Below are 72,089 nucleotides of genomic sequence, written 5' to 3'. Positions count from 1 at the left end.
AGTCCGCAACGGTATTGGGGAAATGTGATTTTCTCCGCTGCTATTGAAGATATATTGCTGTAATTTACAGTGAAGATTCCTATACCATGTTTGCATCTAGTCTATACATTATTTTGTCCGTCTGTCTTTTGGTATTCCTAATTTTTCAAGGTTTCATAATTTTATATGCTCTCTCTTTCTTTCCTTTGTTATGATAGCTGAACATCTGCTTTATCCTATTATATAAAGTAGTAAGCTTTTTTTTGTCTGTAGCAAAGGATCTTGCTAACCGCTGAACCGATATGGTCCTCCTTTAGAGTGAAGCTTCTTATAGGTCCCAGGGTGGTTTTAGGCTGTTTAATTTTTATAAAAAAAGTCGTTGTAAGGTTTTAAGTTATTTTTCTGCACTTTCATGTCCCTTCTAATATCCCTAGATACTAGGGACGCAGCCGCTAGTAATTAAGTAAAGAACTTATACAATTATTTGTTCTATATCTGTACACTTTGGCCGTTCGTTTAATCCATAACTTTTTGTTCTTCGCTACTTATGAATGTTGTCATCATTGTTTTCTCTATAATGATTTTATTTTGCTGATTTTTTGCTGTTTTTTAAGTCATACATTATATATATGACCAATCAATGAGATTTTCAGGGATATTGAGGGATGAGATACTGGACGATATATCAATGTACATTCCCAAACTTTTGAAACAAAATTACCGCTACTGTAAATTACAATTATTGGTTGAATAGTTTGAACATTAGTAGCTTGACCCAACAAATCGTAAATTAATAAAAGTTCTAAAAAATTGAAGCCAACGAATGAGAGAACAATGTTATACATCTTTAAGTACCATTCTAAAGTACAATTCATTTTCCCCTCCCTCCCTGGAGTTTTCATAATGGCCGCTTTCAAACATTTTTATATAACATTCATATAATTTATATAGAGCTGAGCTACTCTATAATTCAATTGGTGAATAATTTGCTGGCGTTTTCCCTTAAAGGTGCTTAGTCGAGCACAGAACTTCCCATAAAAAAGTTTAAAATAAAGGGATAGGGGATAGTTTTTTGTTTGTTTGTTAATTCAGATCTTAAGTTAGGTTATCTTAAATTGGGTATTAGGTAGCCCCACAGGCTAGGGCACCGCAGGTGAAGATCCCGCAGGGGTAAAGCATAGGAAAAAAAACAACCTTGCTAAATCTTAATCTATCTTAAAAATAAAGGGGTTAAGGGGCTGTGGTTTCAGAGAACGAAGGGCACTTTGAGAGAAACTGCAATTACAACTACTTCGCAAGCAAATCCTCCTTTTGATGACATTTACTGCTGCTATGATTTAAAAAATGATGCAGTAAACAAATACATTTAGTCTAAATAATGGTCACTTCTGAAAATTTCGAGGAAAAATGTTTTCATCATATGCAATATTCTACCAAAAATAATTTTTCCTTTTACTAAAAGTTGATACCCTATTACAAAGGTATTTCAACAATTAACTCTAAAATTGTTTTTTCTGTGTTATTACTGTTTATAGTTGTTCTTGTATATTTGCAATACTCAATACAATTGAATTTATAAATACATATTTGATTGTACATACATATAAAACAAGGATGACAATAATCCGAAACATAAAAAGAATATAAGTATCAATATATGCTCATTGATCAGATGCTTATTAAAAGCTTATTAAATCACATTTATAATAAGCAGAAATAAAAAAGGGCCTTTAAAAGTACATGGTCGGGAGAATCTTCACAAGAAATTTCAGAAGCATGTCTAACAAACATAGATGATAGTAAATCAAATATCTATCACAGAAATCAAATCTTCTTTTTAATGGACGGCTTAACTGACTGATGACGATAAATAGCAAACAGGCATGGTGAGTTATAGAGTAGCTTTCTTACTGGAAAAAATAGGGAAATTTAATAAAATTTGGAGGGAAATCAACAATTGGTATTGTTGACCTTATTTTATAAAGCCAAATAATTTTGTGAAAATTTAACTTTTAAAATCATTCTCTATTTAAATAGCATATATTTTTTGCTTGTATTTTAATTGGGTGAAATTTTTAAAGTAAATTCTGTACAAAAATGGATTTTTTTTATTTAAACCGAAGCTAGCGGCTACGCCCATAGAATCCTTTAAAGTGGGAGGGGGGGTTACAGTGGCCCCCCTCCACCATTTTCAATTGTGGTTGCATTCCCCCACAAAATATTTATAAACCTTCCCAGGACCTATAAGAAGCTACATTTTAAAGGAGAAATATATCGGTTCTGCGGTTATTTTCTGACAAAATTGTACTTGTTTAAGAATATTCGCCCCCCCCCCCCCTCGAAGAACCGAATAAAAAAAGTTAACTTGGCCCTAGGTGTAACCTATCTATCAATACAAACTCTTTGCTACGCCCACGTAAGCATACTTAAATATGCTTCCTATACACTCGGAAATTGCAATAGGTAAAAACAGCTACCTACTGTATAAAATGACTAGCGGCTACGCCCCCTCTAGGGGCACTTAAGGTAGGAGAGGGAAAAGTCGACCTCATCCCATTTTAAATTTGAGTTTTAAGAGAGTAAAAAAATATTTGTGGGGGGAAGGGGGGTGAAGACACCCTCCCCAAAAATAGTTTAAATCTTTCCAGGACCTATAAGAAGCTTCACTGTAAAGGAGAACAATATCTGTTAAGCGGTTAGCAAGATCCTTCGGGACAGACAAAAAAACGCTTACTACTTTATATAATACTAGCAGCTTCGCCCCCTAGCCTCTGGGGGCTTTGCCCCAAGAGGTTTGATCAAACCAATTTTTCGTATTTTAGATTTGCAATAAAAATATAAAAAAAAATTTTTTTTGGGAGGGGGGATTTTTTTTTTTTTTGGGGGGGGGGGTAGTCGACCCCACTATTTTATTTTTAGTTTTAAAAAGAAATTTTTTTTATTTCTTTTTAGGGGGATATTTTTCATTTTTGGGGGGGTTAGGGGTGTCCCACCCCCCAAGAAAATAGTTATAAACCTTCCCGGGAACTATGAGAAGCTACCCTGTAAAGGAGAACCCGATCGGTTCAGCGGTTAGCGAGATCCTTTGCTACAAACAAACAGACAAACACACAAACACACAGACAGACAGACATCGTTCTACTTTGTATTATAGATGCTTTTTAAACACAAAATAGTGAACGGAAAATGATCTACAATTTGAAAATACCAAGTATCCAAAGGGCTAGGATAAGACAATGGACAATAAATTAATGTACTTTCACAATGATAATAAACTAAATCACCCATTCAGTAGATTATAATTGTGGGTTGAAAAGTTTAGACACTACTAGTTTGAAACCAACAATCAAAATTTATTCAAAGTACCCAAAGTTATGAGGCAAGAAATAAGATAACGTTTGGGTACCAGTGTAATTTATGGATCTTAAACCAAACAATTATATAATTATCTTATATTGGGCAATATTTTATATAAAAGCTTCATATTGGTTTTACAGTTATACAACAATTTTTCCAGAAAACAAGGATGACAACATCCTCAAAAGCCCAGCTCTGAAACAGTAGGTCAAACGAACACTTGAAGAGTGTCAGAACTGACTAATCAGAATATAAATGTACGGGCTGGTAACGATTATAGAGTAGCTATACTTTCTAAATCGTACCTAACTATTACAGGAATCATCATGCTATATTAACGATAAGAGCAATATGGACAGACATAAGGACGGATCGACCCCAATTATAGAAAAACTGAAAATATACTGAGAGTTGCATAAAACAGAAACATCAGTTTTTGAGTTATTCCTTTGAATGTCCAATGGCTATTTTGGTATCTTTTTCTACTTTAAACAAATCAAGAAAATGTGCAAAGGAAGAATTATTTTATTAATGCATTTTTAGTTGATTTGTGTTAATAAAATAAAATATACCATAGATCTTAAGGGATAAGACAAAAGACGGCAATTTGATATAAATACCCATTGATGGTAAACAAAACTATCCCTTTTATTATTGGTTGAAAAGTTCGAAAATTGCTAGTACTTGAACCAACTAATCAAGATTTAATAAAAGAACCCAAAGTTTTCAAACTAACTAAGTTTGGATACCAGTGTAATATACAGTCTACTGCCCCCCCCCCCCATGGGAAATACTGTAATTGTTAGCAACAAAGAAGGGTAGAGTCCATGATTTCTCTCTTTTATCCTTAATTATCGAGGATCTTTGCTCCTTAAGATCATTTGACCATAATCTTTTGTTTGAATATTTAGACTTAAAATAAACACATTTGAATATCTTATGGTGCAGGGAGCCAGGGATTAAATAAGGGACGATAAATTAATCCCTCTCCAATTATAATATGAAAAAAAAATGTATTGGCAATGACATTCATGCTGTTTTTAGTTAGGGGGGTAGGTTATACCAACATTTTATATGTGTTATCATTCCTTTACCAACTTGCTTAGATACCCTTGTAAAAAGGAATAAATAAACTGTCATTGTCTTCTCACTCCCTGCATTATTTCCATATAGTTTATTGAAATAACTTATGGGCCTAGGTCAAATTGGTCACGAACAAGATTCTTTTTTTTAATACCAAAGCTATTGATTGACATAGTATGTCCGTACGTCTGTAATGATTGGCGATTCTTAAGAATGCTGGAAATGTTCCACCGATTTTAAACTAATTATTTCGATTTCTGTAATGCTTAGACATAGAAGTTTTCTATTCTATTAATTTAAAATCTAAAATGATTATTTTATTGATAGTTCAATAAAAACTTATTTAAAGAGGTTTTTAAATATTTTTTTATTACACAAGCTGTCTACTAGCATCTATTGGCTCTGGAAGGAGAAGAAAGTGGCTAGGCAAATAGATTAAAACCTTCCAAAGACTTAAATATGAAAATGGAAAATTATAAGCTAACCTAAAATATAGAACCCAATCGGTTTAGTAGTTATTGAGATATTAAGCTTCGGAAAAAAAGCCTTGGTACTTTTAATAATACTAGCGGCTTCGCCCCTAGCCTCTAGGGGCTTTGCCCCAAGAGGTGATATAAAAAAATTAAGGCGAAATTCGTAAAAGAACCAAGGAAATCTTCAGCAAAAAAAATTGGGGATATTTTTGTTTTTTTGGGGGTTGGGGGTTTCCCACCTCCCAAGAAAATAGCCTAAAACCACCACAAGACCAGTAGGTATATTCCCTGAAAAGTAGAATCCAATCGGTTCAGTGGTTACCGAGATCTTAAGGGACGGACAGACGGACGGACAGACAGACAGACATACAGACAGACGGACGGACAGATAGACGGACAGACATCATTCTACTTTGTATGGTATAAATTGATGATATAAATTATGACAGTCGCTTTTTTGGCCCCTAATATATTTATTCCAATAATAAGTAATTATTATAAGTATATTTACTAATAGGAGTCAAACACAAATTTGATGGATAAACGTCCTTTAATTAAAAATTAATATTTTCCATTACTCAATCAAAAATTGTGGGATATGAGCATAATAATATCCATTGTAATCTTTAAAACGGCTATGTTAAAAGGTATAAATAGCGTTAAATATCATGTTTCTTTATGTGTAAGTAAAATCTTCAAAACAGCATAACACTTTGAAGCTTTCCCCAAAAATAAAACAAACAAAAATAGTTAGCTATAGAATAAAATAATATTTTTAGATACATAGAATTTTCGTAAATTCATTTTCCCCTAAAATTCCTGAATTAAGCAATTAATTAATCAATATTGACGAGTATTCAGCATCGATTCTTAATATAGCATGTCACATGTCAAGAAGGGAGGGGGGCATTGAAATGAAAATTATACTGGTTCATCCAGCGTTCTTTTATTCATTGGCTTAGAAACTTGTGGAACTTTGAATTAGTTGGTTCAAGATTAATTCATACAATTTTAAACTATAGAAGAAATTTTGTTCCCAGTATAGATTCGAAATTGTTTAACAACCGCTTGAATTAATCGGTTCTCATCATGTATTGCATTGAATTATAGACAATTTTCCACGAATAATAAAATCAATACTATTTCATTTTACTAATCGCGGAAAGGTTTCTATAAAACGATGCGATAAATAACTATTATCATCATTGGGGATGTAAATAAATTATATCGTCCATTGTCTTGTCCCTTTATATCCCTGTAGACGCACAAGCCATTCGCCTGACAAGCAGCATCGATTAGAAATAAAATATGACACACACACACACACACAAGCCATTCATATGCATCAAAGCTACACTGTAAAAAATTAAATGGACAAATTTATGTATATAAAACAATTATTTTTAGAGATGTTTCTTTCAACATGATTGCATAACTTGAAACGTCGATTTTTTATTGTAGCAAATGTTTAAAAATGGATTTTTTAAAGCGGTCAATAGCCATGTAATATAAAAATATTTGTAAACTTTTTATAGTGTTTGTAATTGTATGATTAAATAAAAAGACAATATGTCCATATGTTAAAAACTTATTTACTCACGTAATATTGTCCACTGTCCAATTAAATGATTTTAAAGGCAATGTTGAATATTGTAGCTACTCTACTAGTTACTTTATTTTGTCAATCCGTCAAATGATAATAAAATTTTTGTCTTGAGTAAAACTTTAAATTTTATACTAAATAGTTTTATGGTTCTTTTACTCAAAGTGCACCCCCCCCCCCCCTTTTTATTCTAGGAATAAACTAAAATTAAGTTGGTAGGTGGGAGGCATAAACGTCCGAGGGGTGGGGTAATGGGGTGATTACCCCCCTTAATGAATTTTGGATTTTTAATTTTTACCCCCCCCCCCAAATAAAAAAAATGCCTCAATGAAATAAAGATTACTCCACCCAAAATGAGCTTGGTGGTGCCGTAGGCTCCCCCAAAATTTTTAGTTTCAAAATTTTACCCCCCACCCAAATAAAAAAGCTTGGACGCCCCTGGTGGGAGGGAAATTTTTTTCTAAGCCTGCGTGGCTTATACATGAGGTGCCCCAACCATCAGGTCTACCCAATAGCAAAAAAGACCTAACCTAAACTTCCCTGAAGTAATAAACAAATAAAGGAAAAAAGACCAGCTCCGCTGAACTTATGTTCATTATAAACAAAATTATCCTTGTTGCCTATTATAGATTATTTCATATAATATAAATTATGCATCTGCCTTTAGTAATAGTAAAGCAACAAGGATGACAAAATCCATAAAAGCGAAGCACTGAAACGGAAGGACAAACGGACATTAACACTTGTATAGTGTCAGAACTGAATAATCAGAATATAAATGTATAAGAGTCGAAGCAAAATCGTAAGAAAATTTGTTGAAAAACTACTTGATACAGGATAATGTTATGGACATACCTACATTTCTAAGACTTGTTTATAGAATTGCTTTGCTTATAACATCCTACTTTATTGTCCCAGGAATCAATATACCTAAAATCAGATAAATCGGATGATAAGATCACATAAAAATTTGTTATTAAAAAAGTAAAAAAATCAACATGTTTAAAATGGACGTACGGACATTCTAGTAACGATTATAGAGTTGCTACGCTTTCTAAATCGTACCTAACTACTACCGGAATCACCATGCAAAGTTTGAAATTGATAGGACAATTCTAACATGCCTAAATTAACGAAAAAAGCTATCTGTTACAGACGTACGGACGGACAGACCGACCTTAATTATAGAAAAGCTTTGCTTTTAAAAAGGAGCATAGCAAGAAACACTTTGAAATTTGGCGTGCACAGGGTTTTGTTAAGAGGGGGCAAGCCTAAAAATGTTGACACCCCCAGGTTAGGGGTAAATTTTAAATTAAAATTTATTGTCTACTCTTCAAAAGAGGTTATTTTGTTTATCATAATTGGGTATGTATATTAATTTATCGTCCATTGTCTTATCCCTTAAGATCAATGAAAAAAACGAAATGCTTTAAAAGAATTTAAATTTTTTTTAAACTAAAAAATAAAATTTTAAAGAAACTATTATTTTAATTTTAAGTTTGATATGAATAAAATTAATAATTGATATCAAAATAATAACTTCCTCTGCTAATTAAAGACTGAGAAGCAAATTTTTTTCTGATAAAAAAAATATATTTATTATAAATTGATAATATAAATAGGAAAAACTTATAAATATTTATTAGGTAATGGGTTCGATTCTCTGTCCTAGCATAGTTCCCCCTGTCAAAACTGTTGGCATTCAGTTACAATAATTTATGTCGACATAAAGGCATTATGAAAAAGTGGTCATGGCTGACTTAATGTCAACAGTCTAATGACATTATAACTACAAACTTACAACTTACGTTGACATAATAAATACAAATTTTTGTATAGGACTAGAAAATAACGATGGTGAAATTAATCTACGACCATTTCTTCCCCCTAATATCTACAACCTAACAAAATACTTGTGCAAAAATTTTATTCTCACTTAATATGTAATTTTTATTATTCTAAAGTTTAAAATACTTGATAAAGGACAAGAATGTCCAAAAGCAGCTATAATTTCAATAAAAAGTAATTGAACTACAAAAATTAGTAGATTTTTAGTCAATTGATGGATCATTCATTGATGTAAAAGTGTAATTTTCATTTATTCGTAGGTTTTGTAAATAAAGATTATCACATGTTCATTAGAAATCATATTAAATTTTAAGCAATATGTATGTTTTTTTTATATTTTAAATACGTCAATAATAAAAAATAAAGTTTTTTTGCATAGTTACATACGGGCATGCTTAACCTCGTAAGGGCAGGATTCTCCTACGCTTTTTAAGTGATCATCTAGAAAATTAAGTGCATCATCCGCTTGAAATGGGATGCGAAACTCTAAAACCCAAGGATATTAGGTTAAGTAACATCCAATTACGTACATACAGTATTTATAGAGTAGCTGCGCTACTTAAAAGAACTTGATAAAGACACCTATATAAGCTAGGTTTTATTAAAATAATATCAGTACTCCCAGGACAACTATCAAACTATCAAAGCTTCAATCAAAGAATCAAAAAGAAACTTTCTGCAACTTGAGATTTATCAAACAGTTGAAGCCTAGGGACTTTACGATAAAAATATACGTTTATTATAAATTAGGAAAGTATTTTCTGCTCTAAAATCCTCTTAAAATAACCATTTTTTTCTTTTATTTATTGTTGTAAATAGTTGACAGAAAATTTTTGTTTAATTATCCTATTTTATCCTAGTTTTTTTTTAAAAACCTTTTTATCAAGTAGGTTCTCCTATTTGTTACATATAATTTATAAATCGTTTGGAATAAAAGTTCTAAATTTGAGAAGCTTTATGGTAAATATCAGGTTTTAGGCTATTTTAGGTCTACTTACCAAAAAAAACTACCAAATAAAATTACAACGTAGAAAAAAGCAATGTTGTTGAGTCAAAGAAAGTATCAAAATCAAAGTATTAAGAACATTTCAAAATCAAATGTGCAAAAACAAGAAAGTTGCAATGCGAAGCAGTACAGCCAAACCAATGAGGATAAAGGGACAGTCTTTCAGAGTGAATCTGCAATGGATAAACTAGTTGAGATTCACCTTAATGACTGTTTCTTTATTCTTCATATTCACCAAGAAAGTACCATGTTAGCGGCCAGCGACGAATATTATTTAATATTCATATCACAATGTAATATTGCAGCTATCTATCTATCTAACTAATTGTTAATTTCTGTAACAACCATTTTTATAATATGATTCCCAAATTTTTACAGAATATTTTTTTTTGTTCTTCGAGGGCTGAGTGTGTGTTTGTTATGTACTACATAGCTGCCCGTTCGAAGAATAGGAAACTCAGAATACTTCGTTCAACATATGCATTATTTTGTTCTTGTTATTATTGTAATATACATACTTTTCTTAGTAGCAACATAATATTGTACTACATAGGAGAAATACTAAACTACATAACTTTTGTGTCACTTTTGAGGAAGAGTAATCCCTTTTCTCCCATCTCTTTTGAAGAGATTTCCCCCCCCTTCCCTTTTACTTTTCCCTTTATATGACGTCATATAGGAATCGTCTTCCTAAAAATGACACAAAAGTTATGTAGTTTAGTTTTTCTCCTACATAGCAGCCCGTTCGAAGAATAGGATATTAAAAAAAATCGGTTTTTTTATTATTTAATTCTATTTCCCTTATTTATTGTGTTTTGTTCAATTATAAATGCCAAAAAAAAAAATATGTACTTTAAAAATTGTTTTATTTTTATACATAATTTTATGCAGCTTTTTAAAATAAGGTCAGTTCGTCCTTCCGTACAGTGCTTTGCAACTGTCATAAAATCGCCCTATCGATTTTAAACTTGGTATTATAATTCCTTTAACAATTTTGTTAATAAGTCCTCAAAATTTGTATATTTATAAACTTTTTATAAAATTTATTAATTCTTGATTTAGTTGTACAAACAAGGAGTTTTCAATTTTATTTATCACTAGAGTTGGCTCAATATAACTATATCGCTATTGGCTAGTTTTCTATAAGTATATATCTATTTATCTATTTCTCAATAAATCAATTTTCCTCCCCCGCCATTACTATCTAAAAGAAAAAAGTAAATATTTATTAATTTAAATGATTTTAAAAAGGTTTTTTTTCAATTATATTTTTTTCACACTATCATCACCAAAGGGTTAATATGATTAAAATTTTAGTTTTAATATTTTAACACAAAGGAAGTGTCGCCACAATCGAATTCTTTTAAAATAGAGTTTTCTGAGATATACTCTATTATGAACGTATATTTTTTGTTTATGAAATAAGTATTAGATACTTCAATGTAATTCAAATATCTACATGAAGTGAAAAACTTAATTCATTCCATAAACAAATAGGATAAAGGTCTTATCGCTTTGGTCAATGAGAGTTTAATGAGGATTATTGGAGCACTATGAGTTTTAAACACTTTACCATTGGAAGACTCGAGCTCATTTATAGACGTTTATTTCCTATATAGATCTGTCATGGATCTTGATGCAATAAAACAGGCTGTTTTGTAAATTTTAAAAATTGGAAGATTTCATTAAATAAATGTAATCGCAAATATACTTAGTAAATAATTGGGTTATGTACTGTACATTGTACATCAAATTATCGTTTATTTTCTTTTACCTTATTTTTTTTAATGTTATATAAATAGACTGATGTATGGACTAACTCTACATATAGAGTAGCTGCACTACTATTATAAAACTATGTGAATGTGTGTATGTATGAGGGTATACCTAATATACCCCCCTCCGCCCCCCCCCCCCAATCACTGTGTACCCCACAATCACTGCCTGAAAAAAGAAAAAAATTAATTGAATTGGACACCTTGAAATTTGATTCATTTTGGGTAGGGATGGCATTCAATGCAACCAACATTTTTATACCTAGTGTATTAAAGCTATATTTCAAGCATGGATGTCTGTTGAAATCCCACTTTAAATGTTACTGTAAAAACACCAAATGCGTCACTTCTTGCCTCTAGGGGAGGGTGTATGGTAAGAAAAATAACTTTAGACCATTTAAAGTCATATATAAAGCTTCCCTGAATAGCATATTAAATTAAAACCAGCAATTTCCGAGATATTTAGCTTCACACAATTCCTTACTGCTTTATATTATTGGATAATCCTATACATGGGAAATATTTCATCTGAAAAAACGTATGGCCTCTAACTTTTTAAAACTTTTTCTTCTTTGAGAGTTTTCTTCAGATTAATAAACTCTTTAAAACTCTTAAACTTTTAAACTCTTAGTTTGATAAATTAGCTGTTTTAAAGATATATAGTTTTTACTTAAAAGTAAAAACCCCTTTTATTTCTATTTTTGATTCGTCCATTCAATTGTTAATGGTATCGTAAAATTACAACAGTTTGAACTATGACACTCTAAACATATATATAGGTAAAAGATATCTATTTTCAGTAATTTACATTACTGTAAAATTATATAGTTATCCTTATATAAAAGTAAATGTTTGTCTGTCTGTACCAAAGGATCTCGCTAACCGCTGAACCCCTGAACTTTTTTGTTGGGAGGTTGGTGGTACCAAGTGAAATCGCCAATGAAAAAAATTCATCCCACCCAAAAAAAAAAAAAAAATTCTTGGTTGGTCAAAATATATCCCCCTTTTTCCTTTAAAATAAAAAAATGGGATACAATCCCAACCACATCAAGTGCCCCTAGAGGCCTCTCGGGGGTGTAGCCGCTAGTCATATTATTATAGTTTTTTTGTTGACTAGATACCAATTTGGCTAAAACTTAATTTGTTGATTCAAACTATCAGTGTCAAAACTTTTAAACCAATTATTTAAATTTACAGAGGGGGAAATTTAGTTTATTATCAATGTTGGGGATTACAGCAATTTATCTGCATTGTCTTATCCCTTGAGATCCCTGTAAAATTACACACCTTACTCATACAGTTTTATAGGCGTCACTGTCTTTTAATGACCTTTCCACAAGATTAGAGTTTTATGTCTTGAAAATTGATTTTTAAATGTTCTGAAATTAAACAAAAATTTAATTTCTCCACAAAAATTATTTTTAGCTATTAAGAAAGGTTGATTTTTATTTATACTTTTTGATAATTAATAGGTACTATAATATTATATTTTTTTTCAGAACAGCTTTATATATGTATTTTAGGAATATTAGAGATAGGTATTGTTTTTCAACTGATTTTGATGTAAGATAAACTTACAGAAGCCTTATCCTTTAGGGCCTTGTTTTAAAAGATGATATTTTTTGTTATTTTTTTAAAAATTATGGATTCATTTTTACTTGGGTAAATATCTTTAAGAGGGGGTATCATACCCACATTCAATAGACTAAAACCTCCTCGGGATCAATTCAATTGATAAATTATTATCATGTTTTTGGTTTTAGTATAGTTATAGTAGCCTGGATCGCAACCTTTTGATTGCACAAGTTCAAATCGTGCAAAAAAATAGTCGCGCCTGACAAAGCAGCATTGGTAACCATTTTGAACGTCTTTAGTTATAGCACGATGTTTGACCATGATTGGAACCTAATACCTTTCCGACAACAACAGATGCGCTACTTATTATACCACAGTCGCAGGTAAATTAAGAAGTAGCTGCATTACAGACAAACAGTAGCCAACCAAAATGTGGGTAAAAAACCCGTAGATTGACCCACCTCACACTAAACTACTTTTTGCCCTTTTTCCACTCTTTCCTCTTCTGTATAATAAAAATTATCATATTTTCGGCATTGTTTCAAAACAGCAAATATTTTTTAAAAATATCAAAAGCCATCAAACTATCCTATTGTAGAAAGTAGTAAGGTTTATTTGTCTGAAGCTTAATATTTCATTTAGTACTGGACTGATTGCATTTTCATTTTTAGGGAAGATTCACACAGGCCCCCGAGATGGTTTTAGGCTAGATTTAAGCAATTAAAAAAAGTCTGTGATACAAGGGGCGCAGCCACCATTGAATTATTTTTATAGATAGTTAAGAAATAATAATAAATCTTAAGGCACATTTAGCAAATAAAATGTAATTATAAGACAATATATTCCTAACAGAAAAAAATTTAATAATTCTAGCCAAAAATAATGTTATTATTAGGAGGGGGAGTATCTTGGCAATTCAAAAGGCAAATCTGAAAACAAAGATTTCAGTCAATGGATCCTGTGATTGCAAAATATTTGTTTGGAAGTCTTAATTGTACACAAATGAAATTATATAAGATGCGAGACTGTTAATGAGTATATTTTTTTATCTTTTGCTATCCAACTATTTGCTGTTTTGTAAAAACTCTGATAGATTTGATATTTATGATACGAAATGTAAATACAATTATCTTTTTATCCCAATTCACTGCTTTTTACGGACCAAAATTACCCTATCATTATGGTTTCACTATTTTTTGGGAGTAAAGATACTCTATATTTTGATTGGTCTGTCCGTCGTTTGGTCGTTTTAGTATAACTGAGTAGTGAGGGTTAGTTTGTCATGAAACACGTTCTCTCTATCGTTGGCTTTAAAACTAAGTTGTCTTTTTTCAAATCTTTATTGGGTTGTAAAAACAATTTGTAGTAAAACTTTTTTAACACATACTTCTTTCTTTTTTCTTATTATTTAGTCTATCAAAAAGATTCAAAATGCAAAGACATTTATTTTTTAAAACTCTTATTTATACATCTTAATTAAAACTGATGATCTATTTAATAGTGAAACAATTGTCTTCCATCAATAAAATGTTAAAAAAATAACCTCTGTGTTTATGTATACAATAATTATAATCTACAGATCTTAGTAAATTTGTGTGGTTGTACATTAATTTATCGTTCATTGTCTTGTCCCTTAAGATCCTGGCTATACAGAAAGATCCTGGTTAGTAATATTTCAAGAGGATTTATAAACTTATGATAATGTCATCCTTGTTTTTTTTTTTTGTAGTTCATTCTATCACAATTTTTGAGATTATTTTGTTGACGATATTCTATGATTAACCGATATCTGGAGGATAAGACAATGGACAACAAATTGATAAACAAAATAGTCCTTGTATAGATTGAAATAGTTTGTTCAAAAGTTTGGACATTACTAGTTTGGAACAGTAAATTTAAGATAATTTGGTTCTAAAACTTTGGGTATCAGTGTAATTTACAATATAATTTTTCCTCCCTCCCTCCCTGTTTTTGCATAGAATTTAATGTTTATTTTATGTGTTAGCCATTAAATGATATTTTTATAGGTCAGAAACCGTATCTAAACAAGGATGACAACATCCATAAAAGCGAAGCACTGAAACGGTAGGACAAGCGGACATTAATACTTGTATAGTGTCTAAACTGAATAATCAGAATATAAAAGTATAAGATTTAAAGCAAAATTGTAAGTAAATTTGTTGAAAAACAGCTTGATACAGGATAATGTTTATGGACATACTTACATCTTTAGGGCTTGATTATAGAGTTGCTTCGCTTAAAATATTGTTCTTTGTTGTCCCAGGAATCAATATACCAAATATCAGATCAAACGGATAATTAGATCATATAAAAATTTGTTGTTAAAAAAGTAGAAAAATCAACATGTTTAAAATGGACGTACGGACAATTTGGTAATGATTATAGAGTTGCTACGCTTTCTAAATCGTACCTAACTACTACAGAAATCACCATGCAAAGTTTGAAATCGATAGGACAATTCTAACATGCTTAAATTAACGAATAAAAGCTAACTATCTCGGACGGACGTACGGACGGACCGACCCTAATTATAGAAAAGCTTCGCTTTTAAAAAATGGGTTTTAGTACACCAATAGAAAGTACTCTATTTCAATGTTCAAGGAGGGAGGGGACATTGGACTGCAAATTAAAAAGTTTTATTACAATGTTCTTATTCTTTGGTTCACTTTTTAAAAGCGAAGCTTTTCTATAATTAGGGTCGGTCCGTCCGTCCGTCCGTACGTCCGTCCGTCCGTCCGTCCGTCCGAGATAGATAGCTTTTATTCGTTAATTTAGGCATGTTAGAATTGTCCTATCGATTACAAACTTTGCATGATGATTCCTTTAGTAGTTGGGTACGATTTAGAAAGCGTAGCAACTCTATAATCAGTACCAGAATGTCCGTACGTCCATTTTAAACATGTTGATTTTTCTACTTTTTTAACAACAAATTTTCAAGTGTTTTAATTATCCGTTTAATCTGATTTTTGGTATATTGATTCCTGGGACAACAAAGAACAATATTATAAGCGAAGCAACTCTATAATCAAGTCCAAAAATGTAAGTATGTCCATAAACATTATCCTGTTTTTAAGCAGTTTTTCAACAAATTTACCTACAATTTTGATTCGACATTTATACATTTATGTTCCGATTTTTCAGTTCAGATACTATACAAGTGTTAATGTCCGTTTGTCCTACCGTTTCAGTGCTTCGCTTTTATGGATGTTGTCATCCTTGTTTTTTAGTATTTCTATAAAATTATGACTATTATTATCAAATCTACAAAAGGGGTAATTTCTATTATCATCATCAGGAATGTTTATCAATTTATCGCCAAATTAGAACAATAATGTACTCAAATAATCACCAAAATACTGCTTATAAAGGCTTGATTAACGTTTTAAAATCTTTTTGTTTTGTACATTTTAGAAAATAAAGCTTTTTTTGGTTTTGTTTTGTAAAACTCGGGAAAAAAATCACATGTTCAGATACGTACAAAATCGGACCCTATATTCGGCAGTCATCCTTTTGTTAAGTTGATGTTTATACACATTAGCTAATTATATAGTACTACCTGGACCTATTAGAAGCTTTACTGTATAGGAAAACCATATCAGTCCAGCGTTAAGCGATATTCTTTGGTACATTCATATACATACAGACACACAGACTTCCTGTTACTTTTTTAAAAGGATAATAACAGAACTAGATCATGACTGTTGGATCTACTGCAGTTCACGGTAAAATATTGCTGGTAACGAATAATGCTAAAAATCTATGAATTTTAAAGGCTGATAGCTGCCAAACGGCTGAACGTACAGATCATGCCAGCTCACTGTTTTAAGCAGCATAAGAAGACCTACAAATAATCTGGAAAACCCATAAATCAATAATGCATAATTTTCTCGCAGGTCAGAGAAATGCGCAAAGAAGGCCTATTATATGCGTTTTTTCTTCAGTGAAGCTTTCCGGCCCTGTGCATCATTGGATCTTGGCTATTCCAGATTATTTGTAGGCCTTCTTATACCGCTTAAAATAATGTGCGGGTATGATCTGTACGTTCAGCCGTTTGGCAGCTAGCAGCCTTTAAATTTCATGGATTTTTGGCAATTTTCGTGACCAGCAATATTTTATCGTGAACTGCAGTAGATACTGACTGTTTTGTTAGGAGACCCTGTGTTTTCTCGGCGCCAAAAGCTCCCAAATTTGATTCGGTCAGTTTGATCTTTATCAGATTTCGATCAAAATTGGAGCTTTTTTTCACCTCACTGTTCATGCTGGTTACAGGCAGGGAAAAAGGGTTAGGTAAGCTAGGGATAAGGCAATAGACGTTAAATTAAAATCAATAATCTAAAGGGATGAGACCATTGCAGATAAAATGATTACAATTAGTGGCTAAAAAGCAGGAGTCCCAAACGCAGGAGTGTTAAAATATTAATTTGATTAAGTATTTATATACAGATTAGGTTAGGTTAAGATATGAATGTACAAATAAGCCCCCCGCAGGGGTTAGGCATTAAAAAAACCTAAAAGAAGGTCTAAAATAGGTTAGCTTAGGTTAAGTGTCCACTTCTGCGTTTGGGACTTCTGCGTTTGTCATAGGGCCCTTAAACCAACAACAATTCAAAAAATATTTTTTTAACACATATCTAGAGCACATTTTTGGTTGTATTTGCCATTTGATTTAATAACTAACTTTAAAGCCCTGGTAACCAGAGAAAGGGCATAAAAAAAGAAACAACGATGACAACATCCATAAGTAAAGTAACTATTGTTTTTGAAAGTTTAGAAAAGCAAACTAATTTTGCACAATATGATTTATGAATTGTTAGAACAACCTCACTAAAAATTTTTCTGAAGCAGCCTAGTACTTTCCCAGCTGTAAGCGCTCTTATTTCGAAATAAATTATTTTTTTTTTTTTGGGGGGGGGAGTATTTTTTTTACATACGTTTAAAAACTGCAGGGTTCTTAACCCATCAGGGCCTCCAAGTACCTTATGTAACGTTATATAACCTGGTTTAAAGCAATGAACAAACAAACTCCCCCCCCTCTCCCCATTATCAATTAATTTCATAGTAAGGGGTGGGTATCTGTGCTCGAAAAGGTATTTTGAGAGAAATTGTTGCCAATCTTCATACCAACCGAGAAAAATAACATTAGGTTTCCCATATTTATGATGAATTGACGGAATACGTTTTATAGTTGTAGAGTAGCTTCGCTACTAAAAATGATAAGGGCTTTAAGGGGGGCCCGGACCGGTGGCTTACTACTGAGCTTATATCAGGGAGGAGAGGGAATTATAGACTGTAAATTACACTGGTACCCAAAGTTTTTTAAAAAGCTTTTCTTTTTGTACTTTTGGTGCTTATTGGGTGGTTAAACTTGGAATGTCCAAACTTCTCAACCAATAATTATTAAACCCGTTTAAGAGGTATTTAAGCATATTATCATTGGGGGCATACACATTAATATATTGTCCATTGTCTTATCCCTTAAGATTCGTGGCATAAATACACTCAAACTAAATTGAATATTTATATACAGACAATAATACAGAATAATAAAACTAGAATAACTTGAAAGAGGGACAAACGGGAAAAAAATTCGATGTACATTATAGATTTACTAATAGTTATTTCTCGCATCGTATTATAAACGGCTTTCCGCGGATATAGAATGTACAATCATAAGATTAAAACTAGTTTTTTAGCCCCGAGGTGCCGAAGGCACCGGTTAAAAAAACTGGTTTTAATCTTATGATTGTACATTTTTATATTCGTAGAAAGCTGGATATAATACGATGCTAGACATAGTTTTTTCGTATGGATGAGAACCGGTGCCTATCCACCAGATTCGAATGAATACGAGAAATGTGTTTATATATTTATGACGAATGAAATCTAATAAACAATTGGATCCTGATAGACCAGCCATTTTCTGGAAAGCATTTTAAAGCATCTTTTAAATTAAAAAACAATCCAGCAAGTCAGCAATGTATAAATTTAGGATAAAAAGTTTTGTTTCATATACATTGTTTTTAAGTCAAAAATGCATGTTTCAAAATGATTTTTCTTTAGATGATGTTTTACAACCTGGTTTTCTATAATTTTATTATTGTTCTCTGTTTTTATAAAAAAAAAGCTTTTATACGGGTCAACATATTTTTATTTGAAAAATATTTTTTAATACAATTTTTAGATGCGTAGGCTCTCTATGATTATTTTTCTACCTAGCCAACCCTCAAATTAAAAGTAACAGGATCTTTGTCTGTCTGTCTGTACCAAAGGATCTCGCTAACCGCTATAAACGACATGGTTCTCCTTTACAGTGTGGCTTATCATATGTTCTAAAAAGGTTTATAGCTATTTTAGAGGAGGGTACCACCTCCCTCACAAGAGAAAAAAAGACCCTTCATAAATTCATTACTGCAAGAATCTCTTGTTAAAAATGGTCAAAGTGAACCAAAAGCAAATATTCAGCTTACTTTTAAAAAAATCCGTTAAGATATTTTATTGAATCCTATCCCATTACTTTAATCATAACAAGGATGGTTATGTAATATTTGTATGGCCCTAAAATCATTTTGAATATAATTTTACAATAGCATGCTGTTATTGTGCTGATTAAGAAAAATGTACAATTTGTAGATTTTTTAACTATTAATTCTTTATAGTCAATATTCAATCACTAGCCTATTAGCCCCCTAGATGCCTCTAGGGGCAATTGAGGAAAGTAGAAGGGGGGGGGGGAAGTTGATCATCCAATTTCAACTTTAGTTTTGAAAAGAGGTACCCTCCTCCAAAGTATTTATAAACTTCCATGGCCCAATAAGAAGCTTTATTGTAAAGGAGAACCATATCTCTTAAGATTTTAAGCTACACACAGACAAACATCCTGTTACTTTAATAAAAAATAATTGACAGACTTAAGGAATTTTATAGTTGCTACGCGCTTCTTTATATAAATCTTATAAATAGACTGTTGCTTCAAATTTGATATATTTAATTTTGAATTAGATCTAACAGGGGAGAGAGAGAGAGAGAGAGAGAGAGAGATAAAAAAAATCTATTGATCAAAAAATCTCCTGTTGATTTTTGAGCATGGGTATTTTTGGGGTGGTTTTTATTAGGTAGATAAAAGAAAGATTTAGGAATAGTCAAAAAATGCATTAAAAAAAACCCTACTACTATATTTTACACAGGGCAGCCCCTAGAGAAATAGAAATACATAGAAAAAGACTATATAAAATTACTGCTAGGAAAAGTTTTCTTAAGATGGAGACCTAAGTGGCATTTGAGATCTTAACAGACAATCAAACAACTAATTTATTATTAGGTTAGATTTTGGCCTTTGCGGCACTTTAAACAGGAGAAAAGTGGGATTTACGATACAGATAAAACATTCTAGGGACCTATAAGAAGCTTCACTTTTAGGGAGAGCGGTTACCAAGATCTTTCGGTTAAAATAGACAGAAACACAGACATCCTATCTTTTTTATGTATGCTAAGGATAAATGCATTTCCCTTTCTCCCAGTATAGAGAGGGAAGCGGAGCAAATGAAATGATTCAATTTTTATAATCAATGTCCAGTCACATTTTATTCAGTGTGGCATTTGAAAGAACACCTTTGTCAGTATGGCTTCGAAACCGATTGATATTCAGTCCTTAATGAAAAAAGACATTTATAGTATCGTATTACAGACAATTTTCCACGGATATTAAAATAATATAAAAAAATTATACTAAAATTATCCCAGGATGTATGTAAAACGTCTCTAAAATGTAGAACTAATCGGTTTAGTGGTTAGCAAGACCTTAATGGATAAATTTAACATTTCAGATTTATAAATATGATATGATGTGTGCCCTAGCGAACGGCAATAAGTATTAAATGATTACCACATAATTCTTATAATTATTAAAATATTGAAATCTTTCAAAATCAAATAAAAATCTTTGATGTTTACATTTAAATACAACTTAGATTATTTCTGCAATATTATACATTAGATCTTTTCATGAAAATACCCTTTCTCGAATTTCATTCTTCTGCTAACCTAAAAAGTTACTTTAGGGGCCTAGAAATACATGTACAAAATTTCAGCTCTTTATCTCTACTGGCGACCTAGCGCCAGGCATGTAAAATATCAATAGATAACGGTAGCACGGCGGTTTTAACAATATCTCAGTAATGTGCAGGTTTTAAGCTCTTCTGCATATTTCAATTTAAACTCATAAGGCCAAAGATAATATATCCAAAAAATCTTTTGTCAAAGTCTACTCTACACCTAGCGCCAGTCAGTTTTCTAAAATCATGCATTTTATACCTGTGAAAAATGAAATCGCCAGCGCTAGGTGTAGAGTAGACTTTGACAAAAGATTTTTGGGATATTATATCTTAGGCCTTATGTGTTTAAGTTGAAATATGCAGAACACCTAAATTCACCTTCCAAGCCATTCTCTATGCATTTTAAATTTTTTAATGAAATAACGGGATTTCAAAACTGCCTTTTGAAAAGGCCTAAAAAGTATCTTTTTTTGTCCCTTTTTTCACTGTTTATAGTTACAACTTATTAAGATATTATTCTCAGTTAAAAAAAAATTGGCGCTTCCAGCACCAAAACCGGCAAAAACAGGCAGTTAAACTTCTGTACCCCTACTTAACCCCCTAACAGACCCCCCCCTCCCCTCTATTTCAGCTCCTGTTACAGATAGAAACGTAAATTTTTTTTCTGGTGGTTATGTGTATTTTTAGAGAAAATTACTTTTCTATTCATAGCGGTCAGACCGCTCCTTATCTGCTTTTTTAGCGGCCAGCCGCTAAATATTAAAACTGCTGTAGAGCAGCCAATTTTGAAGCTAAGAAAACCAAGTTTAATGACGAACTATTATTTTTTATAACAAAAAAAAACCTTTTCTGACCATCGCCGAAAAACGACAAATAACGGAAACCGCCAATTTTGGCAGTAAAATGGCGGCGCAAAATAATATTTTTATCTGTTTATAGTTACAATTTATTAAGATATTATTCTCAGTTTAAAAAAAAAAATTGCGCTTCTAGCACCAAAACAGGCAGTTAAACTTCTGTACCCCTACTTAACCCCCTAACAGACCCCCTCCCTCTATCTCGGCTCCTGTTACAGATAGAGACTTATCCAGCACCAAAACCAAAACCGGCAAAAACAGGCAGTTAAACTTCTGTACCCCTACTTAACCCCCTAACAGACCCCCCCCCCCTCTATTTCAGCTCCTGTTACAGATAGAAACGTAAATTTTTTTTCTGGTGGTTCATGTTTATTTTTAGAGAAAATTACTTTTTATAGTCATAGTGGTCAGACCGCTCCTTATCCGCTTTTTAGCAGCCAGCCGCTAAATATTAAAACTGCTGTAGAGCAGCCAATTTTAAAGCTAAGAAAACCAAATTTTATGACGAACTATTATTTTTTATAACAAAAAAATACCTTTTCTGACCATCGCCAAAAAAGACAAATAACGGAAACCGCCAATTTTGGCAGTAAAATGGCTGTTGGCGGCGCTAATTAATATTTTTATCTGTTTATGATCACAATAAAAGACTTCATACAAAAATTGGCTGATTAAGGTCCAGAAAGGGGCAACACAGTGAATTGTTGAAACTAATGTAACAGATTTTTATTTTAGTCAGATGCCAGACGCAGGCAATTAAATAAATTAACATTTAGAAATAGGAAAGAAAACAAAGTCATTCCTAATTAGGACAGAAGTCACTGGAAATTGATCTAATTGATCTAAGGAAGGCTACTTATGTCCTTCATCTAACAAAATCTAACTTAAGGGAGGTGACTTATGTCCTTTGTCTGACAAATTCTTACATTAGGAAGGCTGCTTATGTCCTTCATCTTGCAAAACTTAGCTTTTCTGTCCTTTGCATATCAAAACCTCACAAAACATAGCTTTTCTGTCCTTCACATAGCAAATTCTTGCAAAACATAGCAAATTCTTGCAAAACAAAGCTAATTCTATCTACACATAGCAATTTCTTGCAAAACAGAGCAATTTCTTGCAAAACCTAGCAAATTCTTGCAAAACATTGCAAATTATTGAAAAACTTAGCTTTTCTGTCCTTCACATAGCAAATTCTTGCAAAATATACCAAATTCTTACAAAACATAGCAAATTCTTGCAAAACAAAGCAAATTCTTGCAAAACATAGCAAATTCTTGGAAAACTTAGCTTTTCTGTCCTTCACATAGCAAATTCTTGCAAAACATAGCAAATTCTTGCAAAACATAGCAAATTCTTGCAAAACATAGCAAATTCTTGCAAAACATAGCAAATTCTTGCAAAACATAGCAAATTCTTGCAAAACATAGCAAATTCTTGGAAAACATAGCAAATTCTTGCAAAACATACCAAATTCTTCCAAAACATAGCAAATTCTTGGAAAACTTAGCTCTTCTGTCCTTCACATAGCTAATTCTTGCAAAACATTAGCTTTTCTATCCTTCAAATAGCTAATTCTTGCAAAACATAGCAAATTCTTACAAAACATAGCAAATTCTTGCAAAACATAGCAAATTCTTGCAAAACATACCAAATTCTTCCAAAACATAGCAAATTCTTGGAAAACTTAGCTCTTCTGTCCTTCACATAGCTAATTCTTGCAAAACATAGCAAATTCTTAAAAAACTTGCTATGTTTTGCAAGAATTAGCTATGTGAAGGACAGAAAAGCTAAGTTTTTCAAGAATTTGCTATGTTTTGTAAGAATTTGAAAATCTAGGAATATGATTGATCACATGGTAACTTCTGAATAAATTTTGACAAATAAAATAAAAATGAGGGACAACAAAACTTATGTAGTACAATAAAAAAATATGGATTTTTTTTGTTATAAAAAATAATAGTTTGTCATAAAATTTGGTTTTCTTAGCTTTAAAATTGGCTGCTCTACATCAGTTTTAATATTTAGCGGCTGGTCGCTAAAAAGCGGATAAGGAGCGGTCTGACCGCTATGACTAGAAAAGTAATTTTCTCTAAAAATACACATGAACCACCAGAAAAAAGTTTTATGTCTCTATCTGTAACAGGAGCCGAGATAGAGGGGGGGGGTCTGTTAGGGGGTTAAGTAGGGGTACAGAAGTTTAACTGCCTGTTTTTGCCGGTTTTGGTGCTGGAAGCGCCATTTTTTTTTTTAACTGAGAATAATATCTTAATAAATTGTAACTATAAACATATAAAAATATTATTTAGCGCTGCCATTTTACCGCCAAAATTGGTGGATTCCGTTATTTGTCCTTTTTCGGCAATGGTCAGAAAAGGTATTTTTTTATTATAAAAAATAATAGTTCGTTGTTAAATTTGGTTTTCTTAGCTTCAAAATTGGCTGCTCTACAGCAGTTTTAATATTTAGCGGCTGGCCACTAAAAAGCGGATAAGGAGCGGTCTGACCGCTATGACTAGAAAAGTAATTTTCTCTAAAAATACACATGAACCACCAGAAAAAAGTTTTATGTCTGTATCTGTAACAGGAGCCGAGATAGAGGGGGGGTCTGTTAGGGGGTTAAGTAGGGGTACAGAAGTTTAACTGCCTGTTTTTGCCGGTTTTGGTGCTGGAAGCGCCAATTTTTTTTTAACTGAGAATAATATCTTAATAAGTTGTAACTATAAACAGTGAAAAAAGGGACAAAAAAAGATACTTTTTAGGCCTTTTCAAAAGGCAGTTTTGAAATCCCGTTATTTCATTAAAAAATTTAAAATGCATAGAGAATGGCTTGGAAGGTGAATTTAGGTGTTCTGCATATTTCAACTTAAACACATAAGGCCTAAGATATGATACCCCAAAAATCTTTTGTTAAAGTCTACTCTACACCTAGCGCTGGCGATTTCATTTTTCACAGGTATAGAATGCATGATTTTAGAAAACTGACTGGCGCTAGGTGTAGAGTAGACTTTGACAAAAGATTTTTTGGATATAATATCTTTGGCCGTATGTGTTTAAATTGAAATATGCAGAAGAGCTTAAAACCTGCACATTACTGAGATATTGTGAAAACCGCCGTGCTACCGTTATCTGTTGATATTTTACATGCCTGGCGCTAGGTCGCCAGTAGAGATAAAGAGCTGAAATTTTGTACATGTATTTCTAGGCCCCTAAAGTAACTTTTTAGGTTAGCAGAAGAATGAAATTCGAGAATGGGTATTTTCATGAAAAGATCTATTATACATCAGTAAATTGAAACTCCCCACTGTATTAATTGGATTTTTATATCCAAGTTCTTTTCAATTAAAGATGGAAAAATTAAAATTTTGATTTGCCATCAAACCGTGGAGAATTAAAATTTCAGGGAGGGAGGGGACATTGGACTGTTAATAACACTGGTACCCAGAGTTTTGAAATTACTTTTTCTTATTTCTTGGTTCTAAATTTAATATATAGTGACCAAAGATTTCAACCAACAAGATAGGTCTACAGAAGGGGTAATTTTATAATCCTTGGGTTGGGATGTACATTAATTTATCGTCCATTGTCTTACACCTCAAAATCCCTATAAAAATCAAATGAAGATAATTTATTAGGGCAACTAAACCTGCACCATCAAGGCTTATTGATACTGCATCGGGTTCGAGTCTGGAAGAAGCTACATCATACTTATGACATTAAAAAAGTATCAAAGACTTTTTTACTCAGTTAATTTATCACTGTCTACTTTAATTTATTTTATTAGTGATAGTTTTTTAAAATTTCTAATTCCTTTTATACTCCTATTTTATAAAGAAGTAAGCTTTTTTGTCTGTAGCGAAGGATCTCGTTACCCACTGAACACTACTTTAGAGTGAAGCTGGTTTTAATTGTTTTAGGATATATTCTTTTTCTAAAAAAGTCGTTGTATAATTTAAGCTATAATATATTATAAAAAAAGTCGTTGTGTGGCTTTAAGCTATTTTTCTACCTTTTCATATATATATCCCTAGATACTACGCAGCCGAGAGTAATATTATTAAGAATATATCATTTCTTTTTTTCCCTCAAGAAATCCAAAACTGACCTTTCTTATATGAAGCTTACCCCCCAAAAAAGAGAAAAACTCAATCGGTTCAGTCGTTATTAGAACCATAACATACAAACAAAAGAACCCCTACTACTTAATAAGATAGGATTACAAAAAGAATATAAATTAAATAAAAAGGTATGGATAATGGATAAAGAAATAGAATAAAACAGCCACAGAATTGGATATAGGACATACGTGGATAATATGACAGGAAAAACTTTTTCGTCAATTTAGGTTGCTAACATAGACATCACTTATGGGTTACTTAGTTCATCCTATAGGAGGAGTGGAAATTTGGTAAAGGGGATGGTTGGGGGGTTTCGTAATATTAGCCAGCTACGAGTTTCCCTTTATTAGAGTACATGATAATCTGGTGTAAGATCCATGTAATAATACATCCATTGGTACAGAGGAAGTTTGTGAGTTGATATTTGATATCGAAACATCTTTCTTACTCCCCCCACTAAAAACTTGGTTTTATATATTCACCAAGAAAAAAGTTCCATAGCAAGAGAAAAAGTTTTTTTTAACAGTTTTTAATGGAATAGTTGCACTTTTCAAGATAAAGTAACTACAATTAATTGTTAAAGTACAGCACTAAGCACTGATGGACACACAAAAATTTATCTATAGAGCGGCTGCGCTTCTGAAAAATAAAGTAGCTATATGTTTCTTTTTCTATAACTCCTATAGAGGGGGAGAATATTTAACTATTTGTTATTCATACTGACTTTTAAAGTTTCTTTATTCAATTTGGTTGTTCAAAATGAGAGTTTCCAAAAGTTTCCATTAATAATTTTGATCTCTAAAAAATTTTTTTTTTAACATAATAAAATAAGTTCATCAATTCATCGACCATTGTCTTAACTCCAAAGTCCCTAGTATTTTAAGGTGAAGAGGTGTCGGTCCGTTGGGAGGGGGGGGGGGAGATTTCAAGTTAGTACAAACATAAACACAATCTAATATTGTATAATAGCTGTGCATGTATATGTTTCTTTTTCTGTACCTCCAGGTGATAACCCAAGGGTGGTGTGGTTACAATATGTTTAGATGTAACTCAAGTAGAAACATATGGGTGGTGTGGTTACACTATTGCAAGTTTCTATATATGTTTCTGTAACACAAGTAGAAACCTAAGGGTGGTGTGGTTACAATATTGCAAGTTGCTATATATGTTTCTGTAACACAAGTAGAAACCTAAGGATGGTGTGGTTACAATATTGCAAGTTGCTATACATGTTTCTATAACACAAGTAGAATCCTAAGTATGGTGTGGTTACAATATTGCAAGTTACTATATATGTTTCTGTAACACAAGTAGAAACCTAAGGGCGGTGTGGTTACAATAGCACAAGTTGCTAGATATATTTACACATCCATTTGCTAAATTTGTAAATTGCAATCCCCCAATTAACACACTAACAGCTGAAAATTTTAACCATAAATAAAATAAAATATTTTTTAGACATTTTGCTAAAATGTAGCCACGTCATTCTTATTCTTGAAATAACCATGATGGTGTTTTCGCGATGAAACAGAAAAATGATGACTAAAGTCAAAGAAATAGAGACTTATGAGGAGGGAACTAGAGAATTAATAAATATAGGGGGGGGGGGGACTATACAGGTTATATTTTATTGAGTTTCTAAAAATAAGTAATGCAGATATGCTTAAGGGATAAGAAAATTAACGATTAGTTTACATCCTCAATGATGATAAACAAAATTAACACATTCGTAGATTGAAACTATTGCCTATTAAAAGCTTAAAAACTTCTAGTATAGAATCAAATATTTAAAATTATATATAGGTACCCAAAGTGTCAGACTAATTTACATTTCCCCTTGATTCCTTAGTAAATGGATTATATCATATTTTTAAGTAGGATTGTATGAGCATAATTTAGAACTACCCATGGTATATAATAAAGGTATCTGGATATAAATCAATTCTGACATGACACTACTCCAGAAATAAGATACCTTTAGTACTTTAGTTCTCACATACTCAGAGATATTAAGGGATAAGACAATGGATGATAAATTGGTACATCCCCAATTATGATATACAAAATTTCACCATCTATAGATTAAAATTATTGATAGTTTAAACAAACCAATCAACATTTAATAACAGGACCCAATGTCTTGACCCAACAAAAGAGTGATCGTGCTTTTAAAACTTTGCTTAGCAGACTTAAAAATGTTTGGAAATGGTCAATTACACTGGTACCCAAAGTTTACAGAACTTATTCAGTGGCTCAGAAACTTTGGGTACTTTTTTAGAATTTTGATTGGTCAGTTCCAGGCTATTAGTGTCCATACTTTTCAACATATAATTTGAAACTTTAGAAGTGGTAATTTTATTTATCATCATTATGGATGTACATCAATTTATCGTCCACTAGCGGCTACGCCCCTAGAGGTTTCTAGGGGCACTTGAAGAGAGAGTCGAATTTGATAACCCAATTTCTTATTTTAGATTTTAAAAGAAAAAGTAAAAAAAAACATTTTTTTTTGGGGGGGGGGGCGGAATTTTCATATTTTGTGGGGGGTTGGGGGACGGGGTGTCCCACCCCCCAAGAAAATAGTTATAAACCTTCCCGGGACCTATGATAAGCTACCCTGTTAAGGAGAACCCGATCGGTTCAGCGGTTAGCGAGATCCTTCAGTACAAACAAACACACAGACACACAAACATCTTGTTACTTTAGTATAAGGATTGTATTTTTCTCACCAAAATGGAACATTAGTTCATCAAAAATAAATACCCTACAGAAAGCAAAGTCACAGGGCACAAGCTTAGACTTAATAACGTTTTACATCAATATTATAATTAAAATTTTAAACAAAATACTACTTTTTAAAAATATTATGTATTTATGTAAAATAAATCTATAGTTTTAAGTACCTATTTACAAAAAAAGATGTAAGTTTTTAGCGTGTACTTATAAATTACGATTTATTTTCCTCAGCCTACAGATTTAAGTTTTACATTCCTGTCATCTATTGAGAAAAAAAGATAAAGAAAAAAATCAATTTATTTTAACCCTTTACAGACAAATTAATACCTGTAATCTATAAATACAATAATCCGTAGGGAATTAATTTTCCCTTTTTTTGTTGTTATCAAAAATGACAATTATATACATATATTTTTAAAAGCGAAGCTTTTCTATAATTACGGTCTGTCCGTCCGTACGTCCGTCCGTCACAAAGGATTGCTTTTTTTTGTTAATTTAGGCATGTTAGAATTGTCCTATCGATTTCAAAGTTTGCATGGAATTCCTTTAGTAGTTAGGTATGATTTGGAAAGCGTAGCATCTCTATAATCATAACAAGAATGTCCGTACGTCCATTTTAAACATGTTGATTTTTTTACTTTTTTAACAACAAATTTTTATGTGATCTAATCCTCCGATTGATCTGATTTTTGGTATGTTGATTCGTGGAACAACAAAGTATAATGTTATAAGCAAAGCAACTCTATAATCAAGTCCTAAAAATGTAAGTATGTCCATAAACATTATCGTGTATCAAGCAGTTTTTCAACAAATTTACTTACAATTTTGCTTCGATTCTTATACATTTATATTCTGATTATTTAGTTCTGACACTATACAAGTGTTAATGTCCGTTTGTCCTACCGTTTCAGTGCTTCGCTTTTATGGATGTTGTCATCCTTGTTTGATTAAAGGGTGTTGTTATTTTTTTTTAGCAGGAAAAATCTGAATTTTAAATGTTTCTAACACTTCAACAGATGCATATTGTCTTCGCGTAAAGAATAGCTAAAAAAACACGGACGGACGGACGGAGGGGCGGACGTACGAACGGACCGACCCTAATTATAGAAAAGCTTCGCTTTTAAAAAGACGTAAGACTCTCTATATAGGTATAGATAAATTATAGCAGGTTACATTTCCACAGCAATCTACATTTTGTCTCAAAAAACTATATTTTACTAGTGACTAGTACCTCAAAAATATTTTTTCAAATATTTTTTTAGTTTTACTAAATAACCATACTACTCTTTTTATTTAGGACCAGACACTTTGCAAGCATCTAAGGTGGTGGGGGGCGCAGCAGGAAAAATAGCCTAAAACATCCCATGATTTTAATTTAGTAATAAAATAACCCAAAACCATCCTGGGAGCTACAGGGTGTTCCTCGTCCCTCGTAATCTGTTTTTTTAGTAGGCTGCCAAACACTTTTTATTTTACTAAGATAGCTCGAATATTAAAAGAGTAATTAGCGTTTTAAAAAAACAACAGTTTACGAGGGACACCCTGTATGTGAAGGTTTTCTAAAATTGAGAAATGAATCGGTTAAGTGTTTAGCGAGATCTCAACCAGCTTATTAATTCTTTTTATAGAACTAGCGGCTTCGCCCCTAGCCTCTAGGGGCTTTGCCCCAGGAGATAATTAAAAAAATGTAGTAATGTGGTGCAGCACCAAATAGTTGGTATCATTTGCATCATCAAAAAAAAATAATGGAGAATTTTTTTATTTTTGGGGGGGTTGGGGGTGTCCCAACCCCCAAGAAAATAGCATAAAACCACCACAGGACCAGTAGGTATATGCCCTGAAGAGTAGAATCCAATCGGTTCAGTGGTTACCGAGATCTTAAGAGATGGACAGACAGACGGAAAGACGGACAGACATCAAGCTACTTTATATTATTTGTAGAATAATTCAACTGTTAAAGAAATATCGTGCTAATTTCTAAAAAAACAGCATTTAATCAGATTTTGAGTAAAATGTGTATCTTTTTTATTGACCCTTAATGTCAAGGTTTTTTGGGACTTCCTGTGAAAAAAGTCCAAACGAACTTTTCCATTCTAAGATGGTTTCAGGAATGTAGGGTTGGCATGTTTGATTATCCGCGATCGTTACCGCGCCGCAGCCGCATTTAGCCGCAATTTTATAATGCTGAACGGCCAGCAAGCATTCCGCCTAAAACTAAACTTAGATATAAGAATAAATAGTCTAAAACCATCCAGGGACCTTTAAGCAGCTTCCATAAATTGGAGAACTCAATCGGTTCATTAATATAATTTTATAAATGTGTTACTGGACACTCTGCTAAAAAAGGTTTAAAGATGTCATAATGTAAATCTACATGGCTGATTTTAAGAACGGCTTGGCTGCTAATTATTAAAAAAAGGTCGTTTAGCTACAGCTTTAAATTGTAAAACAAAAATGACGGCTTAGGCTACAGATTGCCCAAAACTTTGGTATCATAAATAATTAAAAATAAAAGCTTAAATTTTTGCTATTTAACGAAAAAGAAAACTAATTTTCCAGTATGGCTTCGAAACCGATTAATATCCGCTAGATTAGAACCGGTATTAAAGACAAATAGATAAACTGTTTATAATAGACAGGGATAAGGGATGGGAAACGTAAGAAAATATTATTCCAGGCCTATTTTCCAACTAGGCCTAAAAAACTAGTTTCGGGATGACGCAGTAGTTAGATTTGAAAACTATGAACAATGATGAAATAGCTATTATATGAATGCAAAGAAAAAAAGAATAGAATAGAATTCAGGTAGTTGATTCCACAAAATATAATAAAAACTTTTCAAAGAACCAATTTGTTAGTGGCTTTAAGTAGAATCCCGTTAAGATGGTCATTATTTCGCCACCCCCCCCCCCCCATTTAAAAAAAAGTTTTTTTTGAGATGGTTAAATCTGATTTATTTTCAAACATTTTAAGGAGGGATCTACTTCACCCCAAAATTTTTATTTAGAAATGAACACCGCTTTAGCCCCCCAGCTTTAATAAATAAATTAAGTAGATTTGAATAAGTACATGGGTAACATTCTATCAACAAATTGTTCCATAGCATACATATAAATTAAGAATTTTTAAAAAAATTAATTTTACGTTAAATATTAACAGAAAAGTTCAATTAAGTGTGCATTAATTTTTACCAAAATTAATGAAAAATTTTTTTTAACAAAACACAGTACACTTTTATTTACATATTGAACTAGTTTTGTATTTGTAATCATTTAGGTGGGTTATCAATTCCACATGAAATGTAACTTTTAAATTGTCTAAAGACAATGAGTTTTTCACATTGTTCTAAAGTATAAAATGTTGAATCCTACTCAGTCTTCAAAAAACGATCTCTCAATTTATGTTTTGCTATATGGACATTTATTAATGTGTAGGTTTAATAAAAAGTTGATGTGATTGAACGTCATATATATTGTTGTCCTTCTGATAGCAGAAACTTTCCATTGTTGTCTTTCTAATAGCAGAAATTTATGTTTGCTTGAATAAATTTAGCCAATAATGAACTGGGGGACGCGTTTGTTATTAATAATTGGTTAATGCTAAAAGCAAGTTTCAGGTTATTGGATATTGGCCTACAGCCAATGAGGAACTGGCGAAAATGAGTTGATTTTATAGGCAAAAAAGAAAAGTTGCCCCATCACTTTTAAAAGGAGGCTGAGACCTAATTTTCGGCCAGGTTTCCCATCCCTTATCCCTGATAATAGATAACTATTCTGAACTTTATTCGAATCCCTTCATCTCTGTAATGTTTTTTAATTAGAAAATTGTATTCATGGGAAATCTGTTTTTTATTTAGGCTATTTTATGGGACAAATGTAAACTAAAGCATTTGGATGTTTGTCCGTGTGTCTGTCCTTCAAGATCTTTAAATGGCAGGATCATTTGATAATTACAAAAAAAGCATTGTGTTTTTTTTTGTCCATTAGGATCTCAGGTTTTAATTTCAAGTTAAAGTCTTGGGAATGGTTTCAGCTACTTTTCTACTCTAGTTTTTAATAGCTTCATCCCTTATCTGCTTTAAATCGCAAAACTTTAAGAATGTTAAATCTCTATACTTCAGATGCTTATATTAGCAGTGATCTAAAATGTAAATATTCAATAATGAAACACAAAATTACAAGATTACAATTAGTGCTTAAAACGTTTGAATATTAAACTTGATGATCGAAGCGACTGATCAAAATTCAATAAAGGTCAACAAAATTATAAAGCAAACATATAAGAAGATGTTATTTTAAAACTTTGGGACTAGTGTAATAAAAAGACCAATGACCCCTCCCTTCCTGATCTATTGGTCAGTTTAATATAAAGTCAAATCAACCACCCCCCACTCCTACCCCCCAATTTCTATTAACCCTCATTTCCTGTGTTAGAAAAAAATCTTTTATCTTACTTACTATCAAAATTAACCGTCGTTTAACTTCCTTTAAAATTAACAGTCTTAAAATGGTTATTAAGAGCTTTCGCTTAAAGAGCCTAGTGACCTAAGAACCCCCCTCCTTGTTTTTTTAAAAAATGGATTTAAAAAAAGTAAAAAATTCCTGGAACACAGGAACACAGGCACGCAGGAATATGCCCGCAGGTTTAAAGGGATAGTGTAAGTAAAAAATAAGAAATTACAGCCATTGAAATTTTTAAGTAAAAAAGGACCTAAAATGGTAAAAATGGTAAAGGTTGTTAAATTAAAGGGTGAAGGGTGAAATAATTTTTAGCCCTCTAGCTCTAATAGGAGCTGAGATAAAGGTGCGGCAAAAAGCCCAACTGTTAAGGGTTATTATTAAGGGTAAAAATCTTTTAGCAAGGTAATTACAGATTAATATGATTAAAGAATTAATATTAAAAAAAAATTACTAACAATTTAAAAGTAAAAAAATTATTATTTTTCAGGATCAATGTTTCTATAGGTGTCAGATGTGTATCCAAGCACCAATGAGCTCTGTATTCAAATGGTAAGGAAAGCAAATAAATAGCATGTAATCATCTAAAGAATTATATTTAAACAAGGATGACAACATCCATAAAGCGAAGCTCAGAAACATGAGGACAAACGAACATCAAAATTTATAGAGTGTCAGACCTGAATAATTAGAATATAAATCTATAAAATCGAATCAAATTATTTGTAAATTTGTTGAAAAACTGCTTGATACAGTTTAATATTTATGTAAATACTTACATTTTTAGGACTTAATTATAGAGTTGCTTCGCTTATAACATTATACTTTGTTGTCCCAGGAATCAATATACAAAAAATCGGATCAATCGGATGATTAGATCACATAACAATTTGTTATTAAAAAAGTAAAAAAATCAACATGTTTAAAATGGACAAACAGAAATTTTGGTAATGATTTTAGAGTTGCTGCGCTTTCTAAATCGTACCTAACTACTAAAGGAATCACCATGCAAAGTTTGAAATCGATAGGACAATTCTAATATGCCTTAATTAACGAAAATAGCTATCCGTCACGGACGTACGGACGGACTGACCCTAATTATAGGAAAGCTTCACTTTTAAAAAATAAACATAACATCCTATAGCGAACAGCATGTTTGTAGCATGTCTGCAGCATGTTTGCAACGAAAAGTAATCAAAAAACCAAAATCAGATTCCGGAGGAATCGAACCCATATACATACACCGGGACTTATACCCCAACCTCAAAAAACAAAATCAGATTCCGGAGGAATCGAACCCATACACACCGGGATTTACATCCAATATTCAAAAATCAAAAATCAGATTCCGTAGGAATCGAACTCACACCTTATCTCCTTGTTCATACCGCTCATACCGTTCATACCGTTCATACTGCTCATAATGCTCATACCGATCATACCGTTAATATCGTTAATGTCGCTCATTTCTTAACTTTATTTTACTTTTTTTGTTTTGGCTCTTGGAGGTTTTTTGGCTGGTTTATCGGAAATACATGCCGTTGTCTTGGGGTCAGGTGTGAATACACCCCCACCTACACTGGGGAGTGTATTCGCACAAGATTTTAAACAATTGTTCAAAAGATCAATTGCCAAAGGATCACAACGGGAATAGTGACTTCATCGGAAGGCTTTGGTTCCTTAATTGTTCCAAACTTACACTTGGAGAGGTCGCGACCAATGGTAGGAGGATATCTGCACACAGTAGAATATAACTTGTCATTTTTATATTCCTTATTATTAAATTATTTGACATTGCACTGGCTTGGCAAGCGCCAAAGTATACCAGAGGCTCAACAACCCTTCATGGGATTCACTATGATAATAAAATTATATATTTGTTGTACCACTATAAAATGAACTAGGTGGAGACAAGTTCAATCCTGTGCAAGGTACTATACTATTTTGATACTATGCAAACCATGAAAACCACAAACCACAAGCAAACAAGAAATCAATGCAAAAAAAAAACGCATAGTAACCATTATAAAAATATCTTTAAAATAAATTAATATGTTGTACCTTTATGAAGAAAATAAATCTTATCTCTTATCTCTTATGACCTATGTTTAATTGACACGAAATGAAGAACTCAATCGGCCCATTAGTTATTAAAATCTTAAGCTAAAAAAACACTACTACTTTTTTGTTATTATCTAATGGGCATAAGTTTTAGAAAAACTAATATTGTTTTAGCATATATTAATTAAAGCAATTTTTCTTTTAATTTCTTTTCACACTTTAACAAGGTTTACAGAAATAAAGGCACCTGTTATTATTGAAAAAAGGGGGAAGATGGAATTGAAAAAAAAACACTTTATTTTTAGGTTTACAATTTATTGCTTGCAATGTATACAGCAACTAACAGTAAATTAACAAAACCAGACATAATTGAAAAGGAAGCTTCTTAAAATATTTTTTATCTTTAATAATATCAAAACAAAGCATCTTTTATATTATCTGAGATAGATATCTGAGTATCTATCTCAAGAAACTATAAAACATATCTATTCTATTGGCTAAATTTTTAACTCACATATCAAGTTAAAAAACATCAAAAGTTTTAAAATATTCTAAAATATTACAAAAAAAACTTTTTGATTCTCTATCCACTTTCAACCAGAAAACATCTGTTAATAGTCCACAATTGACCACCTTCATGTAATCGATTTGAATAAATATTCTAGTAAATCAATAAGAACACCTGTTTAAAGCTAAACGCACTTCAGTATACCAAAATGTGTCAAAACATAAACTAAAAGTAAATTATAAATCAAATCTTTATGTTATAAATTTAAATTGAAATCATGTATTTAACTCGAAAGAAAATAATGTAAGTATATTAATAATCTCAAAAAACTAGACGTTTAGTTTCTGCTTTTGATAGGTCTTTGCCCAGCTCACAAATAACTTTTAAAGGTCGACCGATTTTTTCTGTAGGTCAACTTAAGCAAGTACAACTCACAAATACCTTTATGAAATCTGTCAACCTAAAGCTTCTATAGGTCGACCTTTGTCTTTTTTGAACTTATTATTATTTAATTTAGAAATATCATTGGAGTTTCATGTGGCATAATATTCTTTTCATTGTTCATTTATTCTCAGTAAGTAATGCTTTATTTTACCTTAAAAAGTAGGGCCACTTTCTGCACCTTAATATCTTTATAACAGGTTTGATGGCATCCTGTGCTCGCCAGGATGTAGATATTCAAAAATTCTAACTCTTAGTTATGTGTCATAGCCATATTTACAAGTCATTCAGTCACAGAAAATGAGATAGAAAAAACAGAGGGTGTGGGGGGAGGGGGAACCTTAGAAAAAATCTTATTTTGAATACTAGTGACTTTATCACTGGTCCAAATTGTCCAGCAGTTGGCGAAATTCATAGCTTTATCTTGTATTATAGGCTATTATAGACAAATTTTATTTTAGAGAGCTAGTTGAAATTGGAAACACTTCTATTCCAGAAGAACTTAGAATCCATGCTAGATCAATATTAGGATTCAAATCTAAATCTTCTGATAATGAAAATCAAGACAGTTATGAAAAGAAATCATCTGACATGGACAGTGCCTTTCCTCTGGGTGGAAACTCAGAAAGAAAGCTTACAGAAGATATTAAAACTAAGGAAGATCCTAAATTAGATGATGTGGCTCCTATTAAACAGCTGAAGATAGAAAATAAAAGGAAAGTCTTAGAAGTTGAGAAAGAAATTAAAAATTTCGATGAGTGCTCAAAATTTTTGGAGGACCAGGTATTTCATTTTAAATAATATATGAAGCATGATATCTCATAAATAACATTAAAAAAAATAAAATATCTGTAATTAATAATGTTAGGTTTTATTGTAAATCATTTATTTTAAGTACATTCATTACCTTCTTCAAAATGACAATAGATTTAAAAAGTTTAAAGATTTAAGACTTAAGATTTAAAAGGCTACAAAAAAAACCGATTCCATATCTATGGATCATGTTACATCTACTACTTCCTAACAGTATCGACTAGTTATTAAAAAAAATCACAAAAGTAAGGACACGTTCAATTTGGTTAAATTTATCTATTGGAATATAAAACTGCTGATAAGAATTTCTTAGTTGTCTTTGATTTCTGAGATTATTTCAAATCCATATACCATTAAGACAATTTGGAAGCCTCAAGTGAATAAAATCATAAAAAATAGTAGTTTTGCATGATTAAAGAGCTCCTTTTTGGGCAACACATTGATTTTCCTAAACAAATGCGGCGTGTGACAGCTATAAGCGGTTTTTCGTTGAACTGCTTGAGGCTTTACAGGTGATTCTAGTCCACATATCCATGCTGGCAACCTGTACAATAAATGGCTATTTATAAAAGAGTGGAATAATATATGCTTAACTCTATCGATTAAAAACATACTTCTAGATATTATTTTTCTTAAATATTCTATATGGTATTTAAAGTTTAGTTAAGAATCAAACCCACCCAAAAATGGCTTTTCAGAGAAACTTTCTGCTTCTCCTGTATAGTTTAAAATACTTTTTTTATGGTATTAACCTTTTAAAAATTAATTTCTTTAACATAGTTTGATATGAAAGTTTTGAATATATATGTCTTATTACACTTATATACACCTCTAAAATTTTAAGAGAATAATCTTTCCAGAATATAAAATATGACAAAACACTTAAATTTTGCCAAAAAAATAATTACTTTTAATTGTATTTCTAATTGTAGGCATGGAGAAAAAATCGAATAATGAGCTTTTGTGAAGCAAGGTATTTATCCTACAATATAAAGTAATAAGTTTTTTTTGTCTGTAGCGAAGTATCGTCTCGCTAACTGCTGAACCGATGTGGTTATTTTTTCCAGTCAAATCTCTTATAGGCTCTGAGATGGTTTTAGGCTATTTACTTTTTTTAAAAAATATGTCTGGGTATGGTTTTAGGCTATTTTTCTGCCCTTTAAAATAAAGAGCCTCTAGATGCTTGGCTATGTTTAATCTGTAGTTAAATTTGAAAACGAAATTGTGGGTCTTGTACCTATTATTTTTATTAATTTTTATTTTTATCTTATCCAGGATTACCAAGGGGATCCAAATGTCCCCTTTTCTGTCCAAACACCCGGGGTATTAGGTTAAGTAACACCCATCAGACAACCAACCCTTTGATTGCATGACCTTTGTCTGAGAAGTCCTGACTGTGCATGATAATAAGTTGCTCCTGTTTTGGGCCAAGGCATTCCCCCTACTCTAACTATTAATGTCGCGCACCTGACATAGTAGCAGTAGGAACCATTTTTAACGTCTTCAGTTATGACGCGGTGTTAAGCCGAGATTCGAACCTATCACCTCCCTGACAACGGGCGAGTGCACTACATGTTGAGCCACGGTCTCGGTTTAGTTGTAAGTAATAACTTTATAAAAATGTATTTTTTAAAAATTTTACTTGAATATCATTTTGTCAAATTTCTTGGAATACGTTGCAATAATGCTGTTAACTATTTATTTTAGGCCAGAATATAATGCTACAAATTCTGCCATATTGTACCTGGAAAAAGAAAATCTGGCTTATTGTAAACATGCAAAGGTTAGATTTTAATATTATATTTTACATCATAGTAAGTTTAAATTTTGTTCAGATCATGAAATTTGTGTATCACTAACCTACTCATCTATTCTTAGAATTCTTTTTAGATATTTTTTGTTTAAAAGTTTTTAACCTTAGGTATTACAGCTATACACTAAGATAGGTTAACAAGTGTTATAAAGACCTGACAAATTATATATATTGATATGTTATTTTGAGAAAGGCACACCAAAATATCTTGAGATTTTGAGGTTTCTAATGGATAATAATAAGCATTTGACGTTTGCTGTTCTCCTTGTAGACAAGATAAGACATTGCAGGGCTTATCAGTCTCAGCTAGCTGTAGCAACAGCCGCTATTATACATCTTCAGCTGAAGCCTTGTAGCTCAAACCAAGGCATTTCCCTGAGACTAGATCCTGGTATAGCAAAGACCATTCAGATTAACTTCTTAAATTTTAAAGGTTGCTTCTACTACTTTGTCATCTGAAATAGTTCAGCTCCAAGGCCTAATGAAACCTTCATACAGTATTGGACGTAAGGGTCATAAAGGTAAGGATAAATAGATAGAGAAATTATCTAGTTTTCAGAGATTGTATGTATTTTATTCTTGCTGTAATCTATTATGTATGGAATAGACTATAAAATACCTTAGCCTCTAAACAGACAATAAACATTTTATGAATTTTATCAACTTTTTAAGAGTAAATAATTCTTATTTGGATTAAGGTTTATTTAACTTAAAGCAGAATGTGATATATCCAATGTTGCGCAGAACAGCTCAATTGAAAGATTGGGAGTTTAAAAGGTAACAAATGAATTATAAATAAGATAAAAAATTATTCAGTAGCATAATAACCTATAGTTTTTTTTTGCAATTAATTCTAAAATAAAATTCTAATTCAATGGCTGCAAAAAGTATTGACTCTATGTATAGTATACTAGCGGTTACAACCCCATAGAAATCTCTAGAGGCACTTAAGGCAGGAGGGGGAAAAGTCGACCTTTTTCCATTTTAAATTTGAATTTCAAAAGAGTAAAAACTATTTTTTGGGATGGGAAGGGGGGGGGGGTTGAAGACACCCTCCCCAAAAATAGTTTAAAACCTTCCCAGGACCTTTAAGAAGCTTAACTGTAAAGGAGAACAATATTGGTTCAGCGGTTAGCAAGAGCCTTCTAGACAGACAAAAAACGCTTACTACTTTAAATAATAGGATATATAATCTTAATTTTTCTTTATGCTAGTGACTTCTCCTCTAATATATATATGCTTCGCTATTATTATTCATTTTTTAGATTTCCCTGTTAAACAGATCCCTTAGCAATAGATAGACAAATATCTTTCATTCTAATTTGGATATGCTTTCTAAATGGAAATTATTTTTAAAGAACGTGTCCTAACTTTTGTGATTTTTTAATATAGCTGGTCGGTTCTTTTAGTAAGTAGTAGATGTAAAATGATCCATAGAATTTAGATATGCAATCGTTTTGTTTGTAGACCTCTAAATTTTGAAGTAATTTAAGTTATTAAAAATTAAGTTGGTTTTAAGGTACTAAAACGCAACAAAAAAAGGAAGAAAATTGCTATTATGAACAAAAATAGTGAAATCTTTAGTTCGACAACCTACTTTTTTAATTCTGTTGAGTAATTATTGCAAAAATCTATTTTGTTGAAGCCCGGTGAATCAAAACTTTGAACTTTGAGAGCTCGCAACGAATGGGTTAAAACAAAATCACAAAAGTTAGGACACGTTCTTTGTTACTTTTTATATTTTAGACATTTAGTAGAGAATTCAATGTCCTTCAGTGTGGTACGACATCCATTGGCAAGGTATTGGAAGAAAGTAAAACTTATAAGATTAGATTTAAGTCAAAATCTGTGTCTCTAATAAGCCATATACAAGGTTATGCAATAAGGACAGACTGTAGAATAAATGCGCTCTTGTAGCCAATTAATGTTTGTAATGCTTATAATAAAAGTTTGTTTTAATTGACCATTAATGTACATTTTCACTCCCTCCCCAAATATATCAAATGGATGGGTGTTCCGGTTCCCCCACCGCCGCACTGTCCGTAGCTGTTTCACAAGCCGTTAACCTGTCACAAACTGAACAAATTGAATGAATACTAATTTTCCAACTTATGCCTGCAATACAACTTTTTAACTGCACTTCATGCAACTATTCCTTTTATGTTAAAATTTATTTCAGGGTTGTTTCTTTGTTTAAAAACAAAATATTGGAAAGAAAGCTGAAAGCAAACACTTTTTATGAATGGTAAAAATTACTTTAAAAGTTTTAAGTCAATAAACTGGCTTATTTCATAGAAATTTGTCTTTTGGAAGTATGTCACTTTTGACTCATGTAGTTTTCTCTTATATCAAATAATTACTTGATTATTGCATAGTTTTTTAATAGTTTTAATAGCCCAAACACAAATTTTCAAACAGTATCTGATGAGGATTCAACATTGATTTATACATTTTTCCTCAAGATCAAGTCTTTCCTAGTAAAATTTAATGTTAAAATTAATTCTGTTTGTCACTTTGTGTTTATCAATTGTGAAAATTCTAGTCGAATGGAAATACTGAAGAAGTATGGAAATTTATCATTTACTTCCTTGGTTAAATATGTTATTGATGAATTAAAAGAAAAATGCAGGTAATTTTCAAATTTGGGTTGGGCCGGATACTTTCTTTGGCCAGATACCGGATATCCGGCTAACTTATAATGCCGGATATCTGGCCAACATTCGTTATCCGGCAAATTACCGGATATCCGGCCGGAAAACCGTATATAAAAACAGCCGGATACCCGGCATCCGGATATTTTCAATATCAGGTATCCGGTTGGATATTGAAAATGGCCGGATATCCGGCCCAACCCTATTTCAAATTTTTATGATTTATAATACAGACAATTCACAACAGCATCACCTTATTAACACTAATAACTACCGCAAACAGCAGCTGCAATTGCTCATATTTCTCACCATAGACAAACATTAGACTACGGTGAAAGATTATATGCCAGAAAAAGATAAATAACAATGTTAAAAGCTTGTATTAAATCTAAAAATTAAATATTTCAGTGATGTAGGTTGCAAAGGAGTCAATGGTCATTTTTTCCCCCAATATATGCATTGTGATTATTGCAGGGTGAGTATTTACCTATTATCTATAATACAAAGTAGAACGATGTCTGTCTGTCTGTTTGCACCGAAGAATATCACTAACCGCTGAACCGATAGGGTTCTTCTTTACAGGGTAGCTTCTCATAGGTCCCAGGAAGGTTTATAACTATTTTCTTGGGGGGGGGGGGGAGGGGGTGGGACACCCAGAACTCCCCAAAAATGAAAAATACACCCCTCCCAAAAAAAAATCAAAATTAGGAAGGGTGCCGAAGGATCTCGCTGAACCGATGTTGTTCTCCTTTACAGTGAAGCTTCTTATAGGTCCTGGGAAGGTTTCAAACTATTTTTGGGGAGGTTGTCTTCACCCCCCTCCCCCCCAAAAAATATTTTTTTACTCTTTAGAAACTCAATTTTAAAATGGGATGAGGTAGACTTTTCCCCCTCCTACCTTAAGTGCCCCAAGAGGCTTCTAGGGGGCGTAGCCGCTATTTATCTATAAAGTAGAACGTTTTCTGTCTGCATGTCTGTTTGTAACGAAGGATCTCGCTAACCGCTGAACTGATCGGGTTCTCCTTAACATAACATTATAACTATATCCCTCCCAAGAGAAATCGCCCCTAGAAAAAGATTACCGCCCCCCCCCAAAAAAAAATTTTTTAATAAAGATATTGGGACTGTTGGAATAGTTACCTCTTAATATAAAAATGATGTTTACCAGACAAGTGTTTTATACATAACTAGCGGCTACGCCCCTAGAGGCCTCTTGAGGAGGCATTATTTCCTTCATTGCTATTAAATAAAAATTTATTTCAGATGCCTTATAAGTATATTCTACAATTGGAAACATTTGATCGAGATCTTCTATGCATGGGCAAAATTGAAAAGGTACATTTTACAATTGGCAATTTCTTGTCTTGGAGGGAACTTTATTTAATAGTTAGAACTAGGGTTAGGCCGGATACTTTTTTGGCGGGATACCGGATATCCGGCTGATTTATAATGCTGGATATACGGTTTCGTTCGGAAATCTGGCCAACGTTGGAAATCTGGCAAATTACCGGATATCCGGCCGGATAACCAGATATCCGGCATTAAAAATCAGCCGGATATCTATTACCCAGATAGTTTCTATATCCGGTAACCGGCCGGATATCCGGCCCAACCCTAGTTAAAACATGCTTGAATGATGATTAAGCTAGGTTAGGTTAAATTAAATTATAACTATTCTGCCTGAATTTTTTCACACTTAAAAAAAATATTTGATTTTTTGGATCAAGTCAAGCTGAGTGTGCCAATGGCAACAAGTAAAACAGAGCGTGCTAATATTCCCCCTATTCAAGTAGAGTATGCCAATATTCCCCCAAGTAAAGCATAGTATGCCAATATTTCATCAAGTAAAGCATAGTATGCCAATAGATAATTAAACAAAGCAGCATGTCAAAAAAAAATTTTAAAAGATGAATTTAACATATTTTTACTCTACATTCAGGGTCAATAATATCAAGCAAGTTTTGACAAGTTATAATGGTTCTATGTTTATGCTTCTAGATAATATTATTTTTTTCTATATTTTAATAAATGTCATTCTATAATACGTTTAAGTTAGTTTGTCTATTGGTTTGAGCTTAGGAAAAGCATATCTTGACAAGTAAAGCAGGGTATTCCAATATTAAGCCAAGTAAAGCAGAGTGTGCCAATATTCCCCCTAGTCAAGTAGAGTATGCCAATATTCCCCCTAGTCAAGTAGAGTATGCCAATATTCCCCCTAGTCAAGTAGAGTATGCCAATATTCCCCCAAGTCAAGTAGCGTGTGCCAAAACAGGCTATTAACATACTCAGCTTGACTTGATCCAATTTTTTTTATATTGCAGAATTATTTTATTGTCACCAATAGCAGCATCATGATTTCATTAACCACACTATTTACAATTTAGAAGAAACAACATATTATTAATATCTAATTATTTTTTTATTAAAATACAATATTTTATAATTACATTTGCATTACATTTTTTTCTTTCAGATAGATTTCAAAGGAATTCAGGAGAATCCAACTCAACATAAATCAAAGTAAGTTTTCTTTTCAGTATTTTTTATAATCAAGGACAGTTTTGTTCAATAATTATATAACAATGATGACAACAAATATAATTAGCAGAGCTGCTTATTATTTCCTAATATAACAATGCAGAGTGAGCTATCAGATAACCCGGGACTGAGATACCCAGTAAAAGGGGATTTTAAATTTGCAATTGAAAGTCAAACAGACAGGAAAAATATTAAGTAGATGTTTATTGAACAGCAAAATTTGTTCTGAAAAAATGCCAAACAAAATGCATTTAAATGAAAATTTTGAAATTAAACTTTATTAAGCTGAATTATAATTACTTATTTCTGTATATAATTTTGTTTTAGATTGAGTACATCTGATTGGGTAAATAAACTGCCAAAATCCGTATATGAAGATTTAGTCAGGTACAACCACTTTTATTTAATTGAAGAAAGGCAGTTTAGTATAACCTGTTTTGAATGTAATTAAGCTTATTTTCCTTACAGCATAGAACTAGAGTAGCACTTTGTCAAAAAAAATGTTTCTAAGACTCCATGAAAAAAGAATTTAAACAAATTGAAATATTTTAAAAAAAAAAATCTTTTGATATAATCTAACTTTTACAATTTATAAACAGATGTTTAAAACTACATAATTTTATTTTTATTTAATGACTTGCTAACAAATCTAAATGATTTATTGCAATATAATCTTAAAACATATAATCATAATTAAAACAAGCTCAAAAAATATGAATGAATATCAGAAAAAAAATTAGAGCATTTTCATAAAAAAACTTTAAACTTGATAATCACAAAACATCTAAAATCACAAAAACTTAATCGATCTAGCACCACAATTTAAACAAATCTCAATAAAACTATGTAAAATTTTGTATAATGTGAACTTAATTATAATTCTGAATTTAATCCCTGAAAATTGTAGCCGTCTATCTTGAATAGGAGAAAATCCAGAGAACTTGAAAATCTAGGAATTGATCTAGCACCCATACCAATAAGCCATTCTCAATGAAACTTGATGGAAATATGTAAAATTAGACGTATTTTTATGACGTCACACATGACACTTTGAGCTTTCTCTGTTTATGCAATATGGGTTATTTGTATAATAATTTTACATCTACTTTAATATTCAAGTATTTTTTACAGTATGCAAAATTTAACCAAAATCCTTTTTTAGAGTGCTTACACCTGATCTGGAAATGTTTGGTTACTCCCCTGAAACTTTTAGAGAGTTGGATTCAAGTTTCCCAACGTCTGAATAATGATCAGACCAATTCACTGTTTATTTTTAAGTTATTTTGAAACTTTACTGTAATTTCTTAATACATACTAGCGGTTTCGCCCCTAGCCTCTAGGGGCTTTGCTCCAAGAATTAATTTTAAAAAAATTGAGATGCCCCACCCTTCGATTTCGAAATTTTCAGGGAAAAAAATGGGTGGGCGTGGGGGGTATTTTTTTTTTGGGGGGGGGGGGGAGGTTTGTGGGTGTCCAACCTCCCCTGAAAATAGCCTAAAACCACCACCTGAAGAGTATAATCCAATCGGTTCAGTGGTTACCGAGATCTTAAGGGACAGACGGACGGACGGACGGACGGACAGAGAGACAGACACACATCATTCTACTTTGTATTATAGATTAAATCAAAATAGACATAATTTTGAGAATAACAAAATTTAATATCTCATATTGACCATGCGTAGATTTAAAAAAGTTGCAAGAAAGTAATATTTGACAATTCATGACAAAAAGTTAAAAAAGTCTGACCATTTTTATGCAGTTTAAGGTATAAGTCTCGAGTGTATTATTGAGTGGCTCCTTACATTTTTAGTATAAAACAATGTCGGCTTAAAAAGAATGTATTTTAATCTTTCTATCGTGTTAATTGATAGCTCTCGGACCTGATCACCTAGTTGGGGCATAAATTAATCCCTCCCCCTTTCTGCAGGGGGGGAAGTTTAAGTCCGTAAAGCTGGAAAATCTAGTAGTAATTCATGTTAATTGTATGTTTAATTTTATCCATTGCACCCTAATTTTAATTATAAGTTAGTTTTGTCTTGACCTTTAACCCAAATACATCTCTGTAAACCTATTTTATTGATCTTAATTTGTTTCTTATTAAAATTGAATTATTTTGCATTTTTTATATCCAAATATAAATATTTTTATTATTGTATTAATATAATGTTATTGTAATTTTATCACTGTTTGATATTTTAGACTTTCAGTACAGGTCCTCCTCCACGTAAAGAAAAATTTTCCACAAGGACTAGGTCTCTGGAGAGGAGAGTAGATTCAAAATTCAATATTGTTTTCTCATTGCTTGGACATAAATTGGGTTATTTTTTTTTTAGTTTTTGACCAAAACTGTATGGTTTATGTTGAAAAGAGTAAAGCGATTGTTTTTTTTAAAACACCCTTTATATAGTATTGAATGTTTTTGTTTAATGCTTAAGATTTTGGAAATGTTTTTAGTGATGTATTGCAATTGTTTTAGGCTATATACTATCATCTCTCTCTCTCTCTTCTCTTCCTCTTTCTCTCTCTCTCTCTCTCTCTCCCTCTCTCTCTCTCTCTCTCCCTCTTTCTCTCTCTCTCTAACTCTCTCTCTTTCTTTCTCTCTCTCCCCCTCTCTCTCTCTCTGTCCTACATGCTAGGGACGAAGCAGCTAGTATCTTGAATGTTAGCTAACAAAGCATGGCTAAATGGCAGAACCAAACCAATTTGATTTTCTCTACGTGTGATACTCAAAATATTCTGTCACATTAATACAAAATGACCAAAAAATATATTTTAGTAAAAATAGTTAATCAAAAGTATAAAAATTATGTTTATTAAGCGAAGTAGCGGTATAATTGCGATTGTAAGTACGTCCTTCTATAAGACTTTCCACTAAGCCTAACTGTGAAAACAGTTTTATAAATAACAAAATACTTTAATTACTGCTTTATTTTTTTGTGAATATTCCCAGCGGTTTCCATTAAAGTGTTTAGCCAAGAATAGCAACCCCCTCTTTATTTTGAAAAAAAATTAATAAAGGGTAGAGTTAGTTTTGTTTTTGTTGGTTAAGCTAGGTCATATTAGGTCAATCTACTCTATGACTATTTGTCCTAGAACCCATCCAAAAATATGAAAAACATCGGTTTAAAATTCGTGCTTTTAAAATTTAACCGTATCGTAAAAACACCATTTCTTTCTCAACTTAAAGCTTTTAAACTCTGGTCAAAACAAAATTTAGAATTCAAGTTTTTGTAAAGTTTGGTCTTATTTTGGAATATGGCACATGGGGGGCTCTATGGAGGGCCATCATATTTCATCTGAAATATTTCTACCACTTTAAAATTGTGTATAGAACAAATAATAAAGGTATATATGTAAATTCCCAGGGGGGGAATAGACATTTGGCTGTTTATTACACTAGTCCCCAAAGTTTTATATTAACGTTTTATTATTCGTTAGCTTATCAACTTTGGGGACTTTTCTTGAATTTTTCTTGATTAATTCATTAAGTTGCGTGTCTAATCGTTTCAACTACTAATTGTTATCTACAGAAGGGGTAATTTTGTGTATCATCATTGTGTTGCGAATCTCTTTTGAAACTAGAATCAGTCCGTCCGTATGTCTGTAAAAGATAGCTTTACTCGTTAATTTAAGCATATTGCCATATCGATTACAAACTTTGATTAAAATATGTCCTAATATAACGGATATTTAATATTTGCGAACTTACTTTTTGTTCTTGATTATAAATAGGAAAAAGTTTTATTTCTGCATATGAGATTTCTAGGATGGCAGAACAACTAAGATATCATATTTATGGTTTGATGTTAGGGCCTAAATATACATTAGTATCTTACTGAGAATGTGTTATATGATGTTAGATTATACTTTTTTAGTTGTGAAGCTACTCTATAGCCATATGTATATGTCCTAAAAATACATTAGTATCTCACCAAATGCTGCAAGGTTTATCTTTTCAGTAGCGAAGCTACACTTTAACTAAGGTCGTTTACTCCCTTATTGCCCCACCCTTAGTTATATTTTTTAATTTGTAGTTTTATTTGAAAGAAACTAGAATTTAATGTACACCGACAAACGTCATAATACGACAAACGTCCTAATGCGACAAATCTCCTAAACGACAAACGTCCTAATGCGACATCTCTTAAGTAAAACGTCCTAATTTTTTTTCTCAAAAATTAAATCTTCCAAATTTGATTTAAAGATGTTCTAAAATAAAAGAAAATAGATATATATTTTTTTATTTAGAAAATTAAAGGTTTATTTTTGTAATGCTCGGTTGTATTGGGTTCGAAACCATTCCGTTTGTGATAGCCAACACAGACTTTGGGAAAACTGTCGGGCAGATTTGTAAAATTTAGCCTATGGTTAAAGTTATTCGATTTAAAAAGTATTTTTTTCCTGTGTTTTATCGCCATTTTGAATTTGATATTGTTAAATATTTTTATAATTAGAGGATTTTGTCCTTAAATTTGGAAGATTTCTTTTATTTCATAATTGTTGAAAATTTTTAGAACGTTTTTCTAAAGAGATGTCGCATTAGGACGTTTGTCGTTTAGGAGGTTTGTCGCATTAGGACGTTTGTCGCGGTAGGACGTTTGTCGGTGTACCGAATTTAAGACAGGCAGACATGCACACAGACAATAAATATAGAGAATACATTCATACATATGCAGCTTTACAGCCATAAATAAAGATAAATACACATACAGAGTGAGGGAAACAAAGCTTTATAGAAAACCCGATCGTGATAAAAACATAGCACATATGTAAATGTAACTCTTTAGCTCCCCCATAGTCAAATCTTTTTCCACGTGTGCTTTTTTCAAAACAACAGAAAATTTGTTTTTCAATCTTTAAGAAAACTTTGACTTGAGGTGTGACTTTTATTTCGAATAAGGCCTATCTGTGTACTGTGAAGTAACTTAATTGCACGACATTTGTCTTAAAGTTAATATTTTTAATCAGGCTGAGGTGTTTCCCTTAAAATAAATGTATAATCATAGATATATAATCCAGATAACTACCGGGATCCAGTGTTGGGGACCCTTTTCGCCTGCTAGCAAATTGCTTTTTTTGTAGCGACTTGACTGTGTTAATATTTTCGCATTCAAAAGACATAATTGGAAGACAATGCAAGGTATATGGGGTGGAGACATACAGTTATTTAACCCCTTTCCCCTCTATTGTTTTACTTTAAATCACCTACCCTTAATACTTTTGTCTCGTGCCAAACACGTAATCTAAAAGTTGTGCAGGTTTTTATGAACACCCCTGTCGTTCTGTCTCCAAAACTATAATGAATTGTCTTTTTACTTCTCAAAAATTAGAATGATCTGTTTGGGCGAAGGTTCTAAAATACTTTGATACCATTGCATTACAATAAGTTATTTCTATTGTGCTGTTTGTCTTTCAGTCTGTCTTTTGTCAGTCCTTCTATCTTCCTTTTATCTGTTCTTCCGTCTGTATTTGTATCTGTCTTTCTGGTTGCCTTTTCGGTTGTCCTTATGTCTGTTCTTATATCTGTTATTCCGTCTGTTATTCCGTCTGTTATTCCGTCTGTTATTCCGTCTGTTCTTCCGTCTGTCTTTCTTTCCTGTGTATCTTTCCTTTCATCGTTCCATCCATCTGTCTATCCTCATCTCTGTTTTCTTGTCCACATGTCTTTTGATATGTCTTTTTGACCGCCCTTCTGTCTGTCTTTCTGTTTGTCCTTTTGTCTGTCTGTCTTTATGTCCATAACTTTATTTTTCTTAACTTTATGTCTGTAGTTTTACCTGTTTGTCTATCCTTTTGCCTGTCCTTTTGACTGTCCTTCTGTCTATTTTTTTGTCTATCCTTCTGTCTATCTTTTTGACTATCCTTTTGTCTGTCCATTTGTCTGTTTACTGTCTGTATTTTTGTCTGTCGTTCTGTCTGTCAATCTGTCTGTTGTTCTGTCTGTCCTTCTGACTGTCCTTTTGTCTGTCTGTTCTTCTGTCTGTCCTTCTGTCTGTTCTGTTGTCTGTCTTATGTCAGTCCTTCTATCTTCCTTTTGTCTATCCTTTTATCTGTCCTTCAGTCTTTCCATCTGTCTTTCCGTCTGTTTTCCCATCTGTCTTTCCGTCTGTCCTTCCGTCTGTCTTCCCATCTGTCTTTCCGTCTTTCTTTCCGTCTGTCTTCGCATCTGTCTTTCCGTTTGTCCTTCTATCTGTCTTTATGTCTGTCCTTCTATCTGTCTTTCTGTCTGTACTCCTGTCTGTACTTCTATTGTCTTTCTGTCTGTACTCCTTTGTGTCTTTCTGTGTGTCTTTCTGTCTATCTTTCTGTCTGTCTTTCTGTCTGTCTTTCTGTCTGTCTTTCTGTCTGTCTTTCTGTCTGTCTTTCTGTCTGTCTTTCTGTCTGTCTTTCTGTCTGTCTTTCTGTCTGTCTTTCTGTCTGTCTTTCTGTCTGTCTTTCTGTCTGTCTTTCTGTCTGTCTTTCTGTCTGTCCTTCTGTCTGTTCCGTTGTCTGTCTTATGTCAGTTCTATCTTCCTTTCGTCTATCCTTTTATCTGTCCTTCCGTCTTTCCATCTGTCTTTCCGTCTTTCTTCCCGTCTGTCTTCCCATCTGTCTTTCCGTCTGTCCTTCTATCTGTCTTTCTGTCTGTACTCCTGTCTGTCCTTCTATCTGCCTTTCTTTCTGTCTGTCCTTTTGTCTATCCTTCTGTCTATCTTTTTGTCTATCCTTTTGTCTGTCCATCTGTCTTTCCGTCTGTCCTACTATCTGTCTTTCTGTCTGTACTCTTGTCTGTCCTTCTATCTGTCCCTTTTTACATATGATTATCTCGAATTTTACAAAGAACGTAAAAAAGTTTTTTTTGCTAAAATGTACAAATCAATTGTTAATTACCAATTTTAAAGCTTTTTGCCCTTTTAACCGTTTAGACATTCGAACTTTTTCGGTCTACTTGTTTTCTACCTCTACATAACAACTCCGCTGAAAAATATAACCTACTGAAATTATTATGAATTTGTAGACTATAGAACTTAATATAGGTAATTTCTTTGAATATATTTAAATCTACAATAAGAAAAGTAAAAAGGTTTCTTTCTATTTAAGGGAATGAGGGGCCATCCGACTGTAAATTATGCTGGTACCCAATGTTTTATAAACCCGATCTCTCATTCAATAGCCTACTTTCTTGTTATATATCTTTATTAGTTGGTACTTACTTTCAGTGTCGAAACTTTTCCACAATAATTTTGATAAAAGTAAGGGCAATTTGGAGGTGTAAATCAATTATTTTCCATTGTCTTGTTCCTTAAAATCTCTGTTTTTATTCAAATGTTTAAAACCAGGAGAAATATTTCTTCTGAAACAAAAACAATCTTGTCAAGTACCACTTTGGCTTAGTGAGCCATATCCTTTTTAACAGTAAAGAAAATGTTCATTTTTAGAATAGTGTTATTTGATTTTTAGAATAGTGTTATTTGATGCTTAACACAAGAGGCACTTTCTCTGTAAAGGAGAACCATATCGGTTCATTAATTTGCAAGATCCTTGGCTACAGACAGACAGAAAAGAATCAAATCTTTATGGCATAATACTCTTCTTTTTTTACAAAAAGGTTTTTTATTATTGAATGCTACGCCACTTATGGACATTTTAAAAATTGCAAACACAAAAAAAAGTATTTTCTTTACATCTATTTATCACTATTATTAGTGGTTTTACTCTATTCAGGGATAAGGCGCCTTCTAAGACTTAGTAAGACTTAGAGCCGGTTCGAATTAACCGGATATTAATCGGTTTCGAAGAGATACGGGAAAATACCTATTAATAGCCGCTGGATAGAACCGGTTCTCATCCATACTGAAACATTATGTCTAGCATAGTATTACATCCAGTTTTCTACGAATATAAAAACTGGTTTTAATCTTATAATTGTACATTTTATATAGATCTTAAAGATGATTTTAAAATCATGACCTAAAATTAATCTTGTATTGACCAATACCTATACCCCTGCTCATTTATTATTGGTTTGACCCTAGTAAAGTTTTTAATTACCCTCCCTTTACATGCAGACAACATAACTGGCAAGATCCATTATTTTCTTATTGAACCATCCATCATAAATGGCCCCCCTTCCCGTAATTCTAGTTTTTGATTGAGATGCATTTGTAATGATCAAAAGGCAAGGGCGTCCAAGCTTTTTCATTTAGGGGGGTAATCTTTATATCATTTAGGCAAGGACTTCCAAGCCTTTTCATTTTTTTAAGGGGGGGGGGGGGTCACCCCTTTACACCCCCCCCCCATTGGACGTCCTTGTCAAAATTGGTTTCAGAAGGTGTTATGTATTTTGAGGAGAGAAGAAATTAGGCTGAAAATTTTAATTACCTCAAAGTTTACAAACATGTCCTCTCATTAGTTATCTGAGCTGGATCTTTAAATCGTTTTAGAGGTGCGCTGAATCGGGGCGATTCAAAGGTGAACTGGAGGTGCGCTGATGGTGCACCACAGCTACTGCTATAAAAGATGGATTTTTAAAAGGTTTTTATTAAATAAATCACCCCAGATTGGATCACTAATGGTACCGCGCCACTGGCCGCGCCGATTCGCCCCATGCTATTTTGATTTAAAGATTGGTATTAATAATCTGATGGTGCGCTGAAATGAATCGCCCCGGTTCAGCGCACCTATAAACGATTTAAAGATCCAGCTCTGAAAACATTCGGGACTTAAATTATGATTGGTTTGTACAAATTAGAACAAATATTTTTAATCTGCAGAAAAGGTAATTTTATTTATTACACTTAGAGATACACACAAATTTATCATTCTTTGTCTTATCCCTTAAGATCTCTGTAATTAAATCACATTACCTAAATGATTCAAAGTTTGAAATTGATTAGATGATTCTATTATAGGCATTGCTGTCTGCTTTTATAAATGAGGGGTGTAAAAAAATGAAAATTTCAAACAAAAAGGATATTGTGTCATAACGTGCACATAATTTATTGCGATTATTTTGCACATTTACAAGAGAGAGAGAGAGAGAGAGAGAGAGAGAGAGAGAGAGAGAGAGATAGAGAGAGAAAGAGAGAGATAGAGAGAGAGAGAGAAAGAAAGATGGATAGATAGATAAACAGAAAAATTGCATTTGCATGTCAAGGAGTTGAAAAATTGTTTTCTTAAAGTTTAGAAATGAGAGGTATCCTGTTTAGCATCAGTGCTGTAATAAAATCAACACTTCTGATTTTTAGAATGATTCCTTGGACAACAAGGTATAATGTTTTAAGTAAAGTATCTCTATAGTCAAGTCCTAAACATGTATGTATGTCATTAAATATTATCCAGTAACTTAGATATAATTTTGTTTGATCTTTTATAAATATTATTATTATTATTTATTGAGTTCTGACACTCTACAAGAGTTAACATTCGTTTATACTACCGTTTGATCTTAAGGCTTTGTTTTAATAGATATTGTCATCCTCGTTTGAATCCTGCAGTTCGGTTCTTTGAAACACATGTCGATAATTTGTCATTTATGACCAATTCTATTATGTTACTCAATAGGTAGACAAAAGCCACTGAAAAAATGTCAACACTGGTATGCTTTTAAGTTTAATTATTTTTGTGAACACATTAATAGTGTCTGACTGATTATGACGTAACAAAAAAAATTAGCCAATGAGAGGCCGTTATTGACCAATGGTAAAATTTATAGTGGCCTCTCATTGGCTATTTTTTTTTGTTACGTCATAATCAGTCAGACACTATTACTGTGTTCTATTTTTGTTTACCAAACTTAAGTAGAAAATAAAACATTAAAGGTTCAAGTCAATGCGTTTTTGTTTTGGTGAGTTACTATTATTGGTCATTACTTTTTAAGATATCATTATTTGTTTAGTCATTTTATTAATCTAAACTTTTAGTAGCGCAGCTACTCTAAAAGTATGTAGGTACATTATAGATTTATTACCCTAGATGGATTGAAATACATAATAAGCCGTGCAACTGTTAATAGTTATTTCTCGCATCGTATTATAAACAGCTTTCCGCGTATATAGAATGTACAATTATAAGATTATAACCAGTTTTTTTAGCCCCCGAGGTGCCGAAAGCACAGGCTAAAAAACTGGTTTTAATCTTATGATTGTACATTTTTATATTCGTAGAAAGCTGGATGTAATACGATGCTAGACATAGTTTTTTCGTGGATGAGAACCGGTTCCTATCCACCGGATTCGAATGAATACGAGAAAATAATTTCTAACAGACGGAGATTCAGTTTATATTTATTCAAATATTATGAGCGACGAAATTTTTATACGATATAATTTCAAACTACAAATTATTACTAATCTATAATACAAAGTAGCTTGATGTCTGTCCGTCCGTCTGTCTGTCTGTCTGTCTGTCCGTCTGTCTGTCCGTCCCTTAAGATCTCGGTAACCACTGAACCGATCGGATTCTACTCTTCAGGGAATATACCTACTGGTCCTGTGGTGGTTTTAGGCTATTTTCTTGGGGGGTGGGACACCCCTAACCCCCCTAAAAACAAACCCCCCCCCATTTTTTTTTTGAATTTGATACTGTTCCAGTCCAGGGCAGTTCCAATTTTTTTTTCCCGAAAATTTTGAAATTAATACTGGGGCAGCTCCATTTTTTTTTTAAAAATTACCTCTTGAGGCAAAGCCCCTAGAGGCTAGGGGCGAAGCCGCTAGTTACATTAAAAAGGATGAAAAAATATCATTTATATCATTCGGACTTTGTTATTATGCACAACTCGATCATAATTAAATGAATCTAAATTTCTTCCCTAAACATTTATCAGCTAAAAAGTTTAGTGTCTAAAAGTTTGAACCAGTAGGTTAAAACTACAGTAGGGGTTATTTTGTTTATCATCATTGTAGACGACAATGTACACCGTCCATTGTCTTATCCCTTAAGATACCTGAGTTTCCCTGATGCTAATGGTCAGATAATTTTGTAAGAACTTTACAAGAGGTCAATATGAAATTATCAATTTATGACAAGCAACATCCCCAGTGATTGTTTTAAAGCCCCCCCCCCCCTTTCCAGGAAATTTTTCCTTTTTTCTTTTCGGGTAATTTACCATCGTTTACCAGTGGTTGTTTGACCCCCCCCCCCCCACGTTTTCCAGGAAATTTTACCTTTTCCTATTTGGGTAATTTACCATCGTTGGGGATGTAAATAAATCTATCATCCATCGTCTTATCTCTGAGCATAGACGTCCAAGGGGGGAGGTAAAGTAAGGATTACCCCCCCCTTAAAAATTTTTTACCCCCTCCCCCCCCTAAAAAAAGCTTGGACGCCCCTGTCTCTGAGTATCCTTGGTTTGGGTTGTAGATAAAGTATATCTGACATGAAAAATATATCTTCTAACCGGTTTATGATAATAACAATAATAAAAGGAAAATCTCATTATTCGCTCTTTTTTTAAGTGCAACTACAAATCCTAGCGATTTTAAAAGACTAAAAATGATAAAAAGATTTTAGAATAAAATAAGCATAATATTTGAATTGTAAACCTATATATTTAATTACATCCAAGAAAAGCCACAAGGCAAATAAATTAAAGAGTAACTGCAATGTTGATCAACAATTTTTTGGCTGGAAATCCATAGTTTGAAAATTATAGGACAATTCTAACATGCTTAAATTAATCAATTTATCGCATCATATTATAGACAGCTTTCCACGGTTATTTAGAATGAAAACATATACAAATAAAACCAGTTTTGTGGGCCCTGAGGTGCCTAAGGCCCATGGTAAAAAAATTAACATTAATTTTATGATTTTTATTTTAATAATTGTGGAAATTTGATTGTTATACCAAGCTAAACATTATTTTTCAGTATTGCATAGAGCCGGTTCTAATCCAGCGGATATAAATCGGTTTGGAAGCCATACTGGAATAGGTATTTATCACATTGTATTATAGACAGCTTTCCGCGGTAATTTAGAATGAAAAAATATACAAATAAAACCAGTTTTGTGGGCCCTGAGGTGCCTAAGGCCCATGCTAAAAAATTTAACATTAATTTTATGATTTTTATTTTAATAATTGTGGAAATTTGACTGTAATACCAAGCTAAACATTATTTTTCAGTTTTGCATAGAGCCGGTTCTAATCCAGCGGATATAAATCGATTTGGAAGCCATACTGGAATAGGTATTTATAGGTATTATAGACAGCTTTCCGCAGTTATTTAGAATAAAAAAATATACAAATAAAACCAGTTTTGTTTGCCCTGAGGTGCCTAAGACCCATGCTAAAAAATTAAACATTATTTTATGATTTCTATTTTAATAATTAGAAATTTGACTGTAAAACGAAGCTAAACATGATTTTTCAGTATTGCTTAGAGCCAGTTCTAATCCATCTGATATAAATCGGTTTAAAGCTATACTGGAATATATATTTATTGCATTGTATTATAGACAGCTTTCCACAGTTATTTATAATGAAAAAATATACAAATAAAACCAGTTTTGTAGGCCCTGATGTGCCTAAGGCCCGTGGTAAAAAAATTAACATTAATTTTATGATTTTTATTTTAATAATCGTGGAAATTTGACTGTAATACGAAGCTAAACATGATTTTTCAGTATTGCTTAGAGCCAGTTCTAATCCATCGGATATAAATCAGTTTAAAGCCATACTGGAATAGTTATTTATTGCATTGTATTATAGACAGCTGTCTGCGGATATCAAAATGGAAAATTATAAGATTAAAACCAATTTTGTAATAAAGGCCTGTGATAAAAAAAACTGACATTATTATTTATGATTTTTATTTTAGTAATCGTGGGAAAATGTGAAAATTTGACTTTAATACGAAGCTAAACATGATTTTTCAGTATGGCTTAGAACCGGTTCTTATCCAGCGGAAATAAATTGGTTTGGAAGTCATACTGGAATAGTTATTTATTGCATTGTATTATAGACAGCTGTCCACGGATATTAAAATGGAAAATTATACAATTAAAACCAGTTTTGTGGGCTCCAAATGGCCGAAGGCCTGTGCTAAAAAAACTGACATTATTCTTTAGGATTTTTATTTTAGTAATTGTGGGAAAATGTCTGGCATACAATGCTATAAATGACTTTTTTTAATATGGCTTAGAACAGTTTCTTATCCAGCGGATATAAATCGGTTTGGAAGCCTTACTGGAATATTTATCAAATCGTATTATAGACAGTTGTCCGCAGATATTAAAATAGAAATGCAAGAGTTAAAAACTTAAAAACGAAGTGAAAAACGTTATTCTATAGCCATTAAATTACTAACAATATTTGTTAAAAAGTATCGTTAAATTGGATGGTTTGTAACGTAAAAACAACGTAAAAAATTGAATAAAATATTGGTTATTCTATAGCCATTATATTGCTAACAATATTTGTTAAAAAGTATTGTTAAATTAGACGGTTTTAACGTAAACATGATGTAAAAAACTATTTTAAAAAACCGTTATACTATAGTTATTAAATTACTAAAAATATTTTTATAAAAAGTATCGTTGAATTGGACGGTTTTAACGTAAAGACCATGTAAAAAAGGATTAAAAGACGTTATTCTATAGCCATTAAATTACTAATAATATTTGTTGAAAAGTATTGATAAATTGGACGATTTTTAACATAAAAACAATGTGAAAACGCTTCTAAAGCCATTAAATTACTTACAATATTTGTGCCAAATTGTCTGTAATATGATGCATTTCAGTATGGCAGAGAACCAATTATAATCTAGCGGATATAGCCATATAGGTTTATAAAACTTTGGGTACCAAATGTAATTTACAGTCCAATGTTTACTAAAGGTTATGAAACTTTGGGTACCGAGTGTAATTTACAGTCCAATGTTTACAAATGGTTATAAAACTTTGGGTACCAAATGTAATTTACAAACCAATTTTTACTAATGGTTATAAAAGTTTGGGTACCAATAAGTCCTGATTTAATATTGTTTGCCTTATTTATTATAGGTGTATTAATAGAGAGAAAATTGCCTGTAATATGATGCTTTTCAGTATGGCTGAGAACTGATTTTAATCTAGCGGATATTTATCGGTTGCAAAGCTGTACTGAAAAAATAAAAGATCCCTCATTCATGGAAATATTTACAAGGTAGAACATGTTGTATAGTTAGGTTGCTAATATGGACCTTATTTATTGGTAAGGGGTAAGGGTTTGGGGGCAGACCCACATGGCAGGATTTATGCTAGCTTTCATTTACTAGGTTTAAATTTCGGATCAATTACTTTTTTCCTGTAACAAAATTTATATTAACTTTTCGTGCAAAAAAAAACCCACTAAAAATAAAGAAAGGAGTCTGAATTTTTTTTTGTAGATTCCTTAGGCAAATAAGAATCGCAGTTCTATTATGCTTTGTGCCCGATTTTTTCGTTTAAACCCCTATAGTTATGTAATCTTTGTCCGTAGGTTTTTCGTTTAAATTTCGGATCAATTATTTTTTTCCTTTCACAAAATTAACGTTATTTTTTCGTACAAAAAAAACACACTTAAAATAAAGATAGGAGTCTGAAATTTTTTGTGTAGATTTTTTAGACAAATGACAATCGCAGTTTTTTCATGCTTCATGATCGATATTTACGTTTAAATCCCTTTAATTATGCAATCTTTGTCCGTAGGTACTACATTTAAAAAAGTCTTTTTTTATACTATTAAATAAAAAATGTTGATTGTCTTTGAGTGTCGTTAACTCGTTGGCCTTTCAATGTAGATCAATGAAATTTTAAACATAGCTAGTTAAAGTAGTTGGTAGTCTATGTATGAAATTTCATTAATATCACATGAATACAAAAAAACTTATTACAATCGTAAAAAACGACACTAAAAACCATAAACCCCAAATGAAAATAAAAAAAACATTTTTAAAATAAATTATTTAAGACTGTTCACGTTATCGTCAGCTAAGGGGTTAATACGAGCCCACTTATTGAAACCATTTTTAAGATTTTTCATGAAAGCGAAAGTGTTCCCCATTTTCAGGCCATAAAGAGGAAGAGGGAAATGGCCACAAACCGGTTTCAACATATCCAACACAATATAGAATTAATCTATACTCAATCTTGGTTTGGGCTTTTTAACCCCCCCCCCCCCCTACCCACAAAAAAAACAGCTCAAATGGAGGTTGAATTTGTTCCACTGGCAAGAAATTTTGGTTTTTTGATAACCCGTTTTACCCCATCCCTTATCCTCTACCCCACATTCGCTTTCATTACAAAATTCTTCCATCCTAACTTAACAACGCTACTCAATAATGTAGCTCACCAAATTTACACATAAGGGGACGTTAACATGGGAAATACATATAATTAATTATGAAAATAATATATCCAAGTGCGTCTGTCGATAAAAAGAGAAAGACGCAATCAATCATTTAGCTCTTTATTTTTAATTTTTTAAGTTTAAAAATATTGTACTCGGCTATTCCTTGGCCGATTTAGGCTTTTAATCATATCCTGGCCGAGACAAATTTAGACCATTGACTAATCAAAAATCGGTTCAGTTTGAGGGATACCCAACGTCTCATTTTATTGCTACCCAAGTCTTATAACTACGTTGTAATAATATGTAACCCCCTAAATTAAGTTAAGATAAATGTGTACTATATATATTTAAATCACGCCCCTACCGCGTGGGTTAGTTTGGCACTCCTTTGTCAACAACCCAAATGGAAAATCATTCTAAAATTTTTACATGTCTGTAATTAAGTCTTTTGTTCGGTTTTTCAACATGATCTTAGATGTATAATTTACAGATATTCAAATTCTATCAATATATAGTTAAGGTTTACCTGTAAAAAGTAAATTGTTTTTAAGTTATGGTCATAGTATTATTTGATGGAAAAATGAAAATGTAATTTTAATATTTTTATCTCAATAACGTAGAGGTCAATACCAGAGATCTAAAGGGATAAGATAATGACCGATAAATTAATTTACATCCTTATTAATGATACACAAATAAGTATTTGAAAAGTTTTGACACTTAATTTAATAAACAAACAAATCAAAATTCAATAAGAGTCTCCAACGAATCGGAAAACGATATTACAAAACTTTGGGGACTTGCATAATAAACAGCCCAATGTCCCCTACCTCCCAGTGTCAAAGCAGTTATGAGAAAGGTATATGTCAATAAAGAAAAAAAAACTTTTTTAACATTTTAATCGTGGATAATTCTTGTCAATAAGACATGAGCATTAATTTCCTAATGTTGATAAACAAAATTACCTCCATCTGAAGATTGAGATTTTTGATAGAGAAGTTTAAATCAACCAATCCAGATATGATAAAAGATATACATTTTTTTTAATCCAGCAAATTAGAGAGCATGTTTATAAAAATTCCACCCTACAAAAAAATAATAGTTATTTCTCGCATCGTATTATAAACAGCTTTCCGCGGATATAGAATGTACAATTATAAGATTAAAACTAGTTTTAATCTTATGATTGTACATTTCTATATTCGTAGAAAACTGGATATAATACGATGCTAGACATAGTTTTTTCGTATGGATGAGAACAGGTTCCTATCCACCGGATTCGAATGAATACGAGAAACAAAATTACCTCCAACTGATGATTGAGATTTTTGATAGAGAAGTTTAAATTAGCCAATCCAAATTTAATCCAGCGAATTAGAGAGCATGTTTATAAAAAATTCACCCTACAAAAAAATAAATTATGATAATTTTGTAAACTTTCCAAAATGTTTCGAGTCTGGATGCGCAGGCACTATCTAATTGATATAATAAACAAAGTCCCTGCAAGAAAAGAAAGAAACAAAATTTAACGAATTTTGATAAAAATGACCGAAAATTGCTCAATCATAAATTTTAACGACCCCCCTTGACCTTTTCCCTCCCCTCTTTAAAATGACCCTTGTCCCCTTTTTTTAAAACAAACATCTCTCCTTTTTCCCTTTTAAAAAAATTAATGGTATGTCATAGAAGAAAAAGAAAAAGAGGATATAATATGTTATTCTTTTAATCCTTAAATAAACTTAACAGGATGTTTGTTTTCATGTAGCTTAGAACTCGGTAACTGCGAACACAGTAAAAGTGTCGGACTGATTATGACGTAACAAAAAAAAATTAGCCAATGAGAGGCCACTATAAATTTTACCATTGGTCAATAAAGGCCTCTCATTGGCTAATTTTTTTGTTACGTCATAATCAGTCAGACACTTTTACTGTGTTCGTAACTGCTAGACCAATGCAGTTCTTTTTTAAGGTGAAGCTTCTTAAAGGTCAGGGCAATGTTTATAAATTTAGACTGGAATAAAGTGGCTTAAAACCATCAAGGGTTAACAAGTAGTTAAAGAGATCTTTGCAGACAGACAAAAATCTTACTTCTTTATAAAATAAGAAAGGTAATTAACATCAAAGTCAATCTTAGAATTATTCATCTTTTGAATATTACTTTTAGGATCAAAATGGCCTTTTTTCTTCCCTACCCTCCCCCCCTTCCCGCCACAAACCTCCTCCTCTTATATTTCTAATTTGAAGCCTAATTCAAACCAAATCAAAATTCATTTCAATTTTGTGGAAAGATTGACTGACTTGGGAAGCATGGTGACATGGATAGGAAAATGGAGGATAAAATTAATATTATCCCACTTCTTATTTTCAAGCTAAACAAAAAATTAAAGAGTGATATATATTCTAAAGATAAACTCTTATTTGTCCAGTAGCTAATCACAAACAAATCATAATATTGACAAAATTGATCTTTTTCATTAAATTTTACAATAGTACGCTTTAATTGTTATTTATAAAGATAATTTTGCATAATTCTAATTCTAACTGAAAAAAATACCCTAAAGCCATTAGATTTAATTTTGATTGAAGAAAAACTATAAATTATTTGTCATGGGCCAATCCTTAATTCCCTGTACGTTAGGTGACTTTGGAAGACAATTTTGTCAATTTTAAAGGTGTTCCCATCAAAATCCAAAAAATGTAGTCAATATTTTGGATTTTTTTTCTACCCTTTACAGGAATAAGTCAATGGACGATAAATTATGCACATCCCCACTGATTATAGAAAAATAACCCCCTTCTAAAGATTAAAATAATAGGTGTAAAAAGTTTTAACGCCCCCTGGCAAAATTAAGGGGGTTGGAAACCCCTAGAATTGTCCCCTCTTCACCCCTTTTGACAAGGATCTACACCCCTCTAATTCATCCTCCTGGCAATACCTTTTGCACGCCACTGATTGGAACCGTTTCATAAATTGATAGGAAAATTCTTGTTTTTTTGCTGTGTTTTTTGATTTAACGGTATTATGAAAATACCAATTTTTATATTTTAAATCTAAATTCATTTGACCTCAGAAATTTTTAGGGTCTTTTATTTTCAATTCCCCTCTTTCTTTTCTCCAAAATTATAATCATCCCCCAATTTTTTTCTTCAAAAGCTACAATTTTCTCTTATTAAGGAGGTCCCTAAATAATGGGCAAGTTAATAAGTAACAGTCAGTTAAGATCTTAAAAACAGTAAAAGAAATATGTAAGTTTTTGTGTTTTTGAATATAAGGAAGGTTGATAATATGAAAGCTTTTAATAGATATCAGCTTGTCAACTAAATTATTGAAAAGTGTATCAACCTATTTTACAATAATAAAAATATTTATGGTGATTTTTTTATGGACCTCTTAGATTTTTGAATGACAATCTTAAAATTCTCTCTCTTCCTTTCTCTCTTTCTGTTTTCTCTCTATATCTTTCTTTCTTTCTTTCTCTCTCTCTCTCTCTCTCTCTCTCTCTCTCTCTCTCTCTCTCTCTCTCTCTCTCTCTCTCTTTCTTTCATTATCTTTCTCTCTAAACTTTCATTTCTAATTTTGGTTGTTTTCAATTAAATAGCATTGGTCTCTATCTCTCATCAGAGATTAAGGGATGTGAAACATGAAGAAAAAAGCTGCACGAAAGGTAAAGATAATTATACCTAACCAATATCATAAAAATATTCGTTTAATGTCAAGACGTAAAAAAATTTTGGACCTAAAAAAAGTTAAATGAGCCCCCGTTCCAAATACGATTAAAATATGTTATCCTTAGTTTATATAAGATTTTGTTTGCTGAACTTTATCCCTGTGGAGACTTGACCCTACAGGGCAAAGACCCTACACTTCTTACCTAAATATCATCAACAGTAAAAATTTCATATATGTTTGATTTTAGCTGAGCCTAATTAAATTGTTTTCAATTCAATATCTTTTTTCCCTGTTTCTTTTTCTCTAGAGATGTCTTTCTCTTTCTTATTGTGTATGTATTTCTATTTCTTTTCTCCAAATAAATATCTACATAACTCGATGTTGGACAAACACCACAGCTCAAAAATCGTTAAATTTTTAGGAAGTTATAAAGATTTTCTATATGGACTTTTTGTCCAATCTTTATGTTTGTCTGTATTGTCTTATTTAAGTTAATCATGTGGATTCTTCTAAATGGACAAAAATTTTGTGGATTTTTCTTTGTGGTCTGGCTGTCCAAGCTAGATGTACATTATGTGGATTTATTTTGTTTATCGTCAATTTGTCTTACCTTCAAGTTAGTTATTAATATTTTTCTTTGTGGTCTTTTTGTCCATCAATCATATTTGTAAGTGTAAATTTATGTCTAGTTTATTTTTCGAATCTTTTAGTTAACCATGTGGATTAGGGTGGGTCGATTTTTAACCTTTTTTTTCTGAGACCAAAGCGGGGATCTGCAAACGATTTTTATGAGTATAATACACTTCTGGATGATTTAAAATTTATCCTAAGTCTTAAAATCGCTGACGACCAGACGTTCAATTGTATAGCTATTTGTAAATGGGTGTCAAAGATTTATTGAATCAGAACTATGGCTTCATTGTGCTCCCAGGAAAGGCATTGAGAAGTAGAATCAGGAACTTTTGACCGTTTCAAAATATCTCGTTCCTAGCCTGAGAAAATCTCAAAAAACCTCTACAAATTGGACAATTCTCAATAAACCTTTAAAAATGGTGGTTTTTTAGTCATCTCTAAGGCTAGGAATGAGAAATTTTGAATTGGACAAAAGTTCCTGATTCTACTCCTCAAGGCCTTTCCTGGGAGCACCATGTATCTAAGTAAAATTTTATGTATGGTATATTAAAATATTTATGTTAACCATGTGGATACTTCTTTATGGTCTGCCTGTCCTACCTCATTTGATTTATGAGGTTTTTTCCTTGGGGTCTGTTTGTCCATCCTCGAACAAATTTTATGAATTTCTTTATAGTCTGTTAGTGGATTTTTCTTTATGGTCTGTTTGTCCAATGTTCATAAAAATTATGTGGATTTTTCTTTGGGGTCTGTTTGTCCATCCTTAAATAAATTTTGAAGATTTCTTTACAGTCTGTTTGTGGATTTTTCTTTATGGTCTGTTTGTCCTACCTTGATGTAAATTATGTGGACCTCACAGTGAATAATTTTCTTCATTACAGCTCCAAAAATAAATTCACATTTCTTAAGGGGGGGGGGGGGGGTGGAGCCTGGAGGGCAAGCATAGGATGAAAAGAAAAGGTAATTTTGACCATTTGATTTAATCAGAGATCTTATTTCAATTCTTACACAACACACAAACAAGTACAAAGAATATAAACTACATTTTGTAAGCTTGGGAGGGGTCAATGACAGTAAATTATACTGGTCCCCAAAGTCTTATAAACACAATCTCAAACACTGGAGACTTTTGTTAAATCTTGATTGGATAAGACAATCTAGCAGGGTCATAACTCTTCCACAAATAATAAATAATATAAAATAAAAGCAAACTAAGAAGTATGGGTTAACCTGTCGTCATAGAATGAGTTGAATGAAAAAAATGTGAATTTTAAAAATAACACCCCCTCTTATCTATGAGATTATTCCTTTATTAGGGTGTCATTAGAAGAAGAGTGGGACTTCGGCTTTCGGGGGTATATCACTACTGTATATCACTACTGTATATACAACCATGCACAAAGTATTCGGAAGGGGGGTCAAAGCATCCTTAAAACAAGATATTAGGAAGAACTGACCTCCCTTTTTTTCCAGCCCTCATTGGTTTTGCAATTCCCTGATAAATCGCTGTGCATGCCACTGTATATTTTTAGAGGGGTAAATACACATTTAGCACGCACGCCCATAAATGTATAAAGTTATATAAATGTACTTACACATATGCAAATTGCAACTTTTCTTGTGTTTTCAATTAATTAAAATTCCTAAAAGACAATAAAATGCTTAAAACGCGAATCAATTTGCATTCTGTGGTAAAAATACATTAATAGTTATTTCTCGCATCGTATTATAAACGGCTTTCCGCGGATATAGAATGTACAATTATGAGATTAAAACTGTCTTTTTTAGCCCCGAGGTGCCGAAGGCAACGGCTAAAAAAACTGGTTTTAATCTTATGATTGTACATTTTTATATTCGTAGAGAGCTGGATGTAATACGATGCAAGAAATAGTTTTTTTTGTATGGATGAGAACCGGTTACTATCCACTGGATTCGAATGAATACAAGAATAGTTATTTATTGCATATTCATAATGTATTTTAGACAGCTTTCCGAAGATAGTAAAATGTAGAAAATTATTAATACCAATTCAAATGACCCGGAGCGGCTGAAGATACGTGCCAGGTACACTGGTATTGATTTTATGATTTTTATTTAATAGTCTTGGAAAATTGTCTGTAATACGATACGAAATAGAAATTTTTAGTATTGCTTAAAACCAATTCTAGATATTATAAGGTTTTAAATCGATAATAAAAATACTTTTACTATATACATAATGAAAATGACAAAACCTAAAAGGTTAAACATAATGGTTTTGTAGATAATGTTAATTAATAGCCAAATTTTGAACAGCACAGATTATTTAAAACTAGCGGCCTCTAGGGGCACTTAAGGTAGGAGGGGGAAAAGTCGACCTCATCCCCTTTTAAATTTGAGTTTTAAAAGAATAAAAAAATATTTTTGGGGGGGGAGGGGGGTTAGGACACCCTCCCCAAAAATAATTTAAAACCTTCCCAGGCTCTATAAGAAGATTCACTCTAAAGGAAAACAATATCGGTTCAGCGGTTAGCAAGATCCTTCGGGACAGACAAAAAAACGCTTACTACTTTTTATAATAGGATAGGGGCTACGATTTTACCAAAAGGTTAATTTTTTAGAATATAAAAAACAAAAGTTTTATCAAACAAAATCTAATCCCTTTTAGAATCAATATTTTGTTCTTTTGCAACTTTTGAACATTTTCGGTCAACTGGGTCTAATTAACATTATGACGTATAGACGCACAGAGTCTTGGTGAATAAATGCTTTGCTTCTAATTATTAAATAGAATGGCTTTATTTTTGCTTATAAAAGATTTATAATCCTAGATGGTCAATCACCTTCCAACATTAAAAGGAATTTCTAGCAAAGGAAAAATTTTTGTTTATATATAGTCACATATGATTCCATAATATAAAGGAAGATATTTTTGAATTATAAATTACATAAAAAAAATTTTTTTTTTGCGGGAAGGGGGGGGGGGGGTGTCTGAACCCAAAGAAAAAAGCTTCAAATTCACGCATGAACATTAGCTATATAGTAGAGCCCTATCGGTCAATCGGTTACCGAGATCTGAAGCTTCGGTCGCACGTTTACTTTGTATCATAGATATAATTTTCCGAAGCAACGCTTTATCCTTATAAATTTAAATTAGCTTTTACCATCTACGAATTAATTCGGGAAAAAAATCACGAAACCAATACGTGTTTTTCAGCTGTCGTTGGTGGGTAACACATCAAAAAATCTACGACCTCTCCATTTGCCCCCCAAATATTATTTTTGATTTATTTTGCTTGTTGATTATTACTTATTCCTGAATTCAAACTTTCAAAATGTATAAACTTTCTAGCAAATAATGTTGTCAGATTATTTCTACACTGTGTTCTAATTGGTCAAAGTTAGAAATTGACCATCAAGACTTATATATTTATCTATAATACAAAGTAGAACGATGTCTGTCTGTCCGTCTGTCCGTCTGTCCGTCTGTCTGTCCGTCTGAAGCTTAAGATCTCGGTAACCGCTGAACCGATTGGGCTCTACTCTTCAGGGATTATACCTACTGATCCTGTGGTGGTTTTAAGATATTTTCTTGAGGGGTGGGACACCCCTAACCCCCCCAAAAACAAAAAAATCCCCCCCTTAGAGGAGACTTCAACGTCAAATAAGGTGATATCGTACATAAAAAATTAAATTTAACAAACAAAAACATTTAAAGTGCCACTAGAGGCCTCTAGGGGCGTAGCCGCTAGTTACCTAAATAATACTAATGAGAAAGCGAAAGGTAGGGAGGGGAATTTTTGGTAATTATGTCTACTCATGAGCAGGTGTGTGTGTGTGTGTGTGTGTGTGTGTGTGTGTGTGTGTGTGTGTGTGTGTGTGTGTGTGTGTGTGTTACTCATGGTTGTGTGTGAGCCTAAGGACATTTATTCTAAAAAAAACAAGGAATAAACTTCTTATAGTTGGGAGGCAGTTTAAAATGAAATATACGGTCTACAGTTGAGAGAGATTTTGTCTTATATTCTATAATTCTATTCTAATATAATTAAATTTCCAAAAATTTTCCTTTATTTATAAGTGATCATATGTTGCAGTGAAGGGCTAGCGAATGGGGAGGGGAAGACGGGGTCAAGGAAGGGAAGGGGGGAAAAAGAAGGAGAGAGGGGGATATGAGGGGAAGGTGGTGGGGTATTGAAAATCTACATCCACCTAACATTACTGACAGAAAGACAGACACAAACAATTTTGGAGTAATAATTCTATATTTAAATTTTATTATGCCTTTAAATCTATCTCTTATCTATTATATTGCTTTTTATAATATTTATCTCTATCCAAGTATATATTATAATTTTGTGTATTATTAATCAATTATTACATGGCATTAAATCGATATAATATATGTGGTAGGTAAGAACAAGAATGACTTTAGCGCTAAGTAGCACAGAGGATTAATAATTTTAATTAAAATTGAAGCTTTTCTAAAGTTAGAGTCTATGATCATTCTGTATTTTAGTATAGATTTATACTAAGTTTTGTTGAGACTCTGGTATCTAAAGGGACAAGACAATGGCTGGTAAATTTATTTACATACCCTATTAAAGTACACAAAATTACACTTTCAGTAGATTACAATTAATGGCTAAAACTTTGGACACTCAACTTAATGAAATATATGAAGCTTGATAACCTTTCCAGTACCTATACAAAGCCTCCTTGAAAATTGTAGACTAAACGGTCAAATAGCTATTTTCCAATCCATCCCACCACAAAAAAAATTGAGAGTACCTAATTTTTAAATGGTTAAAACTTAAAATAAGTTTTCTAATTAGTGTAAGGTGCATTGCAAAAAAATGAATTTATTATTACTTAAATCTTACATCAGATTGTCAACTGCTGTACTAAAGTAAACCTTTTAGCGAGCAAAAAAAAACAGATCCCTCCCTCCTCTCCCTTTTTCCAATCCCATCCCCTCCTACTGGATAATCGAACTAACCAATAAATAACAGGAGAAATAGCAGCAAACATTATTAAGTAGCATATAACAAATTATGAACAGTACGGACAGAGGAAAATGATTGAGTATCAACGCTTGTAACTTGATGTAATAACCAAAGTGGTATATTATACATTATTCAGTAGTTATATAACAAATTATCAACAGTAAATTATATAGTAAACATTACTTAACAAGGATGACAACATCCATAAAAGCCAAGTTTAACAAATTAGACAGACAAACGGCAAAACGGACGGAATATCATTTTGAATTCTGAATAAAAATAAAATTTTTGTCTTTAAATAATTTTAAAACAGGATTCATACCTATATATTCAAAACTTGATTTTCAATTATAACATTTTGTTTGATATTTATAGGGATCACACCTTTTAAAAATCAAGTTGATTGGAAAGTAATTTAAAGTAAAAAATTTCAATTAAAATAGCTGGAAATACAAAAGGTTTATATTGAAACTTTTAGGTATTGATTAAATTTTTTTTAGATTTTACCTTATTGTTAAAAAGATCATAATGCAAAGTTTGAAATCGATGAGATGATTCTAACAATACGTGCCTAAATTAATGTGCTATCTGTTACGGACGTTCTGACCTTCCCAAAACAAAGAAAAGTTTTTTTTTAAATTGCTTGCTTAATTGGCATACTCTACTAAACTCGAAAAAAAATATCCTATTTAGTGATTTATAGACAATGACAAGGTAAAAGTGGAAAGCATTATAGATTTTATTGATGTGCCATATCTCTATCCTAGATATTACCATATGTTATGTGTGCATGAAAATTATAATTAACAAAGCTTTCTAGAAATATAATAAACGATATATAATTACTTGGATGTTGCACCAGAGTTACATGTACTCTGATAATGTAATACGCGGAGCTGAATATAATAACCATCGCCCCCTCCTACTGGATGAACGAACGGACCAAAACTAGGGTCCATATTAGCAACCTGAATTGACGACAAATTTGCTTATAATTTATCAAAAGCATATATTATGTTTTATGTCCAGAAATTTACAACGAGGATGATTTATATCTTTAATCATTCAACAATAACTCTTAAATTTGAACTAAATATATGATAAACAATATTTTTTTTGTCAAGGGTCAATTAAATTTGAGCCCCCCGTTAGGCTTATCTCCTCATGACTACTACTTGCCACTGATAAATTTTTATGATGTTGAGTCTATAATATTTTGTCTATTATTATAAGTCGTATTAAAGCATAACCACTTAATTGCAGTAACTATTTACTTAACATAATTTGTTTGACCAATTTTTTCCTATTTATCGATCTAATTTTTTTTTATACTTTACTAGCGGCTACGCCCCTAGGGGGTAATTGAGGGGAGGTTGAAGTACGCCACCCTATTTATCATTTCAGTTTTTTAAAAAGTAAAAATGTTTGTTTTTTTTTGGGGGGGGGTTTCATTTTTTCCAGGTGTGATTTATCATGGTATGGTAGTGGTTCCCTCCCCCCATAAAGTCATAAACCTTCCCAGGACCTATAAAAAGCTAGGGAGAACCATACCGGTTCAACGGTTAGCGGTTGGGTACAGAAAATCACAATATTTCTCGTATTCATTCGAATCCGGTGGATAGGAACTGGTTCTCATCCATACGACAAAACTATGTCTAGCATCGGCATCGTATTATATCCAGCTTTCTACGAATATAAAAATGTACAATCATAAGATTAAAACCAGTTTTTTTAGCCGGTGCCTTCGGCAACTCGGGGCTAAAATAACTGGTTTTAATCTTATGTACATTTTATAATCCGCGGAAAGCCGTTTATAAAACGATGCGAGAAATAACTATTATACATATATCTTTTATTGCATGACCCATGGACTGGCAGTATAATTTGTACTGGAAGCTCAATGGAAAGTTGCAACTTATAAAAAGAAATCTTTAATAGCAGCAGAGAAAATCAAAAAAAGCTATTTGTCCTTTTATCTATAAAACAAAAATCTATAAGAACGAAACGGGAAATGTAGCTGTCTAGAGTGCCCTTGCAAAATGGGGTTATATGTCACTGATTTTGGCCTACCTATTCTATTGACGTCAGGAAATACCCTGTACCCCATCTCTTTTCTAGGGTGATTCTTTCCCCCTTCCTGTTCTCTTTACCTCTACTATGATGTCAATAGTATAGGTAGGCCGAAAGCTGTGACATCTATCCACATTTTCCTAGGACACTAAACACAAAAATTTTAATAATAATCGGACTAAAAGATGAGTAAATCTCATTTCTCCCATTTCATTACTGACTGACGGACGGACAGACAAAGTGAATTATAGAGTAGCTTCCCTACTAAAAATGTTATCCTTATACTAAAGTAACAGGATGTCTGTGTGTTTGTGTGTTTGTACCGAAGGATCTCGCTAACCACTGAACCGATCGGGTTCTCCTTAACAGGGTAGCTTCTCATAGGTCCCGGGAAGGTTTATAACTATTTTGGGGGAGGGTACCACAACCCTCCCAAGAGAAATCGCCCCTAGAAAAAAATTTCCCCCCCCCCAAATTTTTTTTTTATAACTAAAATAAAAAATGGCGGGAGAGTGAAGAGTAAAGAGAGTTCGGGTCAATAAATTTATAAAACCTACAATAAATAAAGAGTGGATTATGAACAAAAATACACTATGGGCCCCCATTATGCATTTTGATAGATAGATAATAGAACTAGTGATGGATGTGTCAATGGAATCAGGGATATCAGTGGATAAGACAATGGCCGATAAATTAATGTACATCCCCGATGATGATACACAAAATTACACCTACTGTAGATTTCAGTTATTGGATGAAACGTTTGTACACTCAACTTAATGTATTAAGCAATCAAAATTCAATAAAAGTCTCAAAGTTTATAAGCAAAAGAATAGTAAAATGTTATTTTAAAAATTTGGGGACTAGTGTAATAAAAGACCATTGTCCCCTCCCTCCTTCCCTGGAAAGGAATAAACAAGGCCTAACAATGAATTTAATACACTTTATTACCTATTGAATACTTTGTTGGTTTTTCAATAATAATATTTCCTACAATATTACTAAAAAATAAAATTAGCATAAAAAAATACAATAAAGTTCATACGTAGAGCAGCAATAACAGATTGTGAACAATATACTGATGAAAAAAGAACATTAAAGTATTATACAATAAAAAAGAACCTATTTTCCCTAAAATTTATAACTAGTCAAAAACTATGATTGAAATATTATATATTTCTTTTACTGTAAATAGGCAGTAACAGATATCAAGTATTAAAAGGAATTGACATTTGCAAACTTTTTTATTTAGGTTTACTATGAAAACACCAATTTTCACATAAAGAAGTGTTGGGGTGGGGGGGGGGGGTTGAATTGACCAAGGGAAAAAATATGAATAATTTATGAAAGTAAGGGGGGGGGGGGGGAGTTATTGATGACCCATAGTTTTTATACTTTCGTGGGAATTATAAATGTGTTATTGAATGTTTTATGCTTTTCAAAAAATATAATTCATAATATAGATGTTTATAATTCAATAAATATTCATGTATGTGTAAATAAAAGTAAATAAAAAATGTTGAAACAACAATTTTTAGTAGCAAAGCTTTCCTATAACTATTTAAATGGGAAGATTTTCTAAAATAAGGGTAGCTTTTATCTTTATTTTTCATAAATTCAAACGCCGTATAAGTCAAGTGAGAAACATTACGGTGGTTTATTTTGGATTAATTTTTGG

General features: G+C 32.1%; 1 protein-coding gene across 1 annotated transcript; it reads left to right on the top strand.

The window, feature by feature from the left end:
• Nucleotides 1-36,021: 36,021 nt before the first annotated feature.
• Nucleotides 36,022-45,140, top strand: LOC145333899 (carbohydrate sulfotransferase 12-like). The gene is made up of 14 exons (XM_080179161.1): nucleotides 36,022-36,079; nucleotides 36,408-36,729; nucleotides 37,692-37,732; nucleotides 38,467-38,542; nucleotides 39,006-39,093; nucleotides 39,271-39,349; nucleotides 40,319-40,372; nucleotides 40,752-40,817; nucleotides 41,115-41,201; nucleotides 41,632-41,698; nucleotides 42,487-42,558; nucleotides 43,697-43,743; nucleotides 44,089-44,148; nucleotides 44,924-45,140. Exons 2-14 carry the CDS (start codon nucleotides 36,538-36,540, stop codon nucleotides 45,006-45,008), a joined length of 1,014 nt encoding a protein of 337 aa, XP_080035287.1. The 5' UTR covers nucleotides 36,022-36,079; nucleotides 36,408-36,537; the 3' UTR covers nucleotides 45,009-45,140.
• Nucleotides 45,141-72,089: the final 26,949 nt, after the last annotated feature.

Source organism: Acartia tonsa, chromosome 12 (assembly GCF_053477335.1).
Source record: "Acartia tonsa isolate MP-2025a chromosome 12, ASM5347733v1, whole genome shotgun sequence".
NCBI classification, from domain to species: Eukaryota; Metazoa; Arthropoda; class Copepoda; order Calanoida; family Acartiidae; genus Acartia; species Acartia tonsa.
This window is presented reverse-complemented; position numbering and strand designations above follow the sequence as displayed.

Coding starts and splice junctions, on each gene's coding strand:
- LOC145333899 (XM_080179161.1), top strand. CDS start 36,538: ATGGACAGTGCCTTTCCTCTGGGTGGAAACTCAGAAAGAAAGCTTACA. Junction 42,559..43,696: donor GCATGGGCAAAATTGAAAAG/GTACATTTTACA, acceptor TTTTTCTTTCAG/ATAGATTTCAAAGGAATTCA. Junction 43,744..44,088: donor CCAACTCAACATAAATCAAA/GTAAGTTTTCTT, acceptor ATTTTGTTTTAG/ATTGAGTACATCTGATTGGG.